Raw genomic sequence first — 72,089 nt, 5'->3', positions numbered from 1 at the left:
TAATCCCCTCTGTTGTTGAAATTTATGTTGACACTGTTTTGTATGGCTTCCACTTTTAGTTATATTGTGGGACCATAATTGAATTACATTTATTGTGATATCAGATGCTATTGCTCTGGGTATTAAGATCAGGGGTACTGGGAGATCTCTTCAGATTAGGGTTTGGTGCCATAGCTGTTGCTAGCTCTCTGTTCATATGATTTCTCCTTCTATTTTATTTGTCCCCAGAAGTTGAGTAATTAAACATTGAGTCATATCTGAAGTCATAGGGTCCAGGGATAATAATTCTTTACTCCGGCCGTACACTATTTATTTACTCAATTGCTCAGATGTGGTTGCTCTGTTTATCTCCTTCATGAGTCTTAAAAAGTTAAATGGAGACTTTTTTCCAATGGTTGCCGTAAAAACAAATCACACACTTCATCAAGCATATGTCTAACGTTATGGCATTCCAAACACAATTTTTCACTTTAACCAAACCTTAAATAAGGAAGTCGATGAGCTGAAAATGGGGATGATTATTTTTAAAGAGCCACCGAACACGCCGATTGGCAAGTGTGTATTTAATACGAGAATTCAGTCTTGGAAGTGTGTTTCCTGACCGATTCTGCGTTTGGTTAATGAGGTTTGTCCCCCACAAGACACTGTAGACGTGGAAACCGATTTCAGTTCCTCAAAATTCCCAGAAAGAATCTAAGATAACTTTGATGTTCATTTTGATGTTTTTGCTGGGGATGTTTTAGTTGCGCAGTTTTACATCTAACTAACGGTGTTTGGTGTAGTATTTCTGAAGCAAAAAAAATGTGCGACGTATTGTCTTATGTAAACAAAGTCGGAGCTGCTGGGCAGGTCTGTCTCACAGTCTATGCTACTGCATGCTAGTGGGCAAATGGACAACGTCAAATCAAAACCCAATCTTAATTTACCCACTGTGACGCACGGATGATCCAAACTCTATTTTAGACAAAACTGACTTCATGACCAAAATTATCCTATTTACACTAAATGTTGACACTGCCACAGAGGCCATTTTCAAAGGGATTCGTTTTCGTTTCTTTTTGAAGGAAGTCGCTCTTTAACATTGAAAGCAGGAGGAGGCAGCTGTAAGACAAAATTGCTTAATTCGGACAACAACAACAAAATTCACTAAAGACAGAATGGCTAAATAGCATGGGAAATGGCAGAATACCTACGGTAAAAAAGGACATCCGAAAGAAATGACAACTGTAGATACACAACATGACCAAAAGTATGTGGACACCTGCTCGTTGAACATCTCATTCCAAAATCATGGGCATTCATATGGAGTTGGGCCCTCCTTTGCTGCTATAACATCCTCCACTCTTCTGGGAAGGCTTTCCATTAGATGTTTGAACATTTCTGCGGGGACTTACTTCCATTCAGCCATAAGAGCATTAGTGAGGTCGGGCACTGATGTTGGGCGATTAGGCATGGCTCACAGTCGGCGTTCCATTTCATCCCAAAGGATTCGATGAAGTTGAGGTCAGGGCTCTGGGCAGGCCAGTCATGTTCTTCCACACTGATCTCAACAAACCATTTATGTATGGACCTCGCTTTGTGCACAGGGCATTGTCATGCTGAAACAGGAAAGGGCCTTCCCAAACAGTTGCTACAAAGTTGGAAGCACAGAATCGTCTAGAATGGAATTGTATGTTGTAGCGTTAAGATTTCCCTTCACTAGAACTAATGGAGATTGTCTATGGAGAATGCATGGCTGTGTGCTTGATTTTATAGACCTGTCAGCAACGTCAGCTGAAATAGCCGAATCCACTCATTTGAAGGGGTGTCCACATACTTTTGTATAGCTAGTGTATTTCATGCTTAGATTATATTTCATGCTATATAGTTCATCATGCTAAAATGTAACAGGGTGGTCTGATCTAGTTCTAATGATTCCAGAAGCTCAAGGGGTTAATAGAGATAAGGATGTCTAAAGAAAGGGGATGCTGGAACAGACCCTCTCTCTCCAGATTGCCATCTTCCCCATTTCCACCTGTGTGTGTGTGGGGGGGGGGGGGGGGGGGGAGTGTGTGTGTGTGGCCAGGAGAGTGTGTATTCCCCAGTGAACACTGAGGCCTGTAAATTGTTTATCAGACACTAATGCAGGAGGCTAACCCTATTTGCATTCATATTAGTTCCCCCGTACCGCCATCTGAGGGAATTACTTATTCCAATTCTTCAGAGGAGTAAATAACTTTATGCATGATATCGGTATCTTCATAATTCAGATCGGTATAGTCAATTTGGTTTAAGTGCTCCTCGGCTCTGCCTGCCGTGTGTGAGGGAGAGGCTGTGAGGGAAACTTATTTGGAGGCGGTTTGGATCACTGAACATGAGAGCGGGAAATGGATTCTGTCGTAGGAGTGCTGGCTGTAAGAGAGTTCAATTCTCACATGTCTACCCCCTCGGAATCCTTCAGGCTCTGATTAAAGCATCTTACAGTCCACAGTCTAGAACTACAGTGTGTGCGGGCTTGGTTTAAACATTCTGTTCCACTGTGCTGAATAGATACTTAAGAAAAGTACCTGGACTCATTTGTAGGCCTACGTTAATATTGTTTTATTTTTGAAAGTGGAGTTATCGCCGGAAGGGCAGGTGAGAGTAGTATAAAGACAATAGTGCAAACTAAATCAAGATGGAAAAACGGAGGGTCGGATAGAAAATGGACGACAGAGAGATGCCCTTACCTAAACACACACAACCTATTCACCGAGGAGGGCTTTGTGATTTAAGAAAGCATTTGCTTGAATAAGAAAATCAGCTGCAGTAGGGGGGAAACAATCGATATTATTAAGGAAGTTCAGAACATCTCTAATCAACATTGTGATGTGTGGAACCAGGACACGAATGCTTTATTACCACCCTAAACCTATAAAAAAAAACATGTACAATATGAACATAGAGAAACAGATTTGAGTGGAAGAAATAAAATATGGTTTGATGAAACAGGATAAAGAGAGGCGGGGTGAGAGAGAAAAAGCTGTCAGAAAAGATGGGCTTTGAACATGATCAGAGACATCGTTTAAAACAAAGAACAAAGAACAAATACGGAGAAGAAAGGCCTACCTGCGAGTTGGGAAAACAAAGGGGTTGAGGAAGAGAAGACATTTGGCAGTGTGAGCCGTGTGGCAGAGCTCTAGTCTAGAGTGGTGTGGAACAGTACAGTTGAAACCCATGAATATCAATGAGTGCATATTATTATTTTCCATCAGGTATTGTATCTGTACTCACCCCTTCTGTCTGGGTGATCACCACCGCTGGGATACAGCCGCCTTCTTCCCCTGCCACATCTTCCCCACAAGCCTCATCTGTGGTGTGGTCCTGGTTTGGTTTAAGTCGTCTATCTGGGTCCACTAGGGCCTGCTCCTGGTCTGATCCAAGCAGTTTCTGTTGGTCCTGTTTTGGGGTTGGATTTGGATCTGTGCAGTGTGGTAGATCCATTACACCAGCTAGATCATGGTTTAAGTCCTGTGTTTGGTTCTGGTTCCCAGCTGATACCAGAATGGGGATGTCATGAGGGCTGCTGTGGTCTTGTGCGGGACCAAGATATACTGGATCCTGGTTCACACCACTCAGCCTGTTTTCACCCTGGTCTGCGCTATGAGCTGTGCATTGCTCCAGGTCTAAATTACATTGATAGTCCTGGTTCCCTGGTGGATCCTCATCCTGGACTGAGACCTTTATGGAAGAATCCTGTTCTTCCGTTGTGCATTTATTGGAGCCTAGTGAACGATCCTGATCCTGGACTTGATGGAAGTAATTCCGACTCGCCTGGTCTTGTGCTGGTCCCTGGTTAAAAACATGCAGTGTTTCCTCATCCTGCACTAAACCCGGGTCAAGACCCGGCAGTGTTCCCTTGTCTTGTGCTAGACCCTGGTCAAGACCTGGCAGTGTTCCCTTGTCTTGTGCTGGACCCTGTGCAAGACCTGGCAGTGTTCCCTTGTCTTGTGCTAGACCCTGGTCAAGACCTGGCAGTGTTCCCTTGTCTTGTGCTGGACCCTGGTCAAGACCTGGCAGTGTTCCCTTGTCTTGTGCTAGACCCTGGTCAAGACCTGGCAGTGTTCCCTTGTCTTGTGCTGGACCCTGGTCAAGACCTGGCAGTGTTCCCTTGTCTTGTGCTGGACCCTGGTCAAGACCTGGCAGTGTTCCCTTGTCTTGTGCTGGACCCTGGTCAATACCTGGCAGTGTTCCCTTGTCTTGTGCTGGACCCTGGTCAAGACCTGGCAGTGTTCCCTTGTCTTGTGCTAGACCCTGGTCAAGACCCGGCAGTGTTCCCTTGTCTTGTGCTGGACCCTGGTCAAGACCTGGCAGTGTTCCCTTGTCTTGTGCTGGACCCTGGTCAAGACCTGGCAGTGTTCCCTTGTCTTGTGCTGGACCCGGGTCAAGACCTGGCAGTGTTCCCTTGTCTTGTGCTGGACCCTGGTCAAGACCTGGCAGTGTTCCCTTGTCTTGTGCTGGACCCTGGTCAAGACCTGCCAGGTTCAGTCTATCCTGGTCTGGTGCTGAACTCTTGCCTAGACTACTCCGCCAGTCTTGGAACTGGCTCGGTGTCATGGGCTGTTGGTGATGTTCTGAATGCCTTGACTCCCCGTCCATGTCCTGCTGGGACTCCTGGAACGGAGGTAACACTGAATAACCCTCTGTCATAGGGCACAGAGTCACCTGCCAGTGGAGAACAACATGATTCAATAGTTAAAGCATACACGTATACAAACGTGTGCAGCTGGGCGCACTGACACAAACACACACACACGCATGCACAGAGACACACACACACACACACATTTGAATTCTATGCTAAAAGCCTTGTTCTTAAATACTGTGGTTAATGGGATATCTAGTCTATACCAACAGAGGCGTCATGCCCATAATGGGCATGTGCCCCCTCAGATGTGTCCTGTTTAAAAAAAATACAATAATAATAATAATAAGATTGTGGTTACAATTTTGTTGTTGTTTCTCTGTAATATTACTAGCCAACTGGTAATTTTATGAAATTGGCTTTAGCTAGCCCAGATGGGTTCCCAATCTCCCAACCTCATAGCTACATACCAAGAAGCAATTTCAGGCTTTAAATCAAGTTAGAATAGCTAGCTTGTCTAACTATCTTAGCTGGCATGCCTGCTGGCAAGATTGGTAGACTTTAGAAAAGCAAACAATTACTCCATTTACTGAATAAGTCTCAAATTACTTTCAATCTTTTACCCAGATTTTAGCAGAGCATATTTGCATATAAGCATATTTAGTTTCTTAAAAAATATAACCACCAGTCAGGAGGACTTACAGAGATGTATCCTCCTGACTAGGCTACCTAGGGCTACCTACACCTGGGGCGGCAGGTAGCCTGGTGGTTGGAGCCTGGCAGAATCCTTTTTTACCTTTAACTTCTTTGGGACTGGGGGCAGTATTGCGTAGCTTGGATAGTAAGGTGCCCAGAGTAAACTGCCTGCTACTCAGGCCCAAAAGCTAGAATATGCATATCATTCGTAGATTTGGATAGAAAACACTCTGAAGTTTCTAAAACCGTTTGAATGATGTCTGTGAGTATAACAGAACTCATATGGCAGGCAAAAACCCGAGAAAAAATCCAACCAGGAAGTGGGAAATCTGAGGTTTGTAATTTTTCAAGTCATTGTCTATCGAATATACCGTGGCTATGGGGTCATATTGCACTTCCTAAGGCTTCCACTAGATGTCAACAGTCTTTAGAACATTGTTTGAGGCTTCTACTGTGAAGGAGGAGAGAATGAGAGCTGTTTCAACCAGAGGTCTGGCCATGAGCTGATCACGCGTGCGCCCGTGAGAGGTAGCTGCGTTCCATTGCATTTCTAAAGACAAAGGAATTCTCCGGTTGAAACATTATTGAAGATTTATGATAAAAACATCCTAAAGATTGATTCTATACATCGTTTGACATGTTTCTACGAACTGTAATATAACTTTTCATCTGAACTTTCACCTGGACTTGCCCGCGCCTCGTGAGTTTGGATTTGTGAACTAAACGCGCGAACAAAAAGGAGGTATTTGGACATAAATGATGGACTTTATCGAACAAAACAAACATTTATTGTGGAACTGGGATTCCTGGGAGTGCATTCTGATGAAGATCATCAAAGGTAAGTGAATATTTATAATGCTATTTCTGACTTTTCTGATACCTCTCCTTCTTTGGAAAATGGCTGTAGGTTTTTCTGTGACTAGCGCTGACCTAACATAATTGCAAGGTGTGGTTTCGCAGTAAAGCCTTTTTGAAATCTGACACAGCGGTTGCATTAAGGAGAAGTTTATCTATATTTCCATGCATAACACTTGTATCTTTTATTATGAGTATTTCTGTAATTTGATGTGGCTCTCTGCACTTTCACCGGATGTTTGTTTGAGACAATGCATTTCTGAACATAAAACACCAATTTCAAATGAGTTTTTTGGACATAAAGATTAACTTTATCGAACAAAACACACATTTATTGTGTAACATGGAGTCCTGGGAGTGCCATCTGATGAAGATCATCAAAGGTTAGTGATTAATTGAATCGCTATTTCTGACTTGTGAGGGCTCTCCTTGGCTGGAAAATGGCTTTATGGTTTTCTGTGACTAGGAGCCTATTTGAAATCGGACACTGTGGCTGGATTTACAAGAAGTTTATCTTTAAAATGGTGTAAAATACTTGTACGTTTGAGGAATTTTAATTATGGGATTTCTGTTGTTTTGAATTTGGCGCCCTGCAATTTCACTGGCTGTTGGCGAGGTGGGACGGTATCCCAGAGAGGTTAACGAGTCTGACGAGCCCGACGCGAACGATATACTGCTTTCTTGGGAGCAGGCCCAGATCCCCGTGATTTGCATGAAGAGGAGGAGGAGAAAAAGGGGCCAGAGGGCAGGCTGCCTTCTGAGAATTCCTAGGCGATCGAATAAACCCCCACTTCCTTCCATTCTGCTAGCAAACGTGCAATCTTTGGAGAATAAAATCAATGACCTACGCGCAAGATTAAACTACCAACGGGACATTCAAAACTGTAATATCTTATGCTTTACGGAGTTGTGGCTGAACGATGATACTATCAACATACAGCTGGCTGGTTATATGCTGTGACGGCAGGATAGAACAGTGGCGTCTGGTAAGACAAGGGGCGGCGGACTATGTATTTTTGTAAATAACAGCTGATGCACGATATCTAAGGAAGTCTCAAGCTATTGCTCACCAGAGGTAGAGTATATCATGATAAGCTGTAGACCACACTATCTACCTAGAGATGTTTCATCTGTATTTTTCGTAGCTGTTTACATACCACCACAGTCAAGAGGCTGGCACTAAGACAGCATTGAATGAGCTGTATTCCTCCATAAGCAAACAAGAAAACGCTCACCCAGTGGCGGTGCTCCTAGTAGCCGGGACTTTAACGCAGGCAAACTTAAATCCGTTTTACCAAATTTCTTTCAGCATGTTAAATGTGCAACCAGAGGAAAAGAACTCCGGACGACCTTTACTCCACACACAGAAACGCATACAAAGCTCTCCTTTGCCCTCCATTTGGGAAATCTGACCATAATTCTATCCTGATTCCTGTTTACAAGCAAAAATTTAACAGGAAGCACCAGTGACAAGATCAATAAAAAAGTGGTCAGATGAAGCAGATGCTAAGCTACAGGACTATTTTGCTAGCACAGACTGGAATATGTTCCGGGATTCCTCAGATGGCATTGAGGAGTACATCCCGTCAATATGTGCATCAATGACATCGTCCCCACAGTGACCGTACGTACATATCCCAACCAGAAGCCATGTATTACAGGCAACATCTGCACTGAGCTAAAAGCTAGAGCTTCCGCTTTCAAGGAGCAGGACTCTAACCCGGAAGCTTATAAGAAATCCTGCTATGCCCTCAACAGTTAACAGGCACACCTGTTAATTGAAATGTATTCCAGGTGACTACATCATGAAGCTGGTTGAGAGAATGCCAAGAGTGTGCAAAGCTGTCATCAATGCAAAGGGTGGCTATTTGAAGAATCTTACATATATTTAGATTTGTTTAACAATGTTTTTCGTTACTAATTACATGATTCCATATGTGTTACTTCATAGTTTTGATGTCTTCACTATTATTCTACAATGTAGAAAATAGTTTTTTTTTAAATAATAATTGAATGAGTAGGTGATCTAAAACTTTTGACCCGGTAGTGTATATACAGTGCATTCAGGAAAATATTCAGACCCCTTGACTTATTTCACATTGTGTTGTATTACAGACTCATTCTAAAATGGATAAAACAAAAAAAATCCCTTATCAATCTACATACAATACCCCATAATGTCAAAACAGAAACAGATTTTTAGAATTTAAAAAATAAAGTAATTAAAATGTAATTAACAATCTAAAACTGAAATATTACATTTCCATAAGTATTCAGAGCCTTGTATTTGGGCAGTTTCTCCCATTCTTCTCTGCAGATCCTCTCAAACTCTGTCAGGTTGGATGGGTAGCATCCCTGCAAAGCTGTTTTCAGATATCTCCAGAGATGTTCGATCGAGTTAAAGTCCAGGCTCTGGCTGGACCACTCAAGGACATTCAGACACTTGTCCCGAAGCCACTCCTGCGTTGTCTTGGCCGTGTGCTTAGGATCGTTGTTCTGTTGAAGGTGAACCTTCGCCCCCAGTCTGAGGTCCTGAGCGCTCTGGAGCAGGTTTTCATCAATGATCTCGCTGTACTTTGCTCTGTTCATCCTTCCCTCAATCCTGACTAGTCTCCCAGTCCCTGCCACTGAAAAACATCCCAACAGCATGCTGCTGCCCCCACCATGCTTCACCTTAGGGATGGTGCCAAGTTTCCTCCAGATGTGACATTTCGCATTCAGGCCAAAGAGTTTAATTTTGGTTTCATTAGACCAGAGAATCTTGTTTCTCGTGGTCTGAAAGTCCTTTAGGTGCCTTTTGGCAAACTCCACGCGGGCTGTCATGGCTTCCGTCTGGCCACACTATCATAAAGGCCTGATTGGTGGTGTGCTGCAGAGATGGCTGTTCTTCTGGAAGGTTCTCCCATCTCCACAGAAGAATTGGAGCTCTGTCAGAGTGACCATCGGGTTCTTGGTCACCTCCCTGACCAAGGCCCTTGTCCCGCGATTGCTCAGTTTGGCCGGGCGGCCAGCTCTAGGAAGAGTCTTGGTGGTTCCAAACTTCTACCATTTAAGAATGATGGAGGCCACTGTGTTCTTGGGGACCTTCAATGCTGCACACATTTTTAGGTACCCTTCCCCAGATCTGTGCCTCAACACAATCCTGTCTCAGAGCTCTACAGAAAATTCCTTCAACGAACAATGATGGGCGCTGCACACTGGGATACAATTGGTCAGCCCCTGTGGATTTCTTGTTGTCTATTGTTAGCAAAGCATCCAGGACTTATTTTTCTGTAAATAGCCTAAAACAAAAGCTTTGAATGTCATTTCTCTGCTCATTCAGCAAGGTTCCCCTATCAGCATCCAGCCCAACATCATTGTGAAGAGGCTTAGAAGTTATTTCAGATGGTGATTAAATGCATCAATGAAGGCATTTTCTTCCCATAATGAGTGTCTGAATTAATTTGTTGTGGCAGAGAGGAGGAAGTAGAACTCTTCAGGGATTTGACAGTTTTCCAGAATTTCGCCAGGTTACAATCGGAAAGAGCGGTTACATAATAATCAGATTTAGCCTTTCTTATTTGTCTTACACAATGATTCCTCAGTGGCTTAAAAGCTTGCCAGTTCGTGCCTAAGCCTGTGTTCCTGGCCTTGACCCAAGCATCTATCTATTTTATGAATGACTTCTGATGATTCCGAAGTGTACCAGGCATTCAATCTACCTTGAACCCTTCATTTTTTGAAGGGAGTATGATTATGCACAATAGTATTGAAGACATCTGCAAAAATGCTCTAAGCTAAATCAGGTTCAGGGATATCTTAAATACAATCAAGGTCACTCAAATAAAGATCATGTCAAAAAGTATGTTCACTGACGTTTTTAAAGTTCCTCTTTGTGATGACACGAGCCTTAGATTTTTGTATTGTCACATCTCTAACACAAACAACTGGGCAATGGTCACTAATGTCTTGGGCAAAGACACCAGTAGAAACATATTTCTCTGGTGTATTCGTTAAAAAAATATCAATAAGAGTTGACTTTGAAGGATCTTTAGGGTTGGGCTGTGTGGTCTTCAACAGATGGGTTCGTTTTAGATCTTTACACGTCTTTCAGATTTTCTGAAGCCTGCGTTTCCCAAACATAATTTAGATAATAATTTCTGATTTAATAAAAGAAGACAAACTTGTTAACTTCTCGAGTGCACAAATGTTAGCCGAGAGAGGACGGTAAGACCCCTATAACAGTTATGGATACATCTTCCCCAGACAAAGTCTTAAAGATAGTAGCTACAATTTTGGGGCAAGGGAAATGGATTTCTGTAAAGAGACAGAGAAATGATGTTTAATTACACTGGCCACTCCAACACCACTACACTGTCTGCCAGCTCTGAACACATTCTAACCCTCAATATTAATGAAGGTGCTATGTTAAGTATGACTGTATTTACAAATCTAAAGTGAATAGTGTCTTGGTCGCGCAGTAGAATAATTAGTATATACTAGAGCAGCAGTGTTGAATGTGTGTGTGTGTGTTTGTGTGTGTGTGTGCTTTTGTGTAAGGGTTGGATGAATGGAGAGTAAGTGCAAATAGTCTAAAGTGCAGAAAGTCTCTAGGGAGCAAATAGTCACTAAGGTGCAGGTCTGTGCAGGGAGACAGATACTGCAGGGTTAGTTGCTCAGCAGTCTGATGGCCTGGTGGTAGAAGCTATCTCGGAGTCTGTTGGTACGAGACCTGATGCTCCGATACCGCTTGCCAGATGGTAAAAGAGTGAACAGTCTGCCGCTCGGGAGACTGGAGTCCTTGACGACCTTCCGGGCATTACTTAAACACCCCCTGGTGTAGATGTCTTGTCATATCATAGAGCTGCTGATTAGAAATAGATCAGCAGCATACCACATGCATTCATAGCCTCTAATACGATTCTCATGCACTCCACACCTACCAACAGTGGTTATAAGATGCAAGCCTACATTATGCTGCAACCTCCCCAACTGTAATCAGTACAGTGCATTAGTGAGGGATGCTTAAAGGCATGAAAATGCCATCTCTAATCTACCCAACCTATCTGTAGTCTATAAACTGAGAAACTGCATATGATCCACAAATGATCATGTGCAACAACCGCACAATTTCCCGCTGCACACAAGCACACACACACACACACACACACACACACACACACACACACACACACACACACACACACACACACACACACACACACACACACACACACACACACACACACACACAGAGACCATAAATTGCACCAATAAGGAGTGCGGTCATGCTTATGATGTGATGAGAGACTCCTTAAGGAGAAGTGTTTTCACATTGCTCAGGCTTCATTATGCTCAATCAATATTTTTTTAATGTTTCAGGTTATTGACTTATTTTCTTTATAAAAAGGTACTCTTTCTTCAGGCTCGCTCTGGTCATTTTATGTGTAATTGAAAAGGGAATATTATCCCAATCTCTTTCCCAGGTGTATTAAAAGTCTACTGTAAATCATGTTGCTGTTGTCTTTTAAATACTGTTTATGAAATGTTGTAAAGTCAACTTATTACTGCTATCTGTCACAGATAAATGGATGGGAGAACAGATTCATTCAAAATATCAACACAGCTTTCGTATCTTAAAGGCCCAGTGTAGTCAAAAACGTGATTTTAATGGTGTAAGAGCTGATTGAAAAGGCAGCCTGAAAATGTGTGGAATGGACTTTTCGCCAGGCTGTAAATGAGTTAATAGACCAATAAGAAAGGGACTTCCAAACCTGGTAGGTTGGTGTGGCAGTCATCTAAAGAAAACCAGAAACACTGAGCATATCAAAATGTACTGTTGTTGCTTTTTCTCTCATAAGACAATGACAGAGGCTGACCACACACCACGGGCCAGTGTGAAAGTGAAGTCTTAAGCTACCCACTCTAATTATAGTAACAACAAATAAGATTAACTCTATCCATGCACACAGGTCTAAGGCCAGACTAAGCAGAGACGTTCAGGGTTGTGTTTACAATAGAAGCTTACAGTAAGCATGGGCCATATCAATCAAAACGTGTTTAGGCTATGCTTTAGGCTAGGCAAATATAATGTAAACAAATATTAAATTGCATGTTACTTGTATGGCTACCTGAGGTGTAAAACGTATTTTTTCCCCCCATTGGTAAACCTTTCCTCAGAACTCAATAGCCAAAATGTGAATTAGGATAGGACTAGGCTACTCACCTACTGTATCTACTCTTGTTTGAGAGAAAAAAATCCAGGTGTAGGCTATGGTCCGGAGAAATACTGTCCCTTTCTTTTTCTTCTGATAAAGGGTGGTCAAACTATTTATCGGACTCCATTGATGTCGATGTGTAGCCTATTCATGGCCCTATTGGCGACAGCGAGAAGCATAGATGTTCAACTGATAACAGAAACGATCTGTAGAGTATGAGGATGATCTAATGTCTGTTTTCTAGCCAGCTTTCAGCACGTCACGCAACTCACAGATCGTAGATTGGCCTAATCGTCTACTGAGACGTTCCTGAGCTTGAACATGTGACGTCACTACCTACAGTGCCAACATTCAGCACTTGGACAGTTCCCCATAAGTTATCTGTCTGTCCATGCGACTATTTCTTCTGTGCCTGATTGGCTATATTGTTGGCAACTGTATTCAGAGGCAAGAAGTGTTATTCACAAACATCTACTGACAATGCAAATAACTAATTATTTGAAACCACAAACAATTAAATTAAACCAAATGGTAAGACTGTACAATTATTCCTTTGTTTTTATTAGGCTATCTGCTTTTACTTGAGTGTATTTAAATGTTTTTCTCTGGTAATTAACATATTTAGATATATGCAATTGTGATATAGCCTATATATCTGCAATTGTTACAACTGAAGATCAGGTTAGGGATCCTGTCAGCAGTGTATACAGCGATCCCTCTCGGGTAAACGAGGAGTGCAGTTGATAATAACATAATCTATAATTGTGTCTAAATTATATAGATTGATATCATTTTATGTGTTAGGGTACAGATAGCCTTCACAATACTAGCTTAATGATTTGATAATAGTCTAATTCGATCTCAATTATAGCATAACGTGTGTGTGTGTGTGTGTGTGTGTGTGTGTGTGTGTGTGTGTGTGTGTGTGTGTGTGTGTGTGTGTGTGTGCGCGCACGGGGGTGGAGCTGACAATCATAGAATGAGGTTGCCTATTCCTCCGCTGACTCTCCCATATCCAGAGCCTGGCAGGTTGGGCATCGACAAAGCGTTCCGCTGGAAGGCTACATGCAGACAACTTTCCCTGACAAATTGCTGCAGCAAACAACAACAAACCAACCAACGCAACAGTTCGCAATATTATTGAATGGATTAGTTGTTTTTCAAATGCGAACATTGAGGGAAGGGAACTGTTTTCAGATGTGAGTTTTCATGCGCTTTTCTTGTGTGTGTGCATCTAGGGTCGAAAGCGCACAAGTGGACATAAGTGACTGACTTTAGGAAGTCACTCACCATGGCCTATCCTCAAGGCTTTCTCTTCCAACCGTCGGTGTCTCTAGCTCTCCATTCCTGTCCCCCGTTCAGTTCCAGTGTGATTTTAGGAGGACCAAGGACTGAGGAACTGGGCCGGTCGTCTTCAGGCTCAGCCTTCGCCCCCTACGCGGGATCACCGGCGTTCAATGGTTCATCCCCTGGCTTCAATTCTCACCTCCAGTTTAGCGGAGAGCAGACGGCGGCACTGAACTCATTTGTGGTAAGTGAATACTGTACAGTTGAACAATTACGCACTGTTCGATTTCGGAATAATTATTGAAAAAAAATGCCTTTCGTTTCTTTGAAAAAGCCTATTTGTATCCAGATTTTGTAACGAGTAAGCTGAAGTATAGCTTTCTGATACAATGAGTGCACAATTAATAGAGGTTAAATCAAACATGTATAAAAGTTAATTTATAATAAGAGCTTATGCAATGATTAGTCACAATTATTTGCAAAACTTTGCAAAAAAAAAAAAGTTTGTTCAAATTGTGTTCAATATTGCTGTCATACGTTGTATAGCTAATGTATAGGCCTATAATAGAAATACATTTTGAACTCTAAATATGATAAATAAAATTGGAAATTGGAGGTCTAGAAATTATCAATGTCTACCTTTAAGCTTTCCAGTCTTGTGAGGTCAAACTATTGAGAGAAATTCGTATCTATTGACTTTCTATTGACTTTCTAGGGCTCCGCGTACGATCCCTCAGCGGGTATCGCTGGCTCTTTAGAGTATCACCCGTTCGGTGTAGCATTGGGCTATCCATATGGAGACCCTGCATACAGGAAAAATGCTACAAGAGATGCGACTGCCACTCTCAAAGCGTGGCTCAATGAACACCGTAAAAACCCCTACCCAACCAAGGGTGAGAAGATCATGCTGGCCATCATTACTAAGATGACCCTTACCCAAGTGTCCACCTGGTTCGCCAACGCCAGAAGGCGGTTGAAGAAAGAGAATAAAATGACGTGGACCCCGAGGAATAGAAGTGAGGATGAGGAAGAAGATGACAACATTGACCTGGAGAAGAATGACGACGAGGAAGAGCCACTTAAGCCCACGGCAGAAATTGGGTCGAAAAATGAAGCAGGTAAGTTTAAGTCACTTTATTTAAAATATAGGTTTCCATGCTGCAGTAGGTCTAAAATATTTTTTTTCTCCAGGCATTTCATTAGTTTCAAAAGTATTGGGCAATTTTTATGTAATTCACTGCATAGACTTAAACATGTTGTTGCTTTCGTTAGACCTTGACAGGGCGATTAGGCCTAATCCTTGGAACGCTTTGGTCTAATTTATTATATCTTCTTGCAGTTGGGCAGCATCCAAATCCAGTGGGAATCCCCTGTGAGAAATACAAAGAAGACAATAGCGGCAATGACATGGAACCTGTCTTAATTGATCCGAATGTAAAGGACCACGGGGACAGGAGAGTGCCCGAGATGCCACGGCCCACCACCGCAGCATCTCCCCAAAACGCGGACCTTGGAGTGGAAAGGGATTCAGACTCGGCAGCCTCGGAAAGTCCACCTCCACTGAGGCGTAATGACTCAGGCAACTCCAGCAATGCCACATCAGTGATTCACTCGGCCCTTCCGGCCCCGAAACCAAAACTGTGGTCGCTCGCGGAGATCGCAACTTCTTCGGATAAATGTAAAGGATGTAGTGATGCCTCTCAGACCGTGCCCAGACAATTACGTACAGAGATTCCGGGCGGTATGCCTATGTCATCTCCATTGCGAGACGCTCCTCAGAATCTTTTCCCTCACAGTGCAGCCCTGTCCAGACATGTCTATTATACGTCTCCCTTTTTCCAGGGTTACTCGAACTATCATGGCACTTTTGGACACCTGCAGAGCCCCGGATCCAACGTGGGGTCAGCGACACATTTAAATGGATTACATCAAACTATGTTACACAGAGCCGAGGCTCTGGCAAGAGACAGCCAAGCCAGGAGCCAAACACAGATAGATATTTGTAAAGACTTGAGATATGAAATTAAGAAAGGTATGACACATGTCTAGTAGCCTGTGTGACATTTGGTAAGCTATAGGCTCTATATAGACATTTATTTATTGTCCAACTGGGAAAATAAACGATATTTTCAGTGGGGAAAAAAACTTATTGGGATGCAAATGGAACAATGACAATGACTATTCCTGGGAGTCCCTAAAAAGGCAACAAACAATTATTTAGGAATGTGAATATTCAATTATTACATTTACAATTTTTTAAAGGATAATGTGGAGAAAAAAAGTGGATTCCTTTGTCAAACCACGTGGTGAATAATTATTAATTAAAGAAGACTAGTTTTATTGTAGTCTTTTTTAGAAGAAAAGTGTGTTACTTTGTCATTTCTATTGACTTTGGTGGTTCATTTCGCAAAAAAAGGTCCTCTTTTTACCAGGTTGATTTCGTGTTGCATGGCTGCAATAGTTGACATGTGTGTTTTGTCAAATAATCACAGCCATGTGAAGCACACAACTCCACACAGAAAGTTGCCAATGCCGGCAAAAGTATTGGATTATTGGATTTAAAAAAACTATTCATCTTTGCATTGACTGCATTATCAAAGCACCATTCCAATACGCAATATGTCCTGTATTACAATAAGTAGACCATACATTATTCTCGAAATTCCCTCTGCATGTAGTCTAGATTTTAGTAGCCATTACTTGAAGCAACTGTGGAAAATGTAATCCTTATATCAGAAATGCTCTAGTCTGTTTTTTATGTATTTTTAACTTGAGCAGAGAGGAAATTACATTTGATCAAACCACAAAATATTCCACATTAACCAGGCACATATCTGGTTTTTTAAAATATCAACACTTAAGAAGCTTACATTTTCCGAGGCCATCTTCAAGGAATTAAGTGTGTAAATTCGAATTTATGTTCTCCTGAAGGAGGGGATTTCTCTTAATCATGGAACTGCAAGAGCCAGACAGTAACAAAACATGCAGAGAAAGGTGAGGAAAAACGCACCACTGTGTACTAAACTCCGTGTAGGCCTACTAAATTCACAAGGACTTAAAAAGGCTATGTAATCTCTAAAGTATGTAAAGCAATAACATGTTTTCTATGTTAGTGATTTTTCGTTGCTTTCTGCAAAGGCTATATTTTGCTCAAAAGCCACTTGACATACAAGTCCTTTTTTGAAGCTGATAACTAACAGAGAACGTGTGAATAAATACAAACACGTTGTCTATGGATGTTTAAAGATTTATCGAGATGTTCTAGGCCTATAGTCAACTCAAAAACACACCATGATCTTACGCAAACCTTTAATAGATTATTATTATTTTTTAACATTTGGACAATTTACATTTTTAGTAAGCTACTTAATTTTTGTATTTGTATACAAATCTCTGGTCTTGTTTTCAGTAAAAACTCAGGCTACACAAAGGCCATAAGAAGAATACATGGTATCATTTTAAACTTTAAACTCAAATTGATAGTATATGGATCATTTTATCACGATGGCAAAATATGACAATTTCGTTTTTGAATAGTGCAGGATATCTACCCATTTAGTTTTATAGAATTACTTCTAGGTCCCAGATACACAAATGGCAACCCATGGGCCAAGTTCAGTCTACCACAATGTCTAAAAAAGGAGTTAAAATATGATAAGTAACAGCAAAACACAAAGGCTTATGAATCCTCAAATAATCAAGCCGTAATTGATGGATGAGTATTATTATGCCTGGCTAGTGGCTATGATATGTTAATATTGCTAAATTGGTCCATATAACGCATTCAAACGATTGGCCCATGACCACTTCCTAAAAGAAAATGATCTGCTTCATAAAATCTAAAGAGTCTATCTATGTAGAAACTCGATCATACCAAAGATATACCCTCAGAATTGATTTAAGAGCCGTCCTCTGTATAAATTGGCCAAAGTTGCATTCAATAGATAAACTAAAACGTTAACATTTGCAGTTAAGCAATTGTTTGATTGACTTTAGGGCCCATATGTCTCTCTTTCCCAACTGTGTTGTGCATCGAAGCTCAACACCACCCGACATCCGACACCGTTGGGACATGTCTCTCAACCAGTGTGAGGTCCACTCTGCATGGGATAACCCCTAAGACTGACAGATGTTAGGATCTGATATCACCTAACCCCCTGCCATGCAGTACACCTTCACCATCTTCTCTCCCTTATGCCTCCTCTCCATCTCCTCACCTTCTCCCGCTCCACTTCTCTCCCTCGCTCCAGGACCTCTATAGAAACATCTGTTCTCAGTGTTGGTCTTTCAGAGGTAGAACACCAGGGTGAACGGCCCAGTCTCTGGTCTCTGAGGGCAGTCTCTGAGGGCTGAGGTAACGTTCTGCCTCAAAACAAGCTGTCTCTCCCCACATCATCACATGCAGTACCTTTCATATGAAATTAATATAAACAAGCCATTTGTAAGTCTTGCATTTCAATAGCACTTTTCCCAAAGTTTTAAAGTGCTTTACATATAATGACCTCGTGTCATCCTCATTTTACATATAACTTCGTGTGGTGTTCAGAGCAGGGGGCTACCCTCCTGCAAAACAAATTCCATCCCTTTTACCTCAGGACCTCGATTAGCGGAATCAGGTGTGTTAGAGTAAGGTTGGAACAAAAGCCTGCAAGCCCACTAGCTTTCTAGGAGGGTAGACACAACAGACTGAGGTAGACATGTAGAATAGATTAATGTAACCATAACTTTGCCTGGAGTGCCCTCTTGTGCGAGTAAAAATACACAGCAGCCACAGAGACACCCAATCAAAAACCACTGCCTACATTCCCCACTGAATGTGGGCCAGGCGAAGTAACTGCAGACGAGAAGCATTTTGTAGCATGCAATATCGCTGCCCCAAAATGTTTTTCCTTTGTTTATGTTCTCCTAAAAAATGTCAAACAAATGTCAACGCTTGACGTTTTTCATCAAAGGCTTGGCTGATGTAGCATGAGACCAGGTAGAAAATCCTAGATAAGCTTTCACAATATTATATAGACTTTCCTCCAGTGTTGCCATACTGAGCTCGTGACCGTGTGTGTTGTTTCCAGGTGGTGCTGTTTGCTTAGAGTCATACCGCCGGTGACCCTCACTGTTGAATATCACACAGCAGGACATGCCTTCCATGGGTTTGGCTGGTGGCATTCTGTCAGGTACATCCGTTTCACTGTAACTCTGTTTTTCCACCATCACTTGTTTGGGAATTACCTTAAAGCAGAGATCGAAAAGGCAAAGCAATAAACTAGTCAAACTATAATATCTTTGCCACAGCTCTGAGTTTGTGTTGATCAAGCCCTTCCTGTCACACGGTTTGGTATAAAGCTAAAAGATGGGTCTGGTAAATTGTAACCACACTTAAACCACACTTATAGACAGAGAATACAAGGACCGACATTGACTGACCATGAGTCTGTGGAAGACACCTTGCACCCATAACTCTCCCCTGCTACGAGCAGGGAGGCTGAAGTTCGTAATGGCACCTGCCCTGAAGTACTGAACCTCCTGCCTCCCCTACATCCCCTAAGCAGACGGCCATGGAGTACGCTTCACCTGTTTCAGTCAGGACCGTGCAAAGAGAACGCCCAGGGTCTGCCTGGATGCCATGAACACCATGGCACTCCACACTCGCGCCAAGTTGACAGTGTCATACATGAACAATATGGACTCCCTGGTGCCACAGCAGAAAGCAACATTCTTAGACTGAGGCTCAGTTGTTGTCTCTGCTTGCTACTAACTCTTCTGGTAGCACCTAGGGCCCCGCTATTGCACCCTTGCTGCACCCTCGACAACTACTGTGATTATTATTATTTGACCATGCTGGTCATTTATGAACATTTGAACATCTTGGCCATGTTCTGTTATAATCTCCACCCGGCACAGCCAGAAGAGGACTGGCCACCCCTCATAGCCTGGTTCCTCTCTAGGTTTCTTCCTAGGTTTTGGCCTTTCTAGGGAGTTTTTCCTAGCCACCGTGCTTCTACACCTGCATTGCTTACTGTTTGGGGTTTTAGGCTGGGTTTCTGTACAGCACTTTGAGATATCAGCTGATGTAAGAAGGGCTATATAAATACATTTGATTTGATTTATTGGATCGCCTGTGGCGGAAGGCGACACGAATTGTAGGGTAAACACCGCCATCTAGTGGTGGATACCATTAAATTAAAATGAGTAGAACGAGCGTACTTAAAAGTACCACAACAGCGGAAATTCACCTTTGTTCAACTGAAAGACGATGTCCTGAGCTTATACACGATGTTGGAAATTGATTTGAGTCAAAGTCATAGTTTTAGTCAAAGTATGATCTATTTGGGCTATAAATGGGAAATCCAAAGTGGGACATTCATGGTAATCTGTGTCAATCCTGTTTCCCTTTTATAGATGACGTGCAAATACTTTTCAGACTACGTTTCATTTCAGGGCTGGGTCTTATTTTAATGTTTACCACCCACCTGCTGCAAATTTCTTCCTCTTCGTGACTGAGCTGAGATAGAGAGTAAAAGGCGAAGCAAGACGGGTAACTCGGCCTAAAAAATGTTCACCCACCAAGTGAGGATTTTTTGTATGGAGGTCAATGAGAGTGTCGAATTTGGTCAACAAACAATTGAATGGCTTATTTACTATTTGATCGAATATAAGTTTTGTGATGTTTCGGTTGTTACGAAAGTGCCAATATTAGTACACACGAGGCATACCGACAACTTTGAGAAAAACTATTTTATATAGGAGTTGTGCCTGTTGTGCACACGATATCTGCCTTCTCATTGGCTAGAATGGTCCCACGTGATCTTGCTTCATCTCTCCTGCCTCTTCCTCTCTGAGGACAGCGAATCCCATTGTTAGACATGATATATGACCAACGATGTCTGTATATAAACCCTGGTTTGCTGATGCTTTGTATTGGCCATTGTGAGGCTTTGAATCCTCCTGGGAAGTGCCATATTGGCACAGGAGCAGTCCTCCACAGGAATGAATGGAATTCTACAGTATTTCAAGGACAAAATGACATGTATTTAAGTATTTTTGTTGTTGTAGTGGGGATAGTAGCATTAGTAATCAAAAAATGTATATACTTTTTTATTTGTATGTTTAGCTCACGTAATACAATGAAAAAGTATTCATTAAGGTGTCTGTACTAGAATAACATGGCAAACACGTATGTAGACATTAATAACTGCATTTCTATAGCTTCCCCCCAAAAGTATTCTGGAGTATATATCATTGGACATGACCATCTCATCATCATCATATACCTACAGTTCCTTCGGAAAGTATTCAGGCCCCTAGACTTTTTCCACATTTTGTTACGTTGCAGCCTTATTCTAAAATTGATTAAATGAAACATTTTCCTCAATCTACACACAATACACCATAATGACAAAGCAAAAGCAGGTTTTTAGAAAATGAAATATCTTATTTAAATAAGCATTCAGACCCTTTGCTATGAAACTTGAAATTGAGCTCAGAGGCATCCTTTTTCCAATGATCATCTTTGATCTACGACTTGATTGGAGTCCACCTGTGGTAAATTCAACTGGTTGGACATGATTTGGAAATGCACACAACTGTCTATATAAGGTCCCACAGCTGACAGTGCATGTCAGAATAAAAACCAAGCCATGAGGTCAAAGGAATTGTCCGTAGAGCTCCGAGACATGATTGTTAAAATACTAAAGTCTAAGTAAATTTGCAGTATTGTCTCTCTGTTTCTCTCGCTCTCCATCTCTCTCTGTCTTTCACTCTCTTCCCACCTCTCTCCCTCTGTCACTTTCTTTCTCACTTTCTTCCTCTCTCTCTCTTTCTGTATGGGTCTCTCTCTGTCTAGCGAAGACACCTAGTTAAGGGCAGTTGGATTTACCATAATTGCTTACAACTATCCATTTGATTGATCAGGGTTAACTTATAGCTAGATACCTAAATGTGACAGACATATACAGTACCGGTCAAAAGTTCGGACACACCTACTCATTCAAGGGTTTTTCTTTATTTTTACTATTTTCTACATTGTAAAATAATAGTGAAGACATCAAAACTATGAAATAACACATGGAATCATGTAGTAACCAAAAAAGTGTAAACAAATGAAAATATATTTTATATTTCAGATTCTTCAAAATAGCCACCATTTGCCTTGATGACAGCTTTGCACACTCTTGGCATTCTCTCAACCAACTTCACCTGGAATGCTTTTCCAACAGTCTTGAAGGAGTTCCCACATATGCTGAGCACTCTCAAATCCATATGTGTTATTTCATAGTTTTGATGTCTTCACTATTATTCTACAATGTAGAAAATAGTAAAAATAAAATTGAAAAACCTTGGAATGAGTAGGTGTCCAAACGTTTGACTGGTACTGTATATATTTGATTATTTTGTAAATATTTTATTAGGGGGTAGATCAGCTTTAATATTGCACATAGATTGTAGCTTCCATCAATGTAGTTCATCCCCACAGCATGGTGCTACCACCACCATGCTTCACCGTAGATATGGTGCCAGGTTTCCTCCAGACGTGATGCTTGGCATTCAGGCCAAAGAGTTCAATCTTGGTTTCATCAGACCACAGAATCTTGTTACTCATGGTCAGAGTCCTTTAGGTGCCTTTTGTCAAACTCCAAGTGGGCTGTCATGTGCCTTTTACTAAGGAGTGGTTTCTGTCTGGCCACTCTACCATAAAGGCCTGATTGGTGGAGTGCTGCAGAGATGGTTGTCCTTATGGAAGGTTCTCCCATTTCCACAGAGGAACTCTGGAGCTGTGTCAAAGTGACCTTCAGGTTCTTGGTCACCTCCCTGACCAAGGCCCCCCCGATAGCTCAGTGTGTCTGGGCGGCCAGCTCTAGAAAGAGACTTGGTGGTTCCAAACTTCTTCCATTTAAGAATGATGGAGGCCACCGTGTTCTTGGGGACCTTCGATGATGCAGAAATGTTTTGGTAACCTTCCCCAGATCTGTGCCTCGACACAATCATGTCTCGGAGCTCTACGGACAATTCCTTCGACCTCATGGCCTGGTTTTTGCTCTGAGGCAATGTCAGCTGTGGGACCTTATATAGACAGGTGTGTGCCTTTCCAAATCATGTCCAATAAATTGAATTTACCACAGGTGGACTCCAATCAAGTTGTAGAAACATCAAGGATGATCAATGGAAACAGGATGCACCTGAGCTCAATTTCGAGTCTCATAGCAAAGGGTCTGAATACTTATGTAAATAAGGTATCTGTTTTTTATTTTTTATAAAATGTGCAAACATTTCTAAATATCTTAGTCATTTGGGCTATTGTCTGTAGATTGATTATGAAGAAAATGAATTTAATCAATTTTAGAATAAGGCTGTAACGTAACAAAAGTCAAGGGGTCTGAATACTTTTCGAATGCACTGTATATGGCACAGCTGTCCATTTTTTGGTCCTTAGATTAAACTGGTATAGTATTTTCTTTAACCAATTTTGGTCTTTAATGCAGGGCCGACAGACAAGTTCCTTACTTTTTTACCCTTCCACTTGCCTTGGTTGTAATTTTGAGTAGAGCAGACATTTCCATATATTTTTGTTAGCTGCATGTGTGACATAACTCCACCAGTCCTATTTATGATATAATTTACAAAGATTATATATTTGTTTCTATTTTAAAAAAATAAATAAAAATCAATTAGTATATTTGAGTTTAACCATAACATTTGTTGGATTATTTGTTCTGTCTTTTCTGGTGGATTAAACTGAAATTGCAATACATTTTCTATGGCTTGCTATTTTTAAGCAATATTTTGGAGATTATTTCATTTTCAAATAACCCAAAGGTAGAGGTTGTAATCTGAATAAAGGAAAAAGGCCATTCTTGAACATGGGTGGGAGACATTCTTACTAAACTGCTAGAGAACCAGTTCGGATTTAAATATAACTTGTGTATGACTGAAGCCTTTCGTGAGAGGTCTAATGTGCCCTCCGAATTTATATTCATTATATAAATAGGCCCGTTTAATTTTATCTGGCTTGCAGTTCCAAATAAAATTGAATATTTTTTGCTCATATAATAAAAAACAAAAAACAGAAGGCCATAAGCAAAAAGGTCAACTAGGATATGACTTTATAGTTAAACATGGTGATTTTTCCACAGATAGACAGATATTTTCCTTTGCATGGTAGAAATATCTTATCTATTTTTTCCCAACTTTCTATTAAAATGTATTGTAGTGAGATTATTTATTTATTTCGGGATATGAATACCGAGTATGTCTACTTCACCTGCAGACCATTTTATTGGTAAACTACATGGTAATGTAAAAGTAAAAAAAAAATGTGATCCAATACATAATATAGTACATTTATCATGATTTGGTTGTAATCCAGAGGTTAGAAAAAGTATCTATATCCTCTGAGACTGTGGAGGGATCCAAATTGTGGATTTAAAAGAAAACATGAATCAGAGTACAATGACACCTTTGTTTTTAAGGCCTGGATTTTCTAGCCCCTTGATATTGTTGGATCTGATTTTAATAGCTAACATTTCGATTGCCATAATAATAAATATGCCGATAGTGGACAACCTTGTTTTACTCCTCTTGACAGTTTAATACTTTGAGAAGTAGTCATTATTTACTATTTTACACCTAGGGTTACTATACATAAAATGTTATCCATTGTATAAGAGATTCTCCAAAATGTAAATATTACAGGCAATTATGAATAAATTCCAGTGGTACTTTATCAAAAGCCTTTTAAAAGTCAGCTATGCATACCTGGCCTGGTTTCCCAGTACTTGTCTTATATTATCTCCAATGTATCATCTATGTAAAAAACCTGTCTGACGAGTATGAATAATATCCGGCACTACCTTTTTAATTCTATGCGTTATGCATTTTGCCAGAACGTTTTGCCTCACGACACTGAAGTGTAAGGTGTCTCTAATATTTTTAATGGACTGGATTTTTATATTTACCATTTGGGTCCTGTCTCAGTAGTAATGAAATCAGACCTTTTTGAGTATCTAAAAATGTATTTTTATTTTTTTATTGTTGTGGTTAAAACATGCTAATAACGGTCCTCTGAGTACATCAAAAAAGGTTTGGTATACCTCAACTGGTATGCCATCCATCCCTGGAGTTTCCTGGACTTAAAGGATTAAATTGCATCAAGAAGTTCCTACTCTGTAATTTGGCCTTCACATTAGTTTTTATATACAACTGTTAATTTTACATTATTAATAGAAAAAACATCCATACAATTAACTTCGGTTAGTGGAGCTGGAGGAGACAAACAAAAATGTGCTTTAAGTACTTTGCTTCCTCTTTCAAAATATAGTTTGGTGAATCATGGGTGACTCCGTCATTTGTAACAAGTTTCAGTAAATTATTTAGTTGTAGCATTTCTATGTTGAAGATATAAAAATAATTTCCTGGATTTTTCCCCCCATATTCCATCCAGTTCACTTTATTTCTATGATATATTACACTAGATCTTTCTTGAACAAGTTCCTCCATTTCTTTTTCTTTTTCCTCTAACTTATTGTATGGGACACTTAAACGTGACTTTAGAGGCCATGCAATTCAATAAGACCAAAAAAAATTGGTCAAAAGAGTTCATATTAACAAAGGAAATAGAAGGACTAACAGTACAGATGGACAGCAATACAAACTGTACCATAGAGGCACAGAAAAAGGGGATCTGCTGTACCTGTGTTATGTCGGGGAAAAGTCCGTTAAAAATTATTCTGTCTTAGTTAAAAACAACTTATCATCCAATAGGCTTTGATTACATTTCCAATATCCTCTTCCACGGGAAAATTCAGTAAGAGTAATGTATATGCCAATTATTTGATGGTCTGACCGCATTATGTTCCTTATCAACACGTTTTAAACTTTTGGTACCTGAGAGAATGTCATAAGAAAGTAGTCAAGACGACTAGCTTGGTTGAGCCTCCGCCATGTATATCTCACTAGGTCAGGATATTAAACCTCCGCCATGTATATCTCACTAGGTCAGGATAATTAAGCCTCCATGTATCCACTAGTTCCAATATATCCATGATATTAGTGATTTCCTTCAGTGCATGAGGGTGATAGTTTGTAGTGTGATTTCCTTTATGGTCTATTGAGGTATTCAAAACCATATTATAATCTCCCACCATAATAAGAGTCTTGTATTGCTTGTAGGCTTGATAAATTATTATATATATTTTCAAAAGAAGCTTGGATCATCATTATTTGGACCGTATAAATTAATGAGCCAAATCTGTTTATGGTCCAATAATTTGTACAAAATAATGCATATACCTTGCGGATCTGCACATTCGGTTCAAAATTATTGTCAATTATTAATATCATCACCCTTTTTGAGTTTCTTTGCCCATGGGAGAAGTATGTTTCAATTCTATTTATCATAATACAGGATATGTTTGTAAATGTACCATTAAAAAGTACCATAATGATTGAGTATCTTTATAGCTGTACCTTGATATTTGCATTGCTACTAAACCTCAAAATGTTCTCCACTATTGGGTTGTTGTACCAGTGACTGGCAGACCACCCCTGTCCCCCTGGATCCTAGGGCCTTTGAGATATTGGGATCCATCCTTTGAAAAGAGCACACAGTGCCACACACAGAACAGAACAGAAGCAGATAAACCGCCAAAAGCATTTCCAACACCCTCACCTTGATGGTATTATATACAGCTATTAAAATAATAATAATAAATATATATTTTTAATGAGGGGATTATTTAAATATTTCAGCACACATGCGTGCTTATGACTTGACAAAACAGATGAAAGGGAACTGGCTTTTCTAGCTAGCTTGTAAACCAATTCAAGTTACACTAGCAATATTATTTTCCAATGCATGTAACATTGGGTTAACCACAATCACGTATTCTGAATCAAAGACACGTTTCCCAATTATGCTAAACTAGCACGCTAACCCCTAGCTAGCACGCTAACCGCTAGCTAGCACGCTAACCATTAGCAAGCAGTAAATAAGTATAAGGTAAAAACATGCAAAGTAACAATTGCACAATAATGAATTGTTTGAATAAGCCTACCACTTTCAATCTCATGACGCAGTATATCTGACACAATGCGGCTTTCGGACATTGTCAATGCATTTTGGATTCTGCCGAAAGACATACATGAGCTAACAGAAATTACAAATAAAGACAATGGGAACTTGCATATCGTAATTTCTTTCCACAATTAATTAATAATATGCATAATAATGTAGGCAGTTCATGCTAAGGATTGTTATAACCAGGATTGCCATTACAAAAATTACATTTTGACAAGGAATTTTTTTACATTTTATTATTTATTCATCCTATATTGTCCGTAACATCATTACTCCACAGCAAGAACCGTGGGATACATACAGTTGAAGTCGGAAGTTTACATACACTTAGGTTGGAGTCATTAAAACTAGTTTTTCAACCACTCCACAAATTTCTTATTAACAAACTACAGTTTTGGTAAGTCGGTTAGGACATCTACTTCGTGCATGACACAAGTAATTTTTCCAACAATTGTTTACAGACGGATTATTTCACTGTATCACAATTCCAGTGGGTCAGAAGTTTACATACACTAAATTGGCTGTGCCTTTAAACAGCTTGGAAAATTCCAGAAAATGATGTCATGGCTTTAGAAGCTTCTGATAGGCTAATTGACATCATTTTAGTCAATTGGAGGTGTACCTGTGGATGTATTTCAAGGCCTACCTTCAAACTCAGTGCCTCTTTGCTTGACATCATGGGAAAATCAAAAGAAATCAGCCAAGACCTCAGAAAAAAAAATTGTAGACCGCCACAAGTCTGGCTCACCATTGGGAGCGTTCTTTGGTGCGAAAAGTGCAATCAATCACAGAACAACAGCAAAGGACCTTGTGAGGATGATGGAGGAAACAGGTACAAAAGTATCTACATCCACAGTAAAACGAGTCCTATATCGACATAACCTGAAAGGCCGCTCAGCAAGGAAGAAGCCACTGCTCTAAAACCGCTATAAAAAAAAGCCAGACTAAGGTTTGCAAATGCACATGGGGATAAAGATCGTATTTTTTGGAGAAATGTAATCTGGTCAGATGAAACAAAAATAGAACTGTTTGGCCATAATGACCATCGTTATGTTTGGAGGAAAAAGGGGGATGCTTGCAAGCCGAAGAACACCATCCCAACCGTGAAGAACGGGGTTGGCAGCATCATGTTGTGGGGTTCTTTGCTGCAGGAGGGACTGGTGCACTTCACAAAATAGATGGCATCATGAGGGAGGACAATTATGTGGATATATTGAAGCAACATCTCAAGACATCAGTCAGGAAGTTAAAGCTTGGTCGCAAATTAGTCTTCCAAATGGACAATGACCCCAAGCATACTTTCAAAGTTGTGGCAAAATGGCTTAAGGACAACAAAGTCAAGGTATTGGAGTGGCCATCACAAAGCCCTGACCTCAATCCTATAGATTTGTGGGCAGAACTGAAAAAGTGTGTGCGAGCAAGGAGGCCTATAAACCTGACTCAGTTACACCAGCTCTGTCAGGAGGATTGGGACAAAATCCACCCAACTTATTGTGGGAAGCTTGTGGAAGGCTACCCGAAACGTTTGACCCAAGTTAAACAATTTCAAGGCAATGCTACAAAATACTAATTGAGTGTATGTAAACTTCTGACCCACTGAGAATGTGATGATAGAAATAAAAGCTAAAATAAATAATTCTCTACTATTATTCTGACATTTCACATTCTTAAAATAAAGTGGTGATCCTAACTGACCTAAAACAGGGAATTTTTACTAGGATTAAATGTCAGGAATTGTGAAAAACTGAGTTTAAATGTATTTGGCTAAGGTGTATGTAAACTTCCGACTTCAACTGTACACACACACACACACACACTCCCCACCGTTCCCCCAAAAACAACCACAAGCGGAGATGTTCAACGGTTGTTCCATCCCTGAACCCAACTCAAAGGACTTGATGTGCAAATGCGTCTACAGTTGTAGCTGTTTGAGAGGCATGCAAAATTTAGCAAGAATGGGGAGATTTGATTAACCAATGTCAAGTCTTAGCTGAATGAGCTCAGATACACCCCCTTCCCCTGAAACGAACACACACTGGTCCCCCTTTGTGACCTTTTTCCCAAGCATCTCTGTGCAGTCAGACCTTTGATTATTTTGTGCCACCAGGGGCACAATCATTTTACCCCTCTCTGAATGTCCAAGTGTGAACCCCTCCATGTGTTACTACTGCAGCTAGTGTTGCCAGCACTGCCACTGCCTGGGTGGGGGAACCCCACTGGAATTCCCACCGGCTAAGTACAAGGTCATCAAGGTTCTTAATAGCAGCTCTGAGAAATTCCTTGTATATTATACTCACTCATCTGGTGGCTTTGGCCTTGTAAGACCAACCCTGCCAGGCAGGCTCAGAATCTTGAGGGGGCAATGCTGCTTTAGTGGGTCTCTGACCACATTTATCCTTCGGTCTTGGCTGCATTTCCGCTCTAGAACAGGAATTACGTCGAAATAGGGGTGGCATTATGGAATGCCATTGCACTCTGATGGGGTCCTTTAAACAGAGACCGAAGAGGGAGACATCCCACTCCCTAATTTTTTTGTTTCAATATGTCTAACCCTTAAGTGTATGTTCATACACTGTATTTATGCATGGGATATTGTTTATCAAAAAGAAAAGCTCACAAATAGCTGGAGTGCGTCTTTAAAAAAATATTTTAACAGTAGGAAAATCCTAACATTACCAACTTACCTAGCCTATCATATAAAGCACAATATTTGAAAAAAATGCCAACTCTTGCAAAGAACACAATAGTCAAAACAAATGACTCTTGATCATGATTTTATTACAGGTTATTTTGACAAATTAAATAAGGCACGTTCACTGCATCTAACATTAAAAAATGTAATAAAATACTTTAGTATGAAAATAATCAACATTGAGATCGGAGTGGACAACTACTACTGTATAAACCAAAACAGTAACTTTGAAATAAAAATACATCTGTACGCTGATGCTAGTCATCTGTGTTCAATGTTCTGTATGTGCTGGATAATGATGAGTTCAATAAATGTCAGTTCAAAACTACTGAGATTTCAGAGTGTTGCTGATAAAACATTTCCCCCCCCAAAAAATGGTACTTGTAAAGTGCAAACTCCCCATAGAATTGGTTGGGTCCTATATGGCCTTGCTTTGCAGGATTAGGATCAACTGACAGAGGTGAAATATAATTATCAGTTGAATGCTAAATAAACACTTTTTTTTCTTTTTCATTTTTTTTTCTCATTATATTGTTTTCTACAGGATAAATAGCAGAATAGAGTAAAGGTGATGGATAAACAAATTAAATATGGCAATTGTGTTATTATATTCTCAAAAGCCGTATTTTTAACGACAGTACTATCCATTTGTGGAGTCACTGGATTGAGCTACTGTATATAGATTTGTGCGTATACACTGTTATGATTCTCTCTCCATTCTAAGTGTTCTAACTATTTTAAGTGTTCGACATTCACTGGGATACAAGTGTGGCCTCACTATGCATAGTCATTGAAATGCCACACACCAGGGAGGTACATTTTCTGTTATAGATAGGTCAGAAATGCAAATGTATGGTTTTCTAAAGGGAATAACTAACCCAGTAAATTAAACTAAATTGTTGAAAATAAGAGCCCTGATTTTCCATGTTCAAATAAAAAAAACAGCCAGATGTAACAAGAGCATAGACATTCAGATTAGCATTTTCGTCAAGTAGACAAAACAATAAAAAACATACCGATATGCCATGTCACTATCCACTGTCAGAATGTTCTATCGACCATCTCTTTTATAAGGGTGAGCAACAAAACTAAAATAAGCTAAAACAGAATTACATTCGCATGAAGTTGAATGAACATGTTTTGCATCCCTTTTTCGTGAAGGCAAGGAGAAAAAGTGCTTTCAATAACAGTCAGGTCAACTAACTAAAAGTAGGCCCCACTCTTTTCTGGTTAACCCACACTGTGCAAGTTCTTCCCTGACTGGGGTCTGCCTCGGCGCCTCAGAGTACCTCTATTTCTTCTACCAGTTCTTCTACCAGGTCCTCCATGTCTTTGGGTGGGCTCTCAGTCTCAGGACAGTTCCTCTTAGAATTTACTTCGGTGTCTGGTGAGGTGTGGACATTTTTTTCCTCTCCATTGACTTGGCTAAGTGTGTGTGATGGATCCTCGCGAGTGTGTGACGGGTCGCTGCTGGGTGTTTGTTGTGTATTTGATGGGATGTCAGGTGTGCGTGTATTTGACATGTCGGGTGTGTGTATGTCAGGTGTGTATGTATGCAAGGGTTCGCCTGGAGTGTCTGTGTGTGAAGGGTCTTTAGCTACGCGTGTGTCCTCATTTGCCTCGGCCTCTCCTGTGTGTCTCCGGTCCCGGCCCCACTGAGGAGACTGGGGGTGCACTGTGTCCACGGTGTGACTGCGGCTCAGGGCCCTCTCTCTGTCCCTTTGGTCTCCAGGCTTGGGGCTTCCCTCTGGGCTGGAGCAGATGCTGAATGGCCCACTGCTCTCCAGGGTCTCCCCTCGCCTCAGTTTCCTCCTCTCAGGAGTGGGGGAGTGGATGGAAGGCACACTGGTGTCCCTGGGAAGACCTTTCTTCATTTGCTGAACCCTGAAAAAAACCATCAAACAACCACAAGCTCAGAGGAATTGCACTGAAGCATAGCAGTTCCTTAAAATGTACGTTGATTGAAACTTATGAGTAAACTATGACAAAAGTTGTTCTGGATCGGCTTCGTGTACATAGGAACACATTTTCTATCTCGGAAACGTTTAACATCTAACTAAACAAACCGCACATCGTCTCCACTGATCTTTTTTGCAAACTGTAGTCAAATTGATATCAACTTCACTATGAAGGACAGCATACATTTTCCACAAGGGGGCACACAATCTTTTCCATGGTACTGACCGGTTTATTGACTGGGCCAGCTTCTGATGTCTTCCACTGACATTATCATGCTGATGCTTTAGCCGCTGGACAAATGAGTGTGCTGGGATTGGGAGAAAGAACTAAGAAAAACTGTTCCATATCCACACCAGCATACCACGGGCATGCATTCTAAGTGGTATGATGGTATGCACAGTGGAACATAGTTTGAATAATTGGGGGTTGGAAAACAAACCCCAATAATCCAAAATATGGCAGTAGTAGATTGGTAACCAAAAAGACCAAGAGAATTATTAGGTGACAAAGTTGGTGAGAAGACTTTTCATTGTGTGTTATTTGCAACATATCTCTCTGTACCTTCACGCTCTAGCAGGTAGGTGGTCGAGGAAAAACAGTGGCTGGTGTCTATACTGACTCTCTTACCCAGAGCCCCCTTGGGCACAGAGAGCAGTTTGATTGGTTCAGCATTGTGGGAGAGTCCAGATGCCTTCTGAAGAGTCCTCAGGATTTCAGTGTTCTGAAAGTGGAAAAACAAAAAGCCCATTTCATAAAGAAATCATTATTTCCCCCAGCTCTATGGTTGTTGGTTTAGATCTCTGCTACTCAAAAAAGGACATGTAGACCCATACACAAAACGGTTGGTGAGGTGCCGACTAACAGAAAGTAAGCAAATCTAAGAAAAATAAAGTTGCACATACTGAACATCTTGTGTAACTCTGTTGAACAAGTGGTCACCTTGACCCTGATCTAACCCTTCAGTGGCTGTTAGATTCTCACTTTTCCCCTGGTCTCCACGGCACAGTCCAGTGCTGTCCTCTGTCTCTTGTTCGTCATGTGGACCAAGGCTCCAGCCTGCAGTAACAGCTCCACCAGGGCCAGGTGACCCCCTTTCACAGCCTCGTGCAGGGCCGTGTTGCCCTGGTTGTTGGACAGGTTCACCGAGGCGTTGCTCTGTAGGAAGACAATATAGAAACGTCTGATCGCACACCGTTTTGCTGCTCACAATAGGTGGCCTTTTTAATGAAGCTTAGGTGGTATGGTTTACAACGTTTAGACCAACACGGTCTTTGTCAGGTGATTGCCCTGCTATCATTTTTCCATTTTTTGGTCCCTGACAACTAGCTATAAAGACCCCCACTTAGCCATTTTTTCCCCCCAGTGTGATGGTGTTGGCCTGTTTGACCCACTAGAGGGCAGCAGTGTCAGTGTTCTGTTCACCTGCAGCAGGATGGTTGCTGTGTCCAGGTAACCTCTGAGGCAGGTGTGAATCAGAGGGGTGTTGCCATAGCGATCCTTCTTATTCAGCTTGGCGTTGCACTCCAGCAGTGATGTCACTACCTGAACATAAAACCAATGAGAGATTGAATCTTTTTCCATCTTCGCCCCAGACAATCTGCAGCAGACCTGCGTGTTCTTTCAAACACTTCAAGCTTCTGGGCGAGTCTGCCTGGAGTCCTAGATGGTAGGGGGCTGGGACTAATTCCGTGGTTTCTGATGAGCCAGGGAAGCTCGATCAAACGCAGCTAAAGTATAGTACTGTGTGCCCACCTGTATGTGGCTGTTCTGGCTGGCCAGGTGCAGTGGCGTGGCACTCTGGCTGTTGCGTGCGTTGACGTTGGCTCCGTTGCGGCTGAGCAGGGACACCAGCGCCGTGTGACCATGGAGCGCCGCCACGTGGAGGGGAGTGAAGCCATCCACACTACTGCTGTTCACACCCAGACCACTGGCCTGCAGGCACACAAACTTCTGGAGGCAAACACACACACAACAAAACAGACAAAGGCACAGACATCAAGTTAGCTGGACAGCTCTGCAGGAACATTACAAAACTCAACAAAATCTCCATTCACCATAGCTTTAGTACTACCAGTAAGGCCCTGTGTGAAGATTGCTGTTTGTTTTGCTGTTTGTTTGCTCATTGTACATCAGAAAGAGGTTCGGTAAGTGTGTTTGTCAGAGTATGGAGCCTGCAGTAGTGATGAGACATGAGAGGGTTGTTGTCTGACCTTCTGTGATGGCCCACAGTGTGGACACTGGCACAGTGGGTGGCACAACTTAGTCCAGGAGGGCAGCCCTGCTTCCTCTTCCTCCTCATCCAACCACTCCAACAGGTACCGCACCATCTCTATGTCTCCATCGGCTGCCGCACGCAGCAACTTCTCCACCTGTCAGTCAAACAGAGAGAGGCAACCTATTAGAACACCAGACAGTAAACGCAGGGCCTTAAGAAACTGCCAACACGGATTACAAATTACAGTTAGTCAATCCCACAAAAACTGTGTGTGAAAGCTCTAAATATTAGCATCCCTCAATAAATAGAAAAATACTGTATCTAATTTCATCTACATTCCCTCCCTCTTCCCTAAAATATTAAGTCCTCTATTTAGGGGACTTTGAGCGGTTCTGGACTAGTTCCGACTGATATTTCTGTGTACAGTGTGCTCTGTGAATGGCGCAACATCAATTGCTTTACACTCCCTAAAAGTGCTGGTTGTCTTGATTCAAATGCGCTATTTGCAAGCGCAGCTGTGAGGTTCACAGACATATTTGCATAGGGAGCGACACATTACATGTTCTGGCCTATCCAGACAAAGGAACGATTTCCAGTACCTGTGACCCTCGTAGCTGCGCATGGAATAGCGCATATGAAAACGGGAGAGTCTAGCGGATGTAACAGATGGAAAAAAACTGAAAATAATTTTGCAGAATTGAAACAAGACCACTTCCTCTAGGTCACAGATGCACAAAATCTCTTTGTGCTTCAAGCAGAAGTTGTAACAAGTCTGCACACATTTGAATGGTGTCTGAGTCGCTCAGAGGACGTTTGGCGGGAAAAGTTGTCGGTTCTATGAAAAATGGTGCCAATATCGTACTGTCACTAAGTATGATCATATTTATTTTACAGTTATAAAGCTGAAATCTTATAGTAAGTCATTTATAATTTGATTGTTACTATATTTAGAAAGCACTTCAGTCATTTTAAGCCCTATTGCCCCACTTTTGTTGAATAGGGGGGGGAAAAAATCGTATGATTTCTCATATTTGTACTATGTTCTTCAGCTTGTGTCATCAAAAGTGAGTACACCTCACCTCAGCAATTTATAACCACTTACCAGAAGGGTGAGCCCCAGACCTTTCTACAACTATGCAGCATCACCAGTTATTGTTTATGGCCATCTCATGAAAATAATTACTTTTGGATATGTCTTTTTAGGCAGAAATCTACATTTTGCCCTAACGTTCAAGAATTGAATTAAGAGGATGGTACTTCTCTCAGACATTTTCAGGGTCAACCCTGCCTGAGTGCTCTGCTCACCTCTTTGTGGAGGACCCTGTCGCAGTCAGGCCTGGCCTCAGAGCTCTGGGAGGTGTTGCTGGAGACAGAGGAACGGCGGCTGCTGCAGTCAGAGGCCTCGGGAGAGCGGTTAGGGGACTGGCAGGGGGAGAGAGAGAGCCCCGTCAATCAGCTGGCCATACCACACACAGATCATGATCCGGTTTCCCGATAAAACACTGGTAAGCTTAAGTTCTAACGATGCATCGTTAGTATAACGTCCGAAGAAGTCACATGCGTTTCCCAAAACACCACGTAGACAGAATGTTAGCTAAGTGCTTAGTTGGAGCATGTGTCAATACTGATAGCACTGCTCTCAGATCAGCTTTCTCCATTCAAATCTCATTCAAATGATTCCACAATTCTGACGACGGATCAGCTCCTAAATAGATATTATATGGCTGAAAATGTTGAGGCGGCTTATTCTAATGCTTACCCCATAATAATGCACTAAAATCACAGATTTGGCACATCATTGCGCTCGTTGTTTCACAACATTAAATATTTTGAGGCAATTTAAGACCGTACCCTACAATAAGAAAAATGAAACGTAATTGATTGAACATGAAATTGAGTTCAATATCATTCAAATACATAGGCCTATGTAGCACATACTATATTATTTTAATGCAGTGATCTCGATTTTTATTTGAAGCATATTTTTATCACTCGTTTGCAGCAATTGCTAAGACATTGGCAACTTTTAAGTTTGTTCTGAAGTTATCTGCGGTTACAGAGAGACAAAAACATCTTGATTCTAAGTTTAGCAGAGATTTTCTAACGACCCACTTAGCTTGTTCTTCGAATGGTCGGAGGTAGTCAGTACACATCTAGCGTTTTCAAGTGAAACCCCCACCAATGACGGTTTTGGGAAACAGCTCGGCGATTTAACAATGCTCCTACGAAGGTTTTAACAATGAACTTATTAGCCTTGAGATGCTTTTGGGAAACTGGGCCCAGGCTGCTTCTAGCAGAGCAAGTAAAAGAGATTTCTTTGGAATATTTAGGACAATACACCTACAGGATTCTGGTTAATGGTATTTTAACAGGTTATCTAATGAAATGCTGTAGTTCCACTATTCTGAGTCAACTCTTCTCCTATGTGATGACATTTGACTTACATCATTGCTATCTCTTCTGTGAGAACTGTTGTGTGTCAACTCCAACAGCGTCAAAATCTGCAAGACAGACATTGGTACACACACACACACACACTTACGTATGAGCACATACAGTGCATTGGGAAGGTATTCAGACCCCTTGACATTTTCCACATTTTGTTACGTTACAGCCTTATTCTAAAATTGATTAAATAGTTTTTCCTCCCCATCCATCTACACATAATGACAAATCAAAAACAGTTTTTTTTTTTTTTTTTAATTTAGTAAAAAAAAATATATATACATCACATTCACATAAGTAGTCAGACCCTTTACTCAGTACTTTGTTGAAGCACATTTGGCAGCGATTACAGCCTCTTGGGTATGACGCTACAAGCTTGGCACATCTGTATTTGGGAAGTTTCTCCCATTCTTCTCTGCAGATCGTCTCAAGCCCTGTCAGGTTGGATTGGGAGCGTCGCTGCACAGCTATTGAGATGTTAGATCATGTTGAAGTCTGGGCTCTGGCTGGACATTCAGAGACTTGTCACGAAGCCACTCCTGCGTTGTCGTGGCTGTGTGCTTAGGGTCGTTGTCTTGTTGGAAGGTGAACCTTTGCCCCAGTCTGAGGTACTGAGCGCTCTGGAGCAGGTTTTCATTATGGATCTCTCTGTACTTTGCTCCGTTCATCTTTCCCTTGATCTTGACTAGTCTCCCAGTCCCTGCCGCTGAAAAACATGCTTCACCGTAGGGATGGTGCCAGGTTTCCTCCAGACGTGACACTTGGCATTCAGACCAAAGAGTTATATCTTGGTTTCATCAGACCAGAGAATCTTGTTTCTCAGGGTCAGAGTCCTTTAGGTGCCTTTTGGCAAACCACAAGCGGGCTGTCATGTGCTTCCGTCTGGCCACTGTGGAGTGCTGCAGAGATGGTTTCCTTCTGGAAATGTATCCCATCTCCACAGAGGAACTCTGGAGCGCTGTCAGAGTGACCATCTAGTTCTTGGTCACCTCCCTGACCAAGGCCCTTCTCCCCCAACTGTTCAGTTTGGCCGGGCAGCCAGCTCCAGGAAGAGTCTGGGTGGTCCAAATACTACATCCAAACACCATTTAAGAATCATGGAGGCCAATGTGTTTTTGCTTTGTCATTATGGGGTAATGTGTGCAGATTGATGAGGGGAACAAAGTTATATTATCCATTTTAGAATAAGGCTGTAAGGTAACAAAATGTGGAAAAAGTCAAGGGGTTTGAATACTTTCCGAATGCACTGTACATGCTTGCTGTAACAAACACATACTTTATTTGCACATTTGTGCATGACAAGCTTTTTCTTTAAAAAGGGCCCATCTGGGTAGGTGGTAAAATGTTTGTACGTGACTGACTAAGTCGCTTTGGATAAAAGCATGTGCTAAATAGCATATATTAAGTGGTTTAGCAAATCAGGGGTCCTCACTCCTCACCTTAGAATTCAAAGCACACTGTAGTGGAGAGTCCTTGGCCTTGTTGTAGATGGCGGTGCTGGCGCCGTTCTCCAGTAGAACCTCGATGATGCCCTCGTAGCCCCAGCGGGCCGCGATGTGCAGGGGGGTGTCCCCCTTGTCGTTCTGGATGTTCAGACGGCACGTGGGCAGGTCGTAGTAAACCAGAGCCTTAACACACTGAGACACGGATGGGATAACACTGTCAGACTGAAAGCAATCTCCTCTGAACTACCATAGAGCGCAACACTGTCAGACTAAAAGCAATCTCTTCTGAACTACCATAGAGCGCAACACTGTCAGTAGAGTCTGTTGTCATCATCCTCCATATGCCTGTACTTATTTACAGCACTATCAATACAGATCACAGGAAGTTGGTGGCACCTTAATTGGGAAAGGACGGGCTCATAGTAATGGCTGGACTGGAATAAATGGAATGGCAAACACATGGTTTCAATGCGTTTGATACCACTATTCACTCCATCCCAGCCATTATTATGAGCCATCCACCCCTCAGCAGCCTCGTGTGATACAGATACTTTCACTTCTGTCCCATGTACTGGTTGCACTTCCTCAGCTCTATCCCTCAGATTACCAAACACATTGGCACAGTCAAAAGCTGTTGAAATTACAGATTGTGCCTTTTAAAAGACAGATTTAAACTGGAGAGTGGCTCCCCAGACTGACTTACATCTTCATGTCCATACATACAGGCCAGGTGCAGAGGAGTGTTTCCATTGTTGTCCTGGGCATCTGTGTTCGCCTTATAGTGCAAGAGCAGCAGCTGGATGGGAGAGAGTGAAAGAAGAATATGTCAGAGAGATTGAACAGTTTGTGTAACAGAAGTATCCTTTTTGTACACAGTTTCTGTGATATAGTGTAGCTCATCTTAGCCTGGTTCCAGATCTGTTTAGGAGTAGTTAAGGCAGCACAAAAAGATCTGGAACCAGGCTATAACTGTCCTGCTAGCGTCCCGTCTCACCGTGACTCCCTGGTAGCCCTTCTGACAGGAGAGGTGCAGGGGTGAGAGGGCGTGGTAGTCTGTGGCGTTCACCAGAGCTCCCTTAGACACCAACAGGTCAATCAACAGGGACTGACCTACCACGGCAAAGACAGGCTTTTTACTTTATTTAGACAGTGGGAAATGAGAACGGGAGACAGATTGAAGGGGATGAAAAGTACAGAAAGTGGCGGATCGGGGATTCGATTCCCCCTGCCTTTAGGGTCTATGTGTGGTCCCAAGGAAGATGTGTGGCTCAATAGGCCACCCTCAGGCACTTATTAGCATCACCTACCACAAACAGCAGCGACATGAAGTGGCGTGTATCCTCGATCGTCTCGAGAGAAGGGCGTTACAATGGACGGGTCATTCAGTCTTCTGCGCGAAGCAGACACAGTAATAGAGAAAAGGGAAATGAAACTTCAAGGGGAATTACAAAAGTAGGAGAATAAATCACGTGTCCTGTTTCTATCTACTGCATTTAATGACAATAACACAGAAAGAGAATATGATTCCACTAGGAGTGAGAGAGACAGAGAAACAGACAAGTGAAGTGTCTGAGACTTACCTGATGGGTGGGGGGAAAGGGGATATCTAGTTAGTTGCACAACTGAATGCATTCAATCGAAAAATGTCTTCCGCATTCCTCTGAATCAGAGAGGTGCGGGGGGGGGGGGGGGGGGATGCCTTAATCGAAGTCCACGTTATTGGAGCCCGGGCAGTAGTTGTTGTGGGGGGTTAACTGCCTTGCTCAAGGGCAGTACGGCAGATTTTTCCACCTTGCCGGCTCGGGTATTCGAACAAGCAATCTTTCGGTTACTGTCCCAACGCTCTAATCGCTAGGCTACCTGCTGCCCCGTCATAACAAACCTGTGTGTGGTATTGCGTGCGTGTGCTCACCCAGAGACCCGGAGCTCACAGTGATCACAGGAGCAAAGGGGGTGACACATCTTCACCCCGTCCTCATCGCTTTCGTTTTCACTCAACACACGCCTGACCTCCGCTTCGTTACCGTTGGCTATGTGCTACAGGACACACACACACACACACACCATCAGTTAAAAAAAAAAAAATCATCATACGGACAATTGATTTTTAAAAACCCAAAGAAAGTTGGTTAAACAATGTTTTCATGTGAACAAATTAAATTGTTTAATGGAGTAAGGTATCCAACAATAGACCATGATGCCCAGTCAGTGCTGGGGAAGCTACTCTGAAATCATAGTTTACCAAGCTACCAATAACTTCACACTAGAAGAAGTTAACACTACACTAAAGCTACCATTATGAGAAAAAAAATGTGTTTACTTAACTAAAGCCACTTTGAAAAATGGCACAGACTACAAATTGCAAGAACAGGTTACTCTGGGGTCAGGTGTTAACAGAATGTGTCATTTAGCCTACTAAACACAAAAACTGTTTCAAGTGAGAATTAGGCAGGTCTGATGCCCTCATATTTTCTTGCAGAAAAAGTAGTGTGTAGTTAAGCTACATCACTACATGGCAAAAAGCTATTAACTACAGAAACCACTACCAACATTAGAATTGAGTTCAACTACCAACAAGCTACTGCAAAATGTAGATAAATTACTAATTTAACTACATGTAGTTCACTACTCCCCAACACAGAGTAAAGCTTTCCTCCCCCCTAAAACTTGGTCATGTTCTCACCTCAAACAGACAGTTGATGGGGGTAGCATCGTTCTGACAGAGCAGGTTTATTTTCTGTGTGAAACGCACCTTGTCGTTCAGTTCCCCGGAGCCCTGCAAACAACAGACACAGTCACTTACTCTGCACACAGGACTTTTTTCCCCCCTCACTCATTTCGGTCAAGTTTGCTCACTATTGTGGCCTGTTATGACAGGTAATGCAGTGATAAAATGGTGTATCTATCTAAGTCAACAGCACTTGGATAGGATATCAGCTACAACAATGTTGTATGTGATGGTGGTGTATAAAGCCATTTTCACAACATTGAGCCAAGTCAAGCTAGCCAGGGCCCAGGTACACTGAGTGAACAAAAACATTAAGAACACCTGCTCTTTCCATGACAGACTGACCCGGTGAATCCAGGTGAAAGCTATAACCCCTTATTGATGTCACTTAAATCCACTTCAAATCAGTGTATACGAACAGGTTAAAGAAGGATTTTTAAGCCTTGAGACAATTGAGACATGGATTGTGTATGTGTGCCATTCAAAGGGTGGACTGGCAAGACAAAAGATTTAAGTGCCTTTGAACAGGCGCACCAGTTTGCGTCAAGAACTGCAACGCTGCTGGGTTTTTCACACTCAACAGTTTCCTGTGTGTATCAAGAACGGTTCACCACTCAAACGACATCCAGCCAACTTGACACAACTGTGGGAAGAGTATGCCCCGACCAATTGAGGCTGTTCTGAGGGCAAAAAAGGAGGGTGCAAATCAATATTAAAGTTTTGTACACTCAGTGTAGTGTAACGTAAGAATGGAGCCACCCTGTGTGAGTGCTACTGTACTTTGTTGTGCTCACCATTTGTCTCTGTCTCAGGAAGTTGACCTAGCTGATGACTGTGTGAGTTCTTACTGTGCGAGTACTACTATACTGTACTGTCACCTTTCGTTCCTGGCTCAGGTTGAGGTTGCCCTGGCTGATGAACTCGACGGCGGCCTCGAACGACGTCAGCCAGTAGCTCAGCTCGTCCTTGGTGGAGTTACAGAAATTGAAGTTCTTGATGTAGCTCAGGTTGGCCATCCTGGAAGAGCATGCGTATTAGTTAAACACTTAACACGTTAATTACTAGTTAATGAATCAATGATTGACTCGGTTTAATTACTAGGTCACTTTAATAATTCATTAATTAATTCAACTAGTTTACTTGAAGTAAATCAAGTCATTCCATGGTCAGTGGTATTAGTAGGTTGAATGTTTTAAGCTGAACATCTTCCTCACCAATTGGGGATCTCCGTCTTCACCAGTAAGTACAGAATGACAGAGAGAAGATCGTCTGCACATACGGCCTCTATGCTCACTGCATGTGAAGGAAAAAAGGGAAATGAAAGGAAGAATTTAATTACGGTGGTTCCTTCGGTAACTGTAACCTGTTAATGTGACTGAGGTTTATGGCAGGGGCACACAGTAGACTAGAGAGACAAGGCTCTTTAAAATGAATACATAAAAAACAGCTTCATCCTACAAACATATGAGTGTTGCTTTACAGAGTTGCTTTACCTGTCAAATGCCCACACAGTCTGTCTAACCTCTGAGAGACAGACAATCTGCCTCTTTCCTTGTCGTTTAGGCTTTAAATTGGTAAATTGGCCAACAGAAATTACGAGTGGATCACACTACGCCACAGAGACAGGGTAAGGGTTGTTATGTGGCCAACAAGGTTTGATTTCCAAAACAAACACATTAGGTCCTAAGAGTCAGGATATTGTTATGCGTATGTACAGAGTTAATTATATTACCAGGCAGGGAGTAAACAGAAATTGAAAAATGGAGGACATTATGTGGGACTGTGCAGAGTTCAGTCAACTTTCCTACACACCCTGACATGGGCAGTTACAATGACCAGCCTTGTAAGCTACTTATAGTAACTTAATGTCATCATAAAACATTGGTAAATCAGCACTTGTGCACATGTAACATTTTCTACCTGTAACTTTCTGGATGAAAGCTAAAATTATATTTGACTCAGAGGAAGAAGCATGACCTTACAGACATGTGGTAGAGAGGTCAATGGAACACAGACCATGGGGGGGTAGAAAAGGGCCGGCGGATTGGAACACAATCAACAAATCTGATCTAACAAAGTGGCAATCCGTAATGATTTATGTATTGTAACAGGCCCACAATGTGGTTACTACAGTCTGATTTGGATATAATTGGCTGTTTCGATGCATAACATTCAGAAGTAGACGCTTTCAGGTTTCGAAAAAGTGACTCCTAAATGCTAACTCCCGTTCTTATAAGCTGGTAGCATAGCTAGCGTGGAGAAATGGGTGGTGGTAGTCAGTCGATTTTTAACTGGAATGCAGTTGATTGGTGACAATAACATGAAATTGTATTGGGGTTGACATCCATACGAGCATTATACTCAGATTGTTACCTCAACACAGTGTGAAATATACATATAAACAATAGCCTAAATGTAGGATCATTTTGCTGAGGGGCAATGAGGAGATTCGGGATCTTTTCCCCACACGTTTCCATGGCATTTACACTGTTTTGGTTTTTTAAACCTTTATTTAACTAGGCAATTCAGTTAAGAACAAATTCTTATTTACAATGACAACCCACTATTCCCCGGTAGGCTAACTGCCTTGTTCAGGGGCAGAACGACAGATATTTACCTTGTCAGCTCAGGGATATGATCAAGCAACCTTTCGGTTACTGGCCCAACGCTCTAACCACCTGCCAACCAACCACCACCTGGCTACCTGCCGCCCCATGGTTGAGTTCCATTGATCTCTTTACCGCATCTATGGTCTTACCATAACAAACGGTCCAGAATCCATTTTAAAGGCACATTTACGTTCCAGTGTCAATTGTGCTGTTTATGACACAACAACACTGTCTAAACTTCTGCCGATGTCTGCATTTCATGTCACAGAGAGACAAGAGACAGACAGATGGTATACCTGAGCTGCTGGGGGACTGCATGATGGTGAGTCCCACCTTTCTGAGGCAGAGCAGCTTGTGTAGAGGAGAGGTGCAGTGGTTCAACTGGCTCAGCTCTCTCTTGGCCCGGGGTATATTTATACTGTATTTGGTAATAGGGAAATACAACTGGGTATTGATACTATAGTAGAATTCAGGGACACACTACAGGTTATAGTACTGAATGGCTAGGTGATATTGATACTGGATGAGACAGGCAAACATACTCCTATAGTCTATAGACATAACGGAACAGGTTATCAGACCTATTTGATATGATGAAGATCAGTTTGTATTAGAAGTGGTATATGAGCGATATGGTGGTGTGGGCCTTTTTGTTTGTGTTGTATGCAGACTTGCAAAGTTTCTCAACCAGCATGTATAATGCGATGGCTGTATATCGTTACTTTGGACTGTAAACATAAAAGCAACCAACCTAAATTCAGATTTGACCCCCAAGTCTTTCTGCTGCAGGTCCTGCAGACCTCTGGTGGTTTTGTTGAAGGCAGAATCCTGTTGAAACAGTGATAATTAACCTTTACCGCATGGTGATTCTGAGGATTTAAAAGACTGACAGTAATATCAAATACTGTACAGACCTGGCTGGCTTCAAGAGTTCCCACAAAGTTAAAGATTAAATCATGGATACCATGATGTATATACATCTGAAAGATAAAACCGAAATTATGTATACTGACAACATTTCATAAAAACACATGAAGCATTATAGTGTCACACAACTCCGTAGAGCAGTTTTCACATGTTGAACACAGCACAATAGACAGAACTCTCTTACTTCCACCGCTTGTTTAAGGAGAGTCATCTGGAGATCCTGTTTGGCCAGAACTTTCTGAAAGACAGGAGGTATAACCAATCTTGTTCATATCTCAGGAAAGACAACTGGGTTGTGGTCCAGTAGGCACGTAGAAATGGAAAACCAACCTGAACTTGTCCAATTAGAAACATTTAAAAAACATTGCTACAGTGTGACCTACTGAACATGACTCAAGATGTGTAGATAATCAGGCAGTTTTGCCGACTTAACGACTTTGTCACTAGATTTAGCGAGTTCTCAGACCCCTCCAGCTACTTTTATTGGTAAACGAGTATAGCAACACGTTTAGCTACTATTTAAGGCTTTTGGTTGATTTAGTGACTTCCCTATTTGTGTGAGTGTGTGCCCACTTGGCTGAGCCTACCTGTGCTGCTCTGAGCACTGCTCCCTCTCTACCGGCACGTGTGCCCCTTCCCCCACCTCTCTTCGCTCCCTCCCCGTCTCTCTCCACTCTAGCCTCTCCGCCCCCTCTCTGCTGCAGCGAGAGAAGTGAATTTATTAAATTGTTCCTTGTTGTTAAATGATATCACAGCTCTCCGGCATAAATAATAATACTTTTTTTTTTAAAGTAAAAAATATATATTCTAAAAAAGTTATATTAAAATACAAATTAATTGATTCCTTTTTGTTCTCCTTCAAACATTCTATTTATTTTTGCTTTGGAGAATGTTGCATTGCATGAGAGACTGAGGGACAGCATAAGTATAAGTATTTTTTTATGTGCAAAATAACATTATGACATCCCTATTACTTCATGAGGTCATCTAGTGACTTTTAGCGACAAATGGAGCAACCAACAGCTACTTTCCTTGAAAAATAGTTGGCAACACTACAATCTAACAGTCATGTTCCTACAGTACTTACCAGGCTCGAGTCTCTCAACAGGCACTGAATACATTTAGTATAAAGGGCATTCACGGAGTCCTGCGGAGAGAGAACAGTCACAGGTTAGAGCAGTGGTCACAGCAGAATAAATATGATATATCGCATACAGTCCGGTCCAAAATTATTGGCACCATTGATAAAGCTGAGAAAAAGAAAAAAAAAAAAAAAGAAAAAATGTAATTTACTGAGCTAATGTATGCCCCCATTTTTTTACATTTAATTATACTAACACAATTGGTCAGAGAAAACTATTTTGTTTAAGAAGTAGTAAAAAATAAAAATAGGGGTGTAAATTATTGGCACCCTTGTTTTCAATATTTTACCTTGCGAGGATAACGCCACTGAGCCTTTTTCTAAAATGACATTTGCAACCTCTCCCTGTCCGAGTCTAATACCAACATGTTTTAAGCAGACCACCATAGTGCCTGTGTCCAAGAACACTAAGGTAACCTGCCTAAATGACTACCGACCCGTAGCACTCACGTTTGTAGCCATAAAGTGCTTTGAAAGGCTGGTCATGGCTCACATCAACACCATCATCCCAGAAACCCTAGACCCACTCCAATTTGTATGCTGCCCCAACAGATCCACAGATTATGCAGTCTCTATTGCACTTCACACTGCCCTTTCCCACCTGGACAAAAGGAACACCTATGTGAGAATGCTATTCATTGACTACAGCTCAGCGTTCAACACCATAGTGCCCTCAAAGCTCATCAATAAGCTAAGGACCCTGGGACTAAACACCTCCCTCTGCAACTGGATCCTGGACTTCCTGACGGGCCACCCCCAGGTGGTAAGGGTAGGTAACAACACACCCGCCATGCTGATCCTCAACACAGGGGCCCCTCAGGGGTGCGTGCTCAGCCCCCTCCTGTACTCCCTGTTCACTCATGACTGCACGGCCAGGCACGACTCTAACACCATCATTACATTTGCCAAAACAACGAGACAGCCTATAGGGAGGAGGGCAGAGACCTGGCCGTATGGTGCCAGGACAACAACCTCTCCCTCAACGTGATCAAGACAAAAGGAGATGATTGTGGACTACAGTAAAAAGAGGACCGAGCACCCCCCCATTCTCATTCTCGACAGGGCTGCAGTGGAGCAGATTGAGAGCCTCAAGTTCCTTGGTGTCCACATCACCAACAAACTAACATGGTCCAAGCACACCATGACAGTCGTGAAGCGGGCACCACAAAACCTCTTCCCCCTCAGGAGACTGAAAATATTTGGCATGGGCCCTCAGATCCTCAAAAGGTTCTACAGCTGCACCATCGAGAGCATCCTGACTGGTTGCATCACTGCCTGGTATGGCAACTGTTCAGCCTCCGACCGCAAGGCACTACAGAGGGTAGTGCAAACGGCCCAGTACATCACTGGGGCCAAGCTTCCTGCCATCCAGGACCTCTATACCAGGCGGTGTCAGAGGAAGGCCCTAAAAATTGTCAAAGACTCCAGCCACCCTAGTCAGACTGTTCTTTCTGCTACCGCACGGCAAGCGGTACCAGAGCGCCAAGTCTAGGTCCAAGAGGCTTCTAAACAGCTTCTACCCCCAAGCCATAAGACTCCTGAACATCAAATGGCTACCCAGACTATTCACATTGCCCCCTCCCCTCTCCACATCACTGCCACTCTCAGTTGTCATCTATGCATAGTCACTTTAATTAACTCTACCTACATGTACATACTACCTCAACTAACCGGTGCCCCTGCACATTGATTCTGTACCGGCACCCCCCTGTATATATTCTTATTTTATTTTTTACTGCTGCTCTTTAATTACTTGTTACTTTTATCACTTATTCTTATTCGTATTTTTTGAAACTGCACTGTTGGTTAGGGGCTCGTAAGTAAACATTTCACTGTAAGGTCTACGCCGGTTGTATTTGGCGCATGTGACTAATACAATTTGATTTGAGAACACATTGGGAGTGATCTTAGACCCTTCCTTTATACAGAATTGTCCCAGATTGTTGATACCCTCCATCTACACTTCAGGACTGCCTTCTTCAATTCAAACCACAGATTTTCAATGGGGTTCAAGTCCTGAGACTGCGCTATCCATTGCAAAATGTTGATTTTGTGGTCAAACCATTTATTTGTGGATTTTGTTTTGTGCTTGCGGTTATTGTCTTGCTGGAAGATCCACTTGCGGCCAAATTTCAGCCTCCTTGCAGAGGCAACCATGTTTTGGGCTAAAATGTCCTGGTACTGGGTAAAGTTCAAAGGGCCACAGGACTAGTGGAAGGGAAACAGCCCCATAACATCAAAGATCCACCACCTTTATAGTCGGTATGGGGTTCTTTTCTGTATACGTATATTTTTTCCCGATGCAAAACACTACTGGTGTGCGTGGACTAAGAGCTCTACTTTCATATCATCCAGAAAATGTAAACACATGGAGTTTGCTAAACGGCATTGGTACTTGGATTGGAACCGGTGCTATGGTCAGATGACATGAAAATAGAGCTCTTTGGCCACGCACACCAGTGGTGGGTTTTGCATCCTGGGGCCCTTGTTAAGGTCAACAGCATCATGAACTTTACTCAGTACGAGGACGTTTTAGACAAAAACCTGAGCAATTGAATTAGTATAAAATAATTTCACTATTTTTGGAGCATACAATTGAGCTCAGTATTTGCACTTATTTTACACAGTATTTTTTGCTCAGCTTTATCAAGGATTCCAATAACTTTGGCTCTGACTATGTTACTTTGTCTTATACAGTACAATGTATATTAATAGTATAGTATCTATTACATTATAAATGAGTGCACTAGCTATGTATTCCAGTATACAAAACTTTAGGAACACCTCCCTAATATTGAGTTGCACCCCCTTTTGCCCTCAATTCGTCAGGCATGGATTCTACAAGGTGTCGAAAGCGTTCCACAGGGGTGCTGGCCCATACTGACTCAAATGCTTCCCATAGTTGTTGTGTCAAGTTGGCTGGATGTCTTGTGTGGTGGACCATTCTTGATACACACGAGAAACTGTTAAGCGTGTAAACCCCAGCAGCGTTGCAGTTCTTGACACAAACTGGTGCGCCTGACACCTACTACAATACCCCGTTCAAAGGCACTTCAATATTTTGTCTCACCCATTCCCCCTCTGATTGGCACACATCCACAATCCATGTCTCAAGGCTTAAAAATCATTATAGAATCCTTCTCCTCCCCTTCATATACACTGATTGAAGTGGATTTAACAGGTGATAAGAGATCATAGCTATCAGCTGGTCAGTCTACGTCATGGAAAAAGCAGGTGATCCTTAAGTTTTGCACACTCAGTGTACGTTATCATGCGTGGAAATGGCTTTACCCGATCCTTAGATAGGTGGTTGTGAAATTGTTAGCTAGCTAGCAGTGAGCTAGTAGTGTCCATCAGGATTAGGCATGGTGCTTACAATGTGGTGTCGCAGTCCCTTCCTTTCCTGCTCTTTAAAGGAACTGCAGAAGCTGCTTATGAACTTGTCCAGTTTCTCCGCATGGCGGCCCAGAAACTCCCTGACATCCTCCACATTCTTCAGACAGTACAGGCCTGGGCTGGGGGTCACCTCCACTGAGAGGGAGACAAGAAAGTTGAGAGTGAGATGGTGGCTGTAGGCATTTGTATCTGGTTCAACATCAACTAAATCGCACACCCACTTAAATACACTTTTATGGCTTCTGGAGGAGAGCCGTACCTGGGCTTTGGTCTGTGTCGATGGGCCTGGCAATACAGAGGATGCTGTAGCTCTGCTCCTTCTCATTGTAAAAGGTCTCCTCAAACAGGATGGGCACGTTGGCTGGGGCCTGGAACCCTGCGCCGAGTCTGACCTGGCTGTCCTGGATGGTCAACTCCTATCAGAGAGGAAGCAGACCCCAATATCCTCCGTTATAGCAGAGTAGAATCAACCAAAGAGATACAGTTAGGCCAGAGAATATGAAATAGTCTAATGTTTTGGTGTAGTGCACCAATGATTCAACACATAATGTACCATGTTAAAATAGAGGACAATGTTACACTGAGAAATTGTATACTAGTGTACTAACTGTAGAATCAAGAGATGGCTAATACTTTTTTTTATTTAACTAGGCAAGTCAGTTAAGAACAAATTATTATTTACAGTGACGGCCTACCCCAGCCTAAACTGGGACAATTGTGTGCCGGCCTATGGTACTCCCAATCATGGCCGGATGTGATACAGCCTGGATAGAGACTGTGGCGTTTCCAGATGCCGTGGTACTGGTCTGATGGAACTTACCTTCCCATCTACAGTCTGATATCCCTCTCCAGAGGGCTGTAAAACGTAGGTTTCAAACTGGGCTGCTGTGTACGCCCCAAGGGTTAGACTTCCACGGCACGGCACCAAAACCTGGGGGCACAGTAATATGATCATCATCAAGGTTTTTAAAAAATAAACATGTTTCTCGTGACTCTAAGAATTGATTTATCAATGGTTTCATTGGTAAAGTTTCTACAATAAAAAGCATCTGATCTTACTGTGACATTGCTACTTCGCCCCGGGAAATAGCCTTGATTTCTTTATGATATGGCCTACTGCCCAGTGCCCACATGCAATCCAATATCCATGACCGTAGTGTCGGCACAAACTCGTTGCTTCTCTTTTAAAGCTTTTAAAAATCTCACATGATTGTAACACTGTAAATGCAGAAATATACACATTCATCAACTCAAAAGTTCTCAAAGTCACCACAGTATTTTGTCGACGTAGCCTAGTTAACAGGCCTATGCTTGTTGGCCAACTGGTAAAATATGAGGTTACAGACTAGTGAAAGTTAAAACTAATGCAATTTATGTTTGACTGAAAGATGCAGCTTGGTCATGTTCTCTCCCCTTGCACCTGGCTATCGGGAAAATTTGGGAAGTTTGTGCCTGTTTTTACTTTGCATATTAGAGCTTATGCATAGGTCTATATGAGCCCAAGCCCACCCAAAAAAACTGAATTAAAATAATGATTGAGCCGTTATACAATACATTGCCTACCTTACATTACGCATGGCAGAAAAACATTGTCTTTGGTACATAATTAGTCTAGCCTATACTCCAAAATGTATTCTAGTAATCACCTTTGAGTGTGTACCATCTTATTATGCATACTGGATGGACTGGTTACCTTTTGCTACGCTCAAAATGTTCTATCCATGAGTCTGGGAGAGAACGTATAGGCCTAAGCCAGTGGTCACCAACCCGTCGATTGGTTGATCTCCAAGGCATTCCTAGTCGATCACCAAACATCTCTGTAAAAAGAACAAGGATAAAGCCTTGCACTGTTGGCGGTTGTTTGTTCTGTTGGCGGTAGATGCACTTGATTCAGCAGCCATAGTTCCAGGAAGGCAGTGGTTTTTTTTCCAACAAAAAATATATATAAATGTATTTAAAAATATATATATCTTCCTTTATTATTTTCCCCTAACCCTACCATCCCTCCCATAATTGGAGTAAACTAATCAACAACAACAGTTAGGCTTCAGCTTCCATACTTTCATGACTCCAAGGCCTCCGATCAGCTTGGAAAACGGCTGACAGATAGCCAGTCCCCCCGCTCTCCCACGTAAATCTTATGCAGCTGAGAACCCAAAAACTCTAAATGTCAAAAAGTGAATATTGGAACAATATTTCTAAGATAGGAATGGTCAGTGGGGATCTAAAGAATAATCATGTCAAATTGTTTTTCTATTTTGTGATGTCATTAAAAACGGTATAACAAAAATACTAACTTGACATAGTGTGAAAGCTCTTCAAGTTTACATCCTTTACATTGAGTAGGAAATATGAACAATTACATTTTTTTGTTAAGATAGAAAACTGAAATCACATTCCTAACGAGAACATAGTTATGTGCAATGGACATGAAAACTAAGCCACACACACCGAATGAGGTCAGAAGAGCGTGTCAGTGTGATGGAACCGCCCTTTTCGGCCAGAGTGCTTAAAAGGACCCGCTAAGAATTAACATGCAGACCAGCAAACGTGAAGCGTGAGCTAAAAGATGTGAGAGCGTGGTCCACACGTTGAAATGGTTAGAAACTGGAATCTCCACACAAGGTGAAGATAAAGACTAGACCATAACATTGCCAGTCTGCAGCTGGGCATGTAAAAGTGGTCCTAGAACTTTGACTAAAGACACAAGGTGGGAAGGGAAAAAATCCCATCTCAGACAACCATTGGTGCATCTGAAGATCTGTTCTATTTTAACACAAGACCAAGATAACTACGAAGGACATTGTGACCTCGGGTTTAAGGCTCTGGTTGTCCACTAATCGAGCCATTCCCCATACAAGGATTGATTGGTTTCAACAGAGACGACGAACAAAGCCATCTACGCATGAATACATTGCATTTCTTACCAAAACGGGTGGCAACTTGTGTAAGGTATATGGTTACTGTGAGCGTTGTTTCCAAATGTATGATAAATGTCCATTTTTCCCCTCTCTCTCTATTTTCCACATGTGTAACATCATATCTTGTCAGTCCATTATAGAGGACAAATACATTAGAGTGTCTAGTTTGAGAAACAGACACCTCATAAGTCCTCAACTGGCAGCTTCATTAAATAGTACCCGCAAAACACCAGTCTCAATGTCAACAGTGAAGAGGCGACTCCGGGATGCTGGCCTTCTAGGCAGAGTTGCAAAGAAAAAGCCATATCTCAGACTGGCCAATAAAAAGAAAAGATTAAGATGGGCAAAAGAACACAGACACTGGACAAAGGAACTCAGCCTAGAAGGCCAGCATCCCGGAGTTGACAGTTGAGGACTTGTGAGGCATCTGTTTCTCAAACTAGACACTCTAATGTACTTGTCCTCTTGCTCAGTTGTGCACCGGGGCCTCCCACTCATCTTCCTATTCTGGTTAGAGCCAGTTTGCACTGTTCTGTGAAGGGAGTAGTACACAGAGTTGTACGAGATCTTCAGTTTCTTGGAAATTTCTCGCATGGAATAGCCTTCATTTCTCAGAACAAGAATAGACTGACGAGTTTCAGAAGAAAGTTCTTTGTTTCTGGCCATTTTGAGCCTGTAATCGAATGCACAAATACTCAACTAGTCTAAAGGCCAGTTTTATTACTTCTTTAAAATCAGCACAACAGTTCTTAGCTGTGCTAACAATTACGGATTACTGGACTAAACACGCGAACGAAAAGGAGGTACTTGGACATAAATGGACTTTATCGAACAAAACAAACATTTATTGTGGAACTGGGATTCCTGGGAGTGCATTCCGATGAAGATCAAAGGTAAGTGAATATTTATAATGCTATTTATGAACATTTGAACATCTTGGCCATGTTCTGTTATAATCTCCACCCGGCACAGCCAGAAGAGGACTGGCCACCCCTCATAGCCTGATTCCTCTCTAGGTTTCTTCCTAGGTTTTGACCTTTCTAGGGAGTTTTTCCTAGCCACTGTGCTTCTACACCTGCATTGCTTGCTGTTTGGGGTTTTAGGCTGGGTTTCTGTACAGCACTTTGAGATATCAGCTGATGTAAGAAGGGCTATATAAATACATTTGATATGATTATGCTCACTCAGCTGTGCCTCAAAAGTTATACAACAAATGATCCATTATACACGTGATCATATAACTAACATGTTGAAATATTTCAAAATGGTCTGAAAAGAACAACATTGGCAGGGCAATTCAAGCACAGCCAATCTGCAGTGATAATGTATTGGGCATATAGCCTACTACAACCCTCCTTGCTACAGAAATGTTTTTAACAGGTTAATGTTGCAAAGGATTATGTTTTTTTAACTCTTGATATAAAAAAATCTGAGCAGTAGATATGACCACCACAGCCCTAACATTGTCAGCCGGTGATTGTCAAGCAAATAACTGTCGGTCTCACAGTAATTGACCGTTAATTAACAAACACATTTAGCATCTCCTGGCTTCTACACACCCACTGATCACAATTTTAAAAAGTCTAATAAATCCATTTAATACAGCCTACACCATCACAATAAATCCATTATTTATTTTCAAAAACAGGTCTAAAGAAACATGATATAAAGAAAATGTAGTCTATTTCAGATTAACAGAATGCTATACTGAGTTGTCCTTATGTTAGGCCGTGATCTGGCTATGTCATATGGCTGTGGGCAACACTAGTTCATTTAGCAGACAACATTTGCTTAGAATTCCATGGCATTATTTTATAGTATGAAAAGAATGAGAAAAAAGAAGAAACCCGCACACTGCTCGATAGTATCACTGCCCTTTAACAAGCTTTACGTATCGGCCTCACAGCCTTCGTCAGAGCTATCGTCAGAGTTTTTTTAAATTGGCACACTTATGTAGACCTAGCCCCACCCACATCCGCTCCAACGCATCGAATGGGGTTGGAGTCGAGGGAAAATAAATAAGTGCTACCAAATAACAATATGCATTTCATAAATATTCAAATAAAGTGTGTACATAAAACATATTAAACACGTCTGTAAAACCACAACACTTAACCAGCATGGCTACCACAGCATTCTGCAGCGATATACCATCCCATCTGGTTTGTGCTTAGTGGGACTATCGTTTGTTTTTCAACAGGACAATGACCCAACACACCACCAGGCTGTGTAAAGGCTATTTGACCAAGAAGGACAGTGATGGAGTGCTTCATCAGATGACCTGGCCTCCACAATCAACCGACCTCAACCCAATTGAGATGGTTTGGGATGAGTTGGATAGCAGAGTGAAGGAAAAGCAGCCAACAAGTGCTCAGCATATGTGGGAACTACTTCAAAACTGTTGGAAAAGCATTCCTCATGAAACTGGTTGAGAGAATGCCAAGAGTGTGCAAAGCTGTCAAGGCAAAGGGTAGCTACTTTGAAGAATCTCAAATATATTTTGATTTGTTTAACACTTTTTGCTTACTACATGATTCCATGTGTGTTATTTCATAGTTTATGTCTTCGCTATTATTCTACAATGTAGAAAATAGTAAAAATAAAGAAAACCCCAGAATGAGTAGGTGTGTCCAAACTGTTGACTGGTGCTGTATAGCTGGCAAACATTAGTAGTGCATTTCATACAACTGTAACTTGATCACCTCACCAAGTTAGAGGAATGCTTTTTGTAAACAAACACACGTGACTGGCTCAAACAGCTGTTTTGGGAAACTAGTAAGCGTCATAATAAGAAATAATCTAACAGGCATAATTATTAACATAATCTGCTTTATCTATTACCTAGTGCACAAGTTGACTGCAGGTATCTATACAAAAAAAATGTTTTTAAAGTACTGATATTAAAAAGTATAACCAACACTAAAATTGTATTGGAAACTCATACTGATGCTATTTCGAAAAACCCGGGATACAGTATACCGCCCAACCAAGAGTTTCTCTCTGCATTTCCTTCATAACGCTAAGTTTGACAATTATTTGCTAGGAGATAGCAAGCTTGTCGACATGTTGTTTCAGCTAGCTAATCTAACTAGCCTGAAGATGTGCTAACAGTGCATGATGTTGGGTTCTAAGAATATGAAATATACTTATTCATGTCACTGAGGGCGAGAGGGTAATGTATAACGTTTACATTATATCAGGTATCCTATTGAAATATTGAGTGCAGGGAAGCGATCACGTGGCAGGCATTGATAAGGGGAGAGAGCCATGGATTAGGGATTAGAACAGGGCTCCGGGCAGCCGAGCGGAAATGGAGGAAAACTCGCCTCCCTGCGGACCTGGCATCCTTTCACTCCCTCCTCTCTACATTCTCCTCTTCTGTCTCTGCTGCTAAAGCCAATTTCTACCACTCTAAATTCCAAGCATCTGCCTCTAACCCTAGGAAGCTCTTTGCCACCTTCTCCTCCCTCCTGAATCCTCCTCCCCCTCCTCCCCCCTCCTCCCTCTCTGCGGATGACTTCGTCAACCATTTTGAAAAGAAGGTCGACGACATCCGATCCTCGTTTGCTAAGTCAAACGACACCGCTGGTTCTGCTCACACTGCCCTACCCTGTGCTTTGACCTCTTTCTCCCCTCTCTCTCCAGATGAAATCTCGCGTCTTGTGACGGCCGGCCGCCCAACAACCTGCCCGCTTGACCCTATCCCCTCCTCTCTTCTCCAGACCATTTCCGGAGACCTTCTCCCTTACCTCACCTCGCTCATCAACTCATCCTTGACCGCTGGCTACGTCCCTTCCGTCTTCAAGAGAGCGAGAGTTGCACCCCTTCTGAAAAAACCTACACTCGATCCCTCCGATGTCAACAACTACAGACCAGTATCCCTTCTTTCTTTTCTCTCCAAAACTCTTGAACGTGCCGTCCTTGGCCAGCTCTCCTGCTATCTCTCTCAGAATGACCTTCTTGATCCAAATCAGTCAGGTTTCAAGACTAGTCATTCAACTGAGACTGCTCTTCTCTGTGTCACGGAGGCGCTCCGCACTGCTAAAGCTAACTCTCTCTCCTCTGCTCTCATCCTTCTAGACCTATCGGCTGTCTTTGATACTGTGAACCATCAGATCCTCCTCTCCACCCTCTCCGAGCTGGGCATCTCCGGCAAGGTCCACGCTTGGATTGCGTCCTACCTGACAGGTCGCTCCTACCAGGTGGCGTGGCGAGAATCTGTCTCCGCACCACGTGCTCTCACCACTGGTGTCCCCCAGGGCTCTGTTCTAGGCCCTCTCCTATTCTCGCTATACACCAAGTCACTTGGCTCTGTCATATCCTCACATGGTCTCTCCTATCATTGCTATGCAGACGACACACAATTAATCTTCTCCTTTTCCCCCTCTGATAACCAGGTGGTGAATCGCATCTCTGCATGTCTGGCAGACATATCAGTGTGGATGACGGATCACCACCTCAAGCTGAACCTCGGCAAGACGGAGCTGCTCTTCCTCCCGGGGAAGGACTGCCCGTTCCATGATCTCGCCATCACGGTTGACAACTCCATTGTGTCCTCCTCCCAGAGTGCTAAGAACCTTGGCGTGATCCTGGACGACACCCTGTCGTTCTCAACTAACATCAAGGCGGTGACCCGTTCCTGTAGGTTCATGCTCTACAACATTCGCAGAGTACGACCCTGCCTCACGCAGGAAGCGGCGCAGGTCCTAATCCAGGCACTTGTCATCTCCCGTCTGGATTACTGCAACTCGCTGTTGGCTGGGCTCCCTGCCTGTGCCATTAAACCCCTACAACTCATCCAGAACGCCGCAGCCCGTCTGGTGTTCAACTTTCCCAAGTTCTCTCACGTCACCCCGCTCCTCCGCTCTCTCCACTGGCTTCCAGTTGAAGCTCGCATCCGCTACAAGACCATGGTGCTTGCCTACGGAGCTGTGAGGGGAACGGCACCTCCGTACCTTCAGGCTCTGATCAGGCCCTACACCCAAACAAGGGCACTGCGTTCATCCACCTCTGGCCTGCTCGCCTCCCTACCTCTGAGGAAGTACAGTTCCCACTCAGCCCAGTCAAAACTGTTCGCTGCTCTGGCACCCCAATGGTGGAACAAACTCCCTCACGACGCCAGGTCAGCGGAGTCAATCACCACCTTCCGGAGACACCTGAAACCCCACCTCTTTAAGGAATACCTAGGATAGGATAAAGTAATCCTTCTAACCCCCCCCCCCCCCCCCCCCCCCCCCCCCCCTTAAAAGAGTTAGATGCACTATTGTAAAGTGGTTGTTCCACTGGATATCATAAGGTGAATGCACCAATTTGTAAGTCGCTCTGGATAAGAGCGTCTGCTAAATGACTTAAATGTAATGTAAATGTAATGTAAATGATTAGTGATGAGGGGGGGGGGGGGTCGAGATCAGGTCACGTTAAGGGAGAAATAAAAGTTTATGGCCCGTATCACTTAGTGTCCTGCCTAGCAGTAAAGATGCAATGTTTGTACAGATGTGTAGGAGGAGACTCAGCCTAGGAGGAAGGGCTACATATCAGTGCTTGTGTAAAAATGTTTGTCTGAATGTAGCTGTATTGACCCTCTGGGAAGAATAAACTTAGTTAAACTTTCATAGTGTCTGTAGAGTTTTTTTACTCTGAGAATTGGAACCTGACAATGGTAAACAACTAGCCAGCTATGAAGTTGACAGTCCAATCAAAGACCTTAATCTTAGACACAAGACCTTGACTTGTAGCCAATTACTTTTTAATAAAAATTCATTAACAGGCACCGCTTTGATTATATGCAACGCAGGACAAGCTAGTTAAACTAGTAATATCATCAACCATGTGTAGTTAACGAGTGATTATGTGAAGATTGATTGTTTTTTTATAAGATAAGTTTAATGCTAGTTAGCAACTTACCTTGGCTCCTTGCAGCCACAAGGTCCTTTTGACGCTGCACTCGGGTAACAGGTGGTCAGCCTGCCACGCAGTCTCCTCGTGGATTGCAATGTAATCGGCATCCAAAAAGGCCGATTACCGATTGTTATGAAAACTTGAAATCAGCCCTAATTAATATCGGCCATGCCGATTAATCAATGAAGCACCGAAGATGGACTTTTGCTGGCTAGCTCACCCAGCAGGTGCTGAGACAATCACGCGCAACCACAGAAAATCAATGACATCTACGCTCTGTAATTCATTTTCTGTCTGCCCCTCCACCACAGAAAGCAAAGAGTGAGGCTGAAACAGCTGCATTTGAGCTGTCTTATTTCAACGAAAATGTACCAAAACAACAATACAATGGGAAAGCAACCACATGTGCTTTATTAGATCAATCAAATGTTTTAAATGTTATTATTTACTGATGATATATTGTTGTGACATGAAATAACAGAAATGCATGCACATTTCCTAGATATTGGTGGGGCTCCACCCCACCTGCCACATCCCCACTGCTTGCCTGAACATGCTACTATTCTGCTGAGCCTAGTCCCTAATACATACATAATGTAAAAGGCTGAGCACTATATGTAGGCCCACAGCCATAGCTGTCAGTCACTCACGATGCCATGGAGCTCTGCCACTCTGCTGCACAGGTCAGGTCGCTGCTTCTCCAGCGCCAGATAAAAAGGGTTGTTCTGGAGGTTCTCATCATACAGAGCCATAAGGAACTGGATCTCTGGCTCCTGGGAGGAAGAGAGGACAGTTTACAGTAAATATGTGGTGGGAGGGAAGGATTCCATACCAGGAACTTCAGCTGACAAAACATGCATTCATGTTCCTCCAAAAGGACCAGAGATTCAGCCCTCGACAGTGACCATATGGGACTCGTTTCAGGAAACTAAGCGTATGTCGCGTGTCACTACTTCACAGGAGAGCCATTTGAACGTAAACGTTTTAATTTTTATCAAAATACATTTTGGGGCAGAAAAGTATTCTGGAACATGTTAACTTTCATGTGCCTTAATAACAAACATGTATGCCATCTGTAAATACAAATACAATTGTTAAAATAGAAGCCTAGTTGGTTTAGCCCCGGAAACAGGCAGGAACCTTCCCGTCTAGCCATGCCATGATTGCCATGTAGCAAGCTTTTGTCTATAACATGAGCTGGTCAGTATGTGTAGGTAATCCTTTCTAACACAGCTTTTTTGAAAAATATCACAAAGTAGAACTGGCTGAGTGTTGCTCTCCACATTCTGGAGGACCGAGTTTTGAAATCAGTGGAAATAAAGTATGATAGCTGAGGAGATGGAGAAAATTCTGCCGTTTGATTGCAAATAGTCAAAAAGAGAACACATAGGCTGTTGTAGAAAACACCTGTCTCCGGATTACATCTTCAAACTAAAGGAAAGGAAAGGGAAACCATGGCAACCGTGACAGAGTGGGAGAAGTGTCCATCCATGTATACAGGTAAGATAGTCTAGCTTGCTACACTTTCAGATATAATACATTTCTAATTGTCAAAAAGTAGTTTTCATTTCAAGATAAAGTGTACTAGCTAACGTCAGTTGGCTGGCTGGCTCGCTAGCTAGCTAACGTTACGTGCATGATCTGTGTACTAATATTATTTGCATTGCTAGTTATAGCCTAATGTAAACATGTACACTACATCTTCTGTATTATGTGCATGTGACAAATAAAATCTAAGTTTATTTGATATAGTTTGAGTTTACCAGAGACGGTAATGTGATGAACACGGCCTGGACCAAAGTCAAATTAGGATATAACATTAGGCCAACGAGACAGTGTCCAAGTTCTAAAATTCTCTGGTAGAATGCCCTGCTTTTATTTCGTCACACTCACAATTGTAAGCTATTTTCTGTAATTAGCTTGCCATTAACTTGTAAATAATGATCTTGTTGTGAGTTTATTTTCCTGTAATAATGAAGACAAATGAGCTAAAGTGAAGACGTTGTCAGCTATATGATATGGTCATTATTTGAACTGGCTAGCCAGCTAACTTAACATTAGTTAGCTAGTTAACAAGCTAGAAACGAATCATAACATTGTTGATAACGTTGCTTTTAGTTGCCTGGTTAACTAGATTGACATCCTAAATTCATTTTTAAAACGGGTGGGTTTATTGGTGTTAAAATACACTAGTTATACTGTTTTGGACCACCAGGCTGCTGATGTCGTGCAGTCTGTAGTTTTTGTGTTTATACTATTTAATAACGACAAGTTTGATGTTGGACGACAATAGAATGTTCATGATGTCACTGCGACAATTGTCGATAGACGCAGTATAGACCAGCCTTTAGTCTTGAAATCTTTGGTTGTTTAGAACACGGCCTCACATGTGAATCCTTAAAGAGATGGGTGCGGCTAAGGCTTAAGAAGGTGTGAACGATGCTGAATGGGTGTAGACAAAGAGCTCTCCAGTAGGTTTACCAAAAGATTCAAGGGCCATTTTCTCAAAAGTGAAGTTACAAGTTTATCAACTTTCAAAGCAGAATTACTTTCCCATTGTTCCTCAACTGTAGTGTATGATATACCATTTTCTAGCTCTGAGTCTCTACTTTTATCCAATGTAAAAAACAATTACATTATTCGCTAGATAAGACCGAATCGAGCCGGTCGGTCACATATTAGAGTTGTTGACATGAAGTAGATTAGGACTAAACTGCTGGTTGGCTAAGAGGGGTTTCAATATCAATAGTGTCTGCCAAGTGGACAGACTAGTGTTGATGGCACCAGCACATGATTTGTTTGCACAAATGTTTAGTGACCTGACCTGTGCCCCACAAAGTACCTGCAATCCATACAGAACCAGACTAATAATGACTAGCCATCTTTTAAATTAGCATGCCCCTGCAAGGCTTGACATTCAGGTAAATTTGCAAGTGGCACACCGGTCCAGTGCCATCTGAAAGCTACTTGCGCGCATTCAAAAGAATAAAGGCCAGGGAAAGCGGATGTTACCGTTCATTTTCCTATAATGATCAACCCTCCATACACAAACAATGACATTTTAACTTGACAATATGATATTTACATTGATTATTTGGAGAAAAAAAACACTTTTGCGCAATCTCAAAAAGGCTGTAATATATTTAGCGATTTTGAACAGTCAGTAGTACAGTAGGGCCCGTGTTTTGTTTTTCCAGGTTTCCGAGTTCAGGTTTTTACTGAAAATCACACTTGTTGCCCTCAGTCCACAACAATTCTTAAACCACATCAGGAGACCACTTTTGAGGTCTTTAGTTGACCTTTAATTCAATTGCGCGCCTAGCAAGAGACCGTTGTTTGTACTGTACAATGTACAGTGTAGGCTACATGTGATGGCATAGTTCGCTAAACAAATGCCCCGCGATTGATACAAATCATCATGATTTCATTCTGCCAGGTAGACCTACTTTGCAGTCTACAGTTAATTGGGAAGGTATTTTGGGAAAGCCTTTAGAAATGTTGATTCAAACAGTGCATGATGACTGAATTGCGCAACCCGAAGATTCAACCAAGACGTCATACTTTTTGAATACCTGGTTCGCATACCCATTGTTGCATACCCATTGTTGCATACCCATTGTTGCATACCCATTGCTGTTTGAAAAAAAAATCTTGATAAAAAGAATAATTGTGAACCAGAAACTAATCTGACCAGCGAACATTTTTTCCACTGGCACCCTAGCAACAATTAAAATGTGGTGTGTGGGGTGTAGCCTACGTGTCCATCAAGCTGCCTCACGCTACAGAAACAGGAGATAGGCTCCTGCCCTATGGGCTGCTCTGGCTTGGTCAAGGCTTAGGCCTACTTTACTTGAAGAGGACAAAGAAGCAGAGACAGAAACAGCTAGGTCCAGAAGCTCGCTCTCCTCTTTCCTGAGGCATCTTAAACCACAGCAGGAACAACAGGAAGATTGTCTCTCTCCAGGGACACTTTTCACCTCCCTCATTCCGCCAGCCAGCTGCCTCTCAGCTGAGCTTGTTAACGTTCTCGGAAATTAAATTACTAAAAGTTAGTTCACCACATAATTGCATGATCCACAAGGCAGGGCGTAAGATTCTGCCTCTGTATGACTTGCTTGGGAGACCTTGTCACAGACATCAAATTTCAATGAAGCAGTCAGTCGCCCACAAAGACACACAGGAATGATCTAACTAACAGGTTGTTGGAGCGGCAGGTAGCCTAGTGGTTAGAGCGTTGGGCCAGTAACAGAAAGGTTGCTGGATCGAATCCCCGAGCTGACAAGGTAAAAATCTGTTGTTCTTCCCGATCAAAAGCTAAGAGTGCTAAGAGGGCAGATGGTAGCTTTGTAGAGGACACTTGGACATGGTTGTGCATAAACAACACATTTTGTGTGCACTGTCTTGTCTGCATCAGGGGTACTCAAGTATTATTTGAGAAGGTCTGGTCACACAAATTTCCTTGGTGACAAAGTCCCGGATGGATAATGACATTTATCGGCGTAGTAACAAATCCCCACTTCACAACCATCTTGTTGGCGGAGAGAAAATGTTGCAGTTTTAAAGTCAATTTCCGCCAATTATTTTTTGTTGTTGCATGAGGCAGGGATTTTTTCCCTCTGTTTTAAAGCTAATTTCCTGCCATTCTATGCATTCTTCCATGGCGTATGTTTGTTTATATGATACCAGGGGTCGAAGCCCGACCGAGTAAATTAGAAAAATAAAATTACAAAATTCGGGACCTGCAGCCCGTGTTGACCCTGTTCTGGTTTCGGACCCGGTCCGCCAGTTGAGTATGGGGGCTCTACATCTCTGCTTGTTGAGTCAAGTTATAAATGTTCTCCAATCCTGTAAATGTTTAGATGTTAGTTTTTGATTGAAAAGGAGATGAGGCTATCTCAAATAAAATGTTATTGGTCACATACACATATTTAGCAGATGTTTTTAGCAGGTGTAGCGAAATGCTTGTAAATATGAGATTTAGCCAGGTCATACGGCAGGCACTGCGTCGTCACATGTTCTTCTGATGTTAGATTCCAATCAATCCATTGAAAACACCATAAAAACATGTGAGCATCATCCCCAACATGGGGAACAAAAAGAGTATGAAATCCATTCAAGTCTCATCTAAGATCGGTTCATCAGGCTACTCACTTGATTGGTCCTCGTAAACACGCGTTGAAACGCTGAGATCAACATCATCTTTACGAATCCTAGGAATGATAATGCCATGGGGAGGGGGAGGGGGTCTTCACAGCAGCAGCTGGGAATAGGGCTCATCTAGACCAGCCTCTTTGGAGTCTGACCGGGCTTCATAGTGAAGCAGTAACTGTCTTAGTGTGAAGGAAGCAGCACCACTCCACCTCCACCCTCATCTCACTGTGCTGCTCCTTGGTGTCAGATGGATGCTGCCTGCTGGCCTGAAACCCTGAAGAATGTGCCATCTAACCATGTGACCGGTCGGCTGGGTCTGAACAGCCCTGTTTGGGGGAAACCTTCCTTCACACGTGTGGGGAGTGAACCGCACGGCTTACAGCACATTTTCCACTTCAGGAAAGCCAAGGCAGGCATTTCATGATGGGTGGGTTGGTGATGGGATCTGGCCTTTGTCAGCATAAATACAAATGTCCGTTCTCGTCAAGATAATGGGAAATAAAGTATTCTCAGTCTGGCCTTTCATCCTGTTTGGTCATACTGTATAGACCATCACCTGTCAAACTGAATCCACGGTGGGATGAGTGTCTGCAGGTTTTCGCTCCTCTCTTGTACTTGATTGATCAATTAAGGTCATCGATTAGTTAGGAACTCCCCTTTCTTGGTTGTCTAGGTTTTAATTGGACACACATTGATAGGAAATAACAAAAACCAGCATACACTCGCCCCTCCATGGAATGAGTTTGACACCCCAGCTGTACATCAATCTAATATTGATGACAAAAGGTTATCTTGAGGTTGTCAAGTGTTCTACTTATATATCAGTACACTCGTAACAACTTAAGCATTACGAAAGTTCAATTAGATCAAATAAACCTTAACTAGCAAACAAGCCATTCATTTTTTGGTTGAACAAATTCGACACATTGACCTCCGTACAAAAACTCCTTGCTTGGTGGGCGAAAATGAAAAAAAACGGTACTTGCTGGTGGGAGACAGACTTTCCTCCGAGTTGTGCCTCTCACTTCCTCTCTGAACATACTGATAGGCTCCAGGACGAGCATAAACAATTATCGCAATTCAAACACAAGGTTTCAAACTTACCGATTCAATTGCACTTTAAACAAATAGAAGAAAACATAATTTCCCCTGCCAAAGCCATGGCAATGTTTACAGAGTCAGACTCTCGTTTTAATTCATCAATACAGCCAACATCACCATCTATAACATCCATCCTGTTGTTTCCATGGAAAGCCGTTTTCCCAACGACATTGCAGAGTAGGGCTATGTCATGTGCTTGTCCAACAGAATAATAAAATAACTGCAATTGATATAATGTAATTTAGAGTTCTGACCACTACTTCAGTTTCCCATGGATAACATTTCAAAACTGGATATAGTTTTATGTGCCCACAAATCAAATTTCGTGGATGACCATCTTAAATGTGCTATCAAAGGCTTTTAAAATACCCTGGTGACGTATTGAATTCCAACCACCGTTTTGTGTTCTACTTGTAGCCCTGGTTGCCCTGAAAAGAAATGGTAAAACACTTAATTGTGAGGCTAAATATATGGGCTGGTCATGTAGATAAATGAAAGTCAGATAAATGAAAAGCCCATTTTTGCTGGGACTGATAGAGTTAATCCTCGCTAGCGATACAGTTTTTGGAAACCCTCTCATATAAGTGAGAAAGAATCTTTCAAATACAAAAGATACACTTACTGTACACAATTTAGTAAAGTTGAACCAGGCTGTTTTCACAACGACACATTCTCTCACTATGTGCTCGCATTTCCATTGGAAACTACAATTCAACATTTCCGGCTGGATCGCAAGTGCTTCTCAAAATACAGCCGGGTGCAACTTTGCTAAACAGCGTACACTAAGTGTATCTTTTGTATATGCAAGCGAGGCATATTTGCGATTAAACACTTTTTGGGCAACATCTGTGCATTTCTCTAACGCGGCAATAAGGGACGTGGAATAACTACTGTAATGCAATTACATTTGAGTCATAAGGGTTGTGGGCCAATTCTCTTTGAAAGATTAAACGGCAAAAATCTGTCACGGTACACATAGAATTGTGTAATTAAGCGCAGCAACAGTTCCTGGTTTGGGTTTTTGTCGTAGATTTTTGGACAAATCAGGATTGGACGAAGGCAGTGCTTGAACTGGTGATTTTCAAGCCCGGGTGCAGATGATAAACCAATTTCCACTAGATTCCACAGTCACAAAGTCTAAATTGTCTGTTCATTAAAACAAAATCAAAAAAATTCAAATGTTTTGGGGGGAAAGGGAGATACCTAGTCAGTTGCACAACTGAATGCATTCAACCTAAATGTGTCGTCCACATTTAACCTAACCCCTCAATCAGAGGGGTGCGGGGGGCTGCTTTAAATCGACGCCATCTGTGCCCGTTGCTGTTGAAGGTTAACTGCCTTGCTTTCCCCATAGAAATGGCTGAACGAACCAGAGGTAACTCATTTCCGGTTCTTAGGACTACAAGCTGACGAGCTCTACTGCATTCCGCCCAGCAATAAAAACAGGAAGTGACAAACTTTCATGAGATAAGAGAATTTTACTTCTGGGTAACAGAGATTACACTACTGACCTCATGGTCTAGGAATTCTCAAGACAGACTGGTGACCTTTGACACATAGGCTACAGACTCCTTGGCCAATACTACTAAATGAAAAACTGGTCTATTATATAGGCCCTGTAGTATATGGAGCTATACATCTTTAACACAATTGTCCATAACTTCCCAATAGTATCAGACTCTCAAGGTTTATTAAGGTCACTGTTTGAATTGTACCTGCAAGCACTGTATTATTTTACCATTCTTTGGTTTGATATTCAAGTATAGAGTAAACGGTATGTCAGTTTCCATTGCCAAGTTAATTCTACAGAGCATGACAGCCCCTACATATACTTTTTTCTGCATTCTTGGGGGAACTTCCATGTCGGTCTCAACCATTTTTGGATGTACAAGTAGCCCAAGTCACATGTTGCTCTGCACCCACTCATGTGCAATTGATCATTAGGCCTATGTTCTTATTAGTCTTCCCAAGACCTCACTGTGGATAGGCTGGTCATGGCTAGAAAGAATACAGCTTTTGTTAAATTGACGTCAAAAGTCGTTTGTTTTTAGTTAACCATAACCGAATTCTCCTAACCTGCTACAAAAAGTCAAAAGCTGTATCCCATCTAGTCACAACGGACAGGACAGGTGCCCCAGGGATACTATAGTGCCACATGTTGAGAACTTCCAGGTAATGGCTAAACAAGACTGACAAATTGTGAAATGTGGTAGCAATTTCGTGTGGTAAGCTGTACGTGATAATCAATGTCAAACAAATGCTTGTTTTGAAAGTGGAATCAAGCAAAACAGCATTGAAATCCATAACAGCTGCCCGGATCGAGAGGAACACTTCACTTAAAGTCGTAGCAATCAAGTCACTGTTCTGCCATTTCGACATTGACCATTCCCAGCATATATATATATATATATATAGCAAATGGATTGCAACATCTACATGGGTAGAGGTTTCAATGCCAAATATGTGTTCTTACATTAGCTAGCAAGTTAGCTAGCTAACGTTAACTTAGCTAGCTAAAAGATGAGCAGCTAACGTTTTCTATCACAACAACAGCAAGTGTCGGCTTGGATGGACATTCATACAAACACAATATAGCTATGTCCATAACGTACCTCTTTATCTGCTAAACACTCCGGAATTGCATTGCAAATTGCACTTCTTCAAAAGCCTGACCGTAAACAGAAGAAAGTCTACCATTTGATGCCAGTTTGGCTGTCAGCACTACCGGTCTCTCGAACTTGATGACGAGGAAAACATTCGCTAATGTGGTTTAGTCAACCAATCAGGCGCAGCAAACCAATCCCGCAAATCCTAACATGTCGGTCGGGGCTGAGGGCTCGTGAAAACGTCAAAGGAAAGGATGACACCACCGTGGAGTGTATGAAATCTAATTACAGTATACGGCAAGTCAACATGTGGTCCTAAAATAATATAGGACTGCCCTGAGAAATCTATTTGTATCACCATAAATTTGCAGAATAAGATTGTCAAAGGTGGTTTGTCCCCCCCACACTACCACTGACTAATGTAATGGATTGAAATGTTGCATTTGTTTGGTAGATACAGAAGTTATTGTTACAGAACAACATGATCTATATTTACGTGTGGTAAAACAACAAACATGTAGTTCCCCTCAGGTCTTCATCCTTCCAAAATATGTTTTTTCCTCTTTTAAAGGGATAATGCTTAATTTGGTCATCGGTTAACATAGCACTGCATATCAAAAATAGCTCTGATTTTGCTTAATTAACTGGTTCACATAACATTTCCCCATTTTGTTTTAATTAACTGGTTCACATTACATTTCCCAAATTTTGTTTAGGTGGGGTGTGGCAAAGTTCAATGGGGGAATTTCGTGTCTCCTCAGTAGTGGGGTCTTCCTATCTTTACCAACAAATTAGAGCAGTTTGCAGCTGAAGGTGCAGCAAGCTCATTGATGATTCGTTTTTTTGTGGCAGTTATCTTCGCTAAAGGCTGTTTATCGAAGTATTGTGCTGCATTTCTAACCAAGTGGGAAGGTGGTAATTACCAGTTGTGGAATCGTATAGGATTTGGATGCATTCACATGCTTTGATCTCATTGTGAAACACAGATTGGCTAATGGCCAACAAGCTGTGTCAACCATAAACTAAAAGTACAGCAATCATGCTTGGCAACAAATTATAGTGTTCAAAAACCATATTAATATATTCACAGGAGGTTGGTGGCACCTTAATTGGGGAGAACGGGCTCGTGGTAATGACTAGCGGATTAGGTGGAATGGATTCAAATACATCAAACACATGGTTTCCAGTTGTTTGATGCCATTCCATTTGCTCTGTTCTGGCCATTGTTATGAGCCGTTCTCCCCTTAGCAGCCTCCTTTCTTTTTATAAATAAAGTTTTCTTATTGCATTTAACTGCTGACAATGCTGTTATCAAGGTAATTTCCATAGTATGTGATGTCAGAGGCCAGCATGTGAAGGAAGTTGTGGCTCAGGGATGATGGACAAGTTTTCCACTAGTAATTACCAGTTGGAGGGGTGTTCAAGTGGATTTTTCCCAGTCGTATGTTGTAAATACCACCTTCCCACTTGGTTATGAACGCATTATTAGCTGCGCTTGGAAAGCAAAATAGAACTCTACATTTCTTACATAGTCCTATTATTATTATTCTGTGTTATTGACTGTACGTTTGTTTATGTGTAACTCTGTGTTGTTGTTTTTGTCGCACTGCTTTGCTTTATCTTGGCCAGGTCGCAGTTGTAAATGAGAACTTGTTCTCAACTGGCCTACCTGGTTAAATAAAGGTGAAATACATTTTTTTTAAATATATTTATTTATTTGCCCACTCGAGAGCTTAAACGATTTAAGCTATTAACACGAAACAAACTGCCAAATGTCCAGACTGGATTTTTGACACTATGTGTACTTTATGAACTATAACTATTTAAAATTTGCATAAATGAACATGGGTTTAAATGAGAACCATAGGAATACAGACGTAGCTTTTCAAAATGGACCTGTTCCTTGGCCAATTAAGCTACAAGACAAACTTTAAAACATTCAGGCTATCCCAACTTCAAATTCTTTCAAATCTTTATTAAATATAACTATACATTTGCATAAAATAACTCACCAACAGTAACTCAAATCACATGCGCCAAATACAACAGGCGTAGGTAGACCTTACCGTGAAATGCTTACTTACAAACCCTTAACCAACAATGCAGTTTTTTTAAGGTAAGAAAATATTTGGTAAATAAATAATGTAATAAACTAAAGTTTTTTAAAAAGTAAGACCACAAAATTAAATAAACAAAAGTTTAAAAAAAGTAACAATAAAATAATAATAAGGCTATATACAGGGGGTAACGGTACCAAGTCAATGTGTGGGGGTACAGGTTAGTTGAGGTAATTGAGGTAATATGTACATGTAGGTTGGGGTAAAGTGACTATGCATTGACAATAAACAGCGAGTAGCAGCAGGGTAAAAAAGGGGGTCAATGCAAATAGTAAGGGTAGCCATTTGACTCTGTTTAGCAGTGTTATTGACATTGCCTGGTATAGAGGTTCTAGATGGCACGAAGCTTGGCCCCAGTGATGTACTGGGCCTTACGCACCACCCTCTATAGCGCTTTGCGGTCAGATGCCGAGCAGTTCCCATACCAGGTGGTGATGCAACCAGTCAGGATGCTCTCGGTGGTACAGCTGTAAAACCTTTTGAGGATCTGAGAACCCATGCCAAATCTTTTCAGTCTCCTCGGGGGGAATAGGCATTGTTGTACCCTCTTCATGACTGTCTTGGTGTGTTTGGACCATGATAATTTGTTAGTGATGTGGGCACCAAGGAACTTGAAGCTCTCGACCCGCTCCACTACAGTCTTGTCGATGTGAATGGGGGCGTGCTCAGCCCTCTTTTTCCTGTAGTCCACGATTAGATCCTTTCTCTGGCTCACGTTGAGGGAGAGGTTGTCTTCCTGGAACCACACTGCCAGGTCTCAGACCTCCTCCCTATAGGCTGTCTCATTGTTGTCAGTGATCAGGCCTACCACCGTTGTGTCGTTGGCAAACTTAATGATGGTGTTGGAGTTGTGCGTGGCCACGCAATCGTGGGTGGACAGGGAGTACAGGAGGGGACTATGCACGCACCCCCTGAGGGGCCCCCTGTTGAGGATTAGCGTGGCAGATGAGTTGTTGCTTACCCTTACCACTTGGGGGCAGCCCGTCAGGAAGTCCAGGATCCAGTTACAGAGGGAGGTGTTTAGTCCCAGGGCCCATAGCTTAGTGATGAGCTTTGAGGCCACTATGGTGTTGAACACTGAGCTGTAGTCAACGAACAGCATTCTCACGTACAGTTGAAGTCGGAAGTCATTAAAACTCGTTTTTCAACCATTCCACAAATTTCTTGTTAACGAACTATAGTTTTGGCAAGTCGGTTAGGACATTAACTTTGTGCATGACACAAGTAATTTTTCCACAAGATATGTGGAATTTCACATCTAAAACAAGGATACTCATCATTGTGGCACAATGCTAGGCCATGGATTTTTTATTTAACCATTTTGACGAACATATCAAGAATATTTCAAGGGCATATTTTTTACATCTTCGTAACATTGCAAAAATCTGAAACTTTGTTTTTATTTTATTTTTCTCCCCAATTTCATGATATCCAATTGCGATCCAATTACGATTGTTTCTCATCGCTGCAACTCCCCAACGGGCTTGGGAGAGGCAAAGGTCGAGTTATGCATCCTCCAACACTTGACCCACCAAACCGTGCTTCTTAACACCCGCCCGATGACCCCGAAGCCAGCAGCACCAATGTGTCGGAGGAAAAACCGTTCAACTGACGACCGAAGTCAGCCTGCAGGCGCCTGGCCCACCACAAGGAATCACAAGAGCACAATGAGCCAAGTAAAGCCCCCCCGGCCAAACTCTCCCCTAACCCGGACGACGCTGGGTGCCGCTCTTTGGGACTCCCGGTCACGGCCGGTTGTGACACAGCCTGGGATCAAACCCAGGTCTGTAGTGACGCCTCAAGCACTGCGATGCAGTGCCTTAGACCACTGTGCCACTCGGGAGGCAATCAGAAACGTTTTATCAAAAAATTATGCAGAAAAGCTAATCCATGCATTTGTAACTACTAGATTAGACTACTGCAATGCTCTACTCTCTGGCTACCCTGATAAAGCACTAAATAAACCTCAGTTAGTGCTAAATACGGCTGCAAGAATGTTGACCAGAACCCAAAAATGTGATCATATTACTCCAGTGCTAGCCTCTCTACACTGGCTTCCTGTTAAGGCTAGGACTGATTTCAAGGTTTTACTGTTACCCAACTAAGCATTACATGGACTTGCTCCTACCTCTCTCCCTGATTTGGTCCTACCGTACAAAACCTACTCATACGCTACGGTCACAAGACGCAGGCCTCATTATTGTCCCTAGAATTTCTTAGCAAACAGCTGGAGGCAGGGCTTTCTCCTATAGAGCTACATTTTAATGGAATGATCTGCCTATCCATGTGAGAGACGCAGACTCTGTCTCAACCTTTAAGTCTTTACTGAAGACTCATCTCTTCAGTAGGTCCTATGATTGAGTGTAGCCTGGCCCAGGGGTGCGAAGGTGAATGGCAAGGCACTGGAATGACGAACCGCCCTTGCTGTCTCTGCCTGGCCTGTCTCTGCCTGGCCGGCTCCCCTCTCCCCACTGGGATTCTCGGCCTGACCCTATTACGGGGGATGAGTCACTGTCTTACTAGTGCTCCTCCGTGTCGTCCCTAGGAGGGGTGAGTCACGTCGTGCCAGGCTTTTTTGAGCTATACTCGACTTGAGTGGGTTGTGTCACTAACGTGACCTTCCTGTCCAGTCTTGCATCCCCTCGTGCTTGTGGAGGTGGAGGAGATCTTCATGGACTATACTCAGCCTTGTCACAGGGTAGTAAGTTGGTGGTAAATTGATATCCCTCTAGTAGTGTGGGGGCTGTGCTTTGGCAATGTGTGGGGTTATATCCTGCCTGGTTGGCCCTGTCCGGGGGTATTGTCGGACGAGCCCAGTGTTCCCGACCCCCCCCCCCCCTGTCTCAGCCTCCATTATCTATGCTGCAATAGTCTATGTGCTGCGGGGCTAGGGTCAGTCCGTCCTATCTGGTGTAATTCTCCTGTCTTATCTGGTGTCCTGTGTGAACTTAAGTATGCTCCCTCTAATTCTCTCTCTCTCCCTTCCCTCCAGGAGGACTTGAGCCCTTGGACCATGGACCCTCAGGATTACCTGGTCTGATGACTCCTGGCTGTCTCCAGTCCACTTGGTTGTGCAAAGCTCCAGTTTCATGCTACCTTGTCCTGTACCTGCTGTTTTCAACTCTCTCTCTCTCACTCCCTCCCTCTCTCTCTGTCTACAGCACCTGCTGTCTTGACCTCTGAATGCTCAGCTATGAAAGCCAACTGACATTTACAACTGAAGTGCTGACCTGTTGCACCCTCTACAACCACTGTGATTATTATTTGACCCTGCTGGTTATCTTTAAACGTTTGAAAATTTTGAAGAACAATCTGGCCTTAATGGCCATGTACTCTTATAATCTCCACCTGGCACAGCCAGAAGAGGACTGGCCACCCCTCAGAGCCTGGTTCCTCTCTAGGTTTCTTCCTAGGTTCCTGCCTTTCTTGGGAATTTTTCCTAGCCACTGTGCTTCTACATCTGCATTGCTTGCTGTTTGGGGTTTTAGGCTGGGTTTCTGTATAAGCACTTTGTGACATCTGTTGATGTAAAAAGGGCTTTATAAATACATTTGATTGAATTTGATTGATTGACCTGGCATCTAGTACCATACCCCGTTCAAAGGCACTTAAATATTTTGTCTTGCCCGTTCACCCTCTGAATGGCACACATATACAATCCATGTCTAAATTGAGGAGTTGACCACAACAGTCACGGGCTTCATCAATAAGTGCATAGGCGATATCATCCCCACAGTTACTATAAGAACGTATCCAAACCAAAAACCATGGATTACAGGCAATATCCGTGCTGAGCTAAAGGCTAGAGCTACCACTTTGTCACGCCCTGACCTTAGTTCCTTTTTTATGTCTCTATTTTGGTTTGGTCAGGGCATGAGTTGGGGTGGGTATTCTATGTTTTGTGTTCTATGTTTTCTATTTCTGTGTGTTTGGCCGGGTGTGGTTCTCAATCAGAGGCAGCTGTCTATCGTTGTCTCTGATTGAGAACCATACTTAGGTAGCCTCATCCCACCTGTGTTTTGTGGGTAGTT

At 42.2% G+C, this 72,089-nt stretch overlaps 2 protein-coding genes across 6 annotated transcripts; one reads left to right on the top strand and one right to left on the bottom strand.

Moving 5' to 3' along the window:
- Nucleotides 1-13,642: 13,642 nt before the first annotated feature.
- Nucleotides 13,643-15,687, top strand: LOC120053518 (iroquois-class homeodomain protein IRX-5-like). Its single transcript, XM_039000652.1, has 3 exons — nucleotides 13,643-13,882; nucleotides 14,354-14,756; nucleotides 14,978-15,687. The coding sequence occupies exons 1-3, from the start codon at nucleotides 13,643-13,645 to the stop codon at nucleotides 15,685-15,687; spliced, it is 1,353 nt and encodes a 450-aa protein (XP_038856580.1).
- Nucleotides 15,688-29,464: 13,777 nt separating this feature from the next.
- LOC120054142 (ankyrin repeat domain-containing protein 27-like) lies at nucleotides 29,465-66,057 on the bottom strand. 5 transcript variants are annotated; one of them, XM_039001558.1, is made up of 27 exons: nucleotides 65,948-66,057; nucleotides 57,734-57,856; nucleotides 49,085-49,195; nucleotides 48,524-48,680; nucleotides 48,245-48,399; nucleotides 44,815-44,874; nucleotides 43,912-43,965; nucleotides 43,715-43,780; nucleotides 43,552-43,628; nucleotides 43,097-43,218; nucleotides 41,406-41,484; nucleotides 41,070-41,208; nucleotides 40,147-40,239; nucleotides 39,376-39,500; nucleotides 38,771-38,853; nucleotides 38,458-38,573; nucleotides 38,167-38,259; nucleotides 37,458-37,655; nucleotides 36,018-36,074; nucleotides 34,879-34,995; nucleotides 33,569-33,727; nucleotides 33,111-33,308; nucleotides 32,781-32,900; nucleotides 32,340-32,513; nucleotides 31,920-32,079; nucleotides 31,584-31,665; nucleotides 29,465-31,283 (listed from the first exon to the last, which is right to left on the bottom strand). In XM_039001558.1, exons 2-27 carry the CDS (start codon nucleotides 57,833-57,835, stop codon nucleotides 30,680-30,682), a joined length of 3,501 nt encoding a protein of 1,166 aa, XP_038857486.1. In that variant the 5' UTR covers nucleotides 57,836-57,856; nucleotides 65,948-66,057; the 3' UTR covers nucleotides 29,465-30,679. The 5 variants fall into 5 exon arrangements, with proteins under 5 accessions (XP_038857486.1, XP_038857489.1, XP_038857487.1 ...); XM_039001561.1 differs by having other exon boundaries at nucleotides 31,986-32,079; XM_039001559.1 differs by having other exon boundaries at nucleotides 33,111-33,305.
- Between the last annotated feature and the right edge of the window lie 6,032 nt (nucleotides 66,058-72,089).

The sequence above is a fragment of the Salvelinus namaycush genome, chromosome 9 (assembly GCF_016432855.1).
Source record: "Salvelinus namaycush isolate Seneca chromosome 9, SaNama_1.0, whole genome shotgun sequence".
Taxonomy (NCBI): Eukaryota; Metazoa; Chordata; class Actinopteri; order Salmoniformes; family Salmonidae; genus Salvelinus; species Salvelinus namaycush.
Note: the sequence above shows the minus strand (reverse complement) of the source record. Positions and strands in the feature narration are given on the sequence as shown.

Excerpts from the sequence above, each read along its gene's own strand:
- LOC120053518 (XM_039000652.1), top strand. The coding sequence starts at position 13,643 with ATGGCCTATCCTCAAGGCTTTCTCTTCCAACCGTCGGTGTCTCTAGCT. Across the intron at positions 13,883-14,353 it reads CGGCACTGAACTCATTTGTG|GGCTCCGCGTACGATCCCTC; the intron begins GTAAGTGAATAC and ends TTGACTTTCTAG. Across the intron at positions 14,757-14,977 it reads TGGGTCGAAAAATGAAGCAG|TTGGGCAGCATCCAAATCCA; the intron begins GTAAGTTTAAGT and ends ATCTTCTTGCAG.
- LOC120054142 (XM_039001558.1), bottom strand. The coding sequence starts at position 57,835 with ATGGCTCTGTATGATGAGAACCTCCAGAACAACCCTTTTTATCTGGCG. Across the intron at positions 40,240-41,069 it reads ACCTGAGCCAGGAACGAAAG|GGCTCCGGGGAACTGAACGA; the intron begins GTGACAGTACAG and ends TGTTGTTTGCAG. Across the intron at positions 32,901-33,110 it reads GCCAGAACAGCCACATACAG|GTAGTGACATCACTGCTGGA; the intron begins GTGGGCACACAG and ends TTTTATGTTCAG.